This window comes from Akebia trifoliata, chromosome 14, assembly GCF_017979445.1.
Source record: "Akebia trifoliata isolate Shusen 1 chromosome 14, ASM1797944v1, whole genome shotgun sequence".
NCBI classification, from domain to species: domain Eukaryota; kingdom Viridiplantae; phylum Streptophyta; class Magnoliopsida; order Ranunculales; family Lardizabalaceae; genus Akebia; species Akebia trifoliata.
The window spans coordinates 2,838,956-2,909,867 of NC_141388.1; the positions used below are offsets into that span (position 1 = coordinate 2,838,956).

The 70,912-nt window shown below is 34.4% G+C and overlaps 5 protein-coding genes, 1 long non-coding RNA gene and 2 pseudogenes across 9 annotated transcripts; 4 read left to right on the forward strand and 4 right to left on the reverse strand.

Moving 5' to 3' along the window:
- The first annotated feature begins 13,855 nt into the window (after nt 1-13,855).
- Nucleotides 13,856-15,080, forward strand: LOC147385490 (F-box protein At2g27310 pseudogene; annotated as a pseudogene).
- Nucleotides 15,081-24,479: 9,399 nt separating this feature from the next.
- LOC147385491 (Leucine-rich repeat (LRR) family protein) lies at nt 24,480-29,305 on the reverse strand. Its single transcript, XM_086423622.1, has 10 exons — nt 28,978-29,305; nt 28,792-28,863; nt 28,431-28,523; nt 28,024-28,105; nt 27,857-27,913; nt 26,086-26,150; nt 25,893-25,988; nt 25,605-25,691; nt 25,416-25,496; nt 24,480-25,302 (listed from the first exon to the last, which is right to left on the reverse strand). The coding sequence occupies exons 1-10, from the start codon at nt 29,074-29,076 to the stop codon at nt 24,724-24,726; spliced, it is 1,311 nt and encodes a 436-aa protein (XP_086279748.1). The 5' UTR covers nt 29,077-29,305; the 3' UTR covers nt 24,480-24,723.
- A 1,915-nt stretch (nt 29,306-31,220) lies between these two features.
- Nucleotides 31,221-41,907, forward strand: LOC147385492 (uncharacterized; annotated as a pseudogene). The gene is made up of 14 exons (XR_015172283.1): nt 31,221-31,628; nt 33,459-33,628; nt 34,205-34,309; nt 34,825-34,891; nt 35,475-35,567; nt 35,665-35,828; nt 35,951-36,091; nt 36,195-36,272; nt 36,845-36,957; nt 37,051-37,111; nt 38,615-38,781; nt 39,740-39,841; nt 40,109-40,198; nt 40,314-41,907. The product of XR_015172283.1 is annotated as an uncharacterized LOC147385492 (transcript).
- On the reverse strand, nt 41,578-42,730 carry CASP4 (casparian strip membrane protein 2). Its single transcript, XM_086424409.1, has 3 exons — nt 42,392-42,730; nt 41,870-41,993; nt 41,578-41,781 (listed from the first exon to the last, which is right to left on the reverse strand). The coding sequence occupies exons 1-3, from the start codon at nt 42,673-42,675 to the stop codon at nt 41,578-41,580; spliced, it is 612 nt and encodes a 203-aa protein (XP_086280535.1). The 5' UTR covers nt 42,676-42,730.
- Nucleotides 42,731-43,648: 918 nt separating this feature from the next.
- LOC147385494 (uncharacterized) lies at nt 43,649-46,656 on the forward strand. Of its 3 annotated transcripts, none has more exons than XM_086424406.1 (2): nt 43,649-45,632; nt 45,669-46,656. In XM_086424406.1, exons 1-2 carry the CDS (start codon nt 43,649-43,651, stop codon nt 46,496-46,498), a joined length of 2,814 nt encoding a protein of 937 aa, XP_086280532.1. In that variant the 3' UTR covers nt 46,499-46,656. The 3 variants fall into 3 exon arrangements, with proteins under 3 accessions (XP_086280532.1, XP_086280533.1, XP_086280531.1); XM_086424407.1 differs by having other exon boundaries at nt 43,649-44,696; nt 44,733-46,656; XM_086424405.1 differs by having other exon boundaries at nt 43,649-46,656.
- Nucleotides 46,657-50,708: 4,052 nt separating this feature from the next.
- Nucleotides 50,709-54,032, reverse strand: LOC147385495 (transcription factor DIVARICATA-like). The gene is made up of 2 exons (XM_086423026.1): nt 53,555-54,032; nt 50,709-51,375 (listed from the first exon to the last, which is right to left on the reverse strand). The coding sequence occupies exons 1-2, from the start codon at nt 53,932-53,934 to the stop codon at nt 51,039-51,041; spliced, it is 717 nt and encodes a 238-aa protein (XP_086279152.1). The 5' UTR covers nt 53,935-54,032; the 3' UTR covers nt 50,709-51,038.
- Nucleotides 54,033-56,254: 2,222 nt separating this feature from the next.
- Nucleotides 56,255-59,841, forward strand: LOC147385496 (uncharacterized). Its single transcript, XR_015172356.1, has 3 exons — nt 56,255-56,381; nt 58,942-59,507; nt 59,612-59,841. It is a non-coding gene; the product is annotated as an uncharacterized LOC147385496 (long non-coding RNA).
- An 8,315-nt stretch (nt 59,842-68,156) lies between these two features.
- On the reverse strand, nt 68,157-70,255 carry NAC090 (NAC domain containing protein 90). Its single transcript, XM_086424387.1, has 3 exons — nt 70,011-70,255; nt 69,238-69,530; nt 68,157-68,667 (listed from the first exon to the last, which is right to left on the reverse strand). Exons 1-3 carry the CDS (start codon nt 70,162-70,164, stop codon nt 68,371-68,373), a joined length of 744 nt encoding a protein of 247 aa, XP_086280513.1. The 5' UTR covers nt 70,165-70,255; the 3' UTR covers nt 68,157-68,370.
- Nucleotides 70,256-70,912: the final 657 nt, after the last annotated feature.

Here is a 70,912-nt window from a genome sequence, read left to right on the forward strand (position 1 = left end):
TTTAGACATGTGATTTGTTTATCCTATCATCAACTTCAAGATTTTTCATATTTACAATTTCTTATACCTAACTATTGATACGAATCACAAGGTAACACGTGTTCGTTTGAGATGTGTTCCATTTTTTAATTATACGATAAGTATCTACCAAGTTTTTTTTTTTTTTAGCTCAATTCACATGATAGGTATCACTGGAAGCAAAAAAAAAAAATGTATAATGGGTTGGTGCATATCCCTTAAAGGAAACTGACACACCAATGAATTCAATTGAAACCTGAAAGAACATAAATCAAAATGAAAAATACTTAATTAAATTATTAAATTTAAAAGAAAAAAAAATTCAAAAAAGGAAATGTACTCAAATCCCTTTCAAAACAATCAAGGAGCAAAAAGTTTGTTATTTGATCTATAATGGAGGCTTAACCCTCATTGAAAGAAAATAATTCTAAAAAGAAAAGCTAGATAGTTAAATATTACTTATTGTTTTATTCTTTCTTTTCTCTCCACATTTACTTTCTTCGCTTCAAGTTCCAATTTAATAAGGAGTGAAATTGAAGAATATCAGAGAATTGTGATAAATTGACACGTTAAAACAGATGTGGTGATGACCCCGATTTGACATGACATGTGCATAGAATTATAAATTTTTTTCTTCGAGACACACAAGGAAAAATGACTTGTGGTCTCGTGCGTATGTCATGTGAACTACGTCATTTTATCATTAGTCTTAATACAATGAACGAGGAGAGTGATGGTCATAGATCAATAATACTCACTAAACATGTGGATTTTCTCTCATAAATAATTATGGAAGATTTATTATAAAATTATATAGATAGGTGAAATAATTAATTATATATTAATTTATAAAATAAATGGAGACATAATTAATAGTATATAAGAATCGAGTACTCTTATATTTGATTGTAGAGATGATCGAGAAAAAAAAAATATACATTCATAATTTTTCCATTAGCATTTAGCAAGAAGTGCAATGAATTCAAAATTAATGGAAATGGAGTGGTAAAACAAAAGCAGGGGTGTGGAAAAGAAAAAAAATGTAATCTGAAAGTATCAAGTTCATCCAAGTTGGAAGGATATGGACTGAAATGGATAAATACCTGCAAATTTCTGCAAAGTGTCAGAAAGTAAAATAATGTTTGCGGCTTTGGGGCAAATCTTATCAGTTCTATAGCCAATATGAACTTCTCTTGACTGTTGGTATAAAAAAGTTAATAGTGTTGTCACCGTGGGCCCCAACCCAAGTCTGCAGGTTTAGGTTCCCGATGCTCTCTTTCTTTTTCTTCCTCTTTTGCTGGAGACTATAGTCTAGAAAGGCCTCTCTATAATTTTACCATAAATGCGTCACAGTGTTTTTTTTTTAAGGATCTGAGGTGCCCATACCCTTATTTTATAGGTCCTATTACCTTTGGTATCAAATGACCAAATTGCCACATTTTCTATTTAGCAGCTTTACATTTCCACCTGTGAAAATGATGGAGGTTTTGGTCAAAGCTTTAGAGGGATTTTTTCAGATGCCTTTGTTGGGGTATGTGGATCTTATTTATAGCGCCATGGTGATGAACTCGCTCCTCTATATCCTTGAGTGTGGCCTTATTCTTAGGGGAAAATGAATGTTTCCATTTTGATCGTCTTTTGCTATATAATTGTTCTAATTTAGCATTCAATCTTTGTTTGTTTGTTCTGTTTTTATTTTTATTTTTATGAGATTCACAATGATTTCGTATGATTTGGATTTGAAGTTGGAGAGTCAATGGTCGATTTACCTTAAAGAGGTTTATAAGTGGCAATACCCCATTGACGGTATGTTTTTATCCTCCAAAATTGTCATACATAAATGATGCCAATCACGATCACGTAGATGGTCTCTATCAAGTTATTGGTGCCCAACATGTTGATTGAGACTTTTAACTCTTCTCATTTCGATAAAGATTATATCGAGCAAAACTTCTTGAACTTAGAATTTTCTCTATTGCATGTGGTATTTGTCAACATAATGGTTAAATGATGAGTATGAAATGATTATGAGTTATCTCTATCGACTGCTCTTGGATCCTCACGCTGGTTGGTAGCACCGATGTAGTATTTTCCAAGAATCCTCTAATGATCAATTTAGTTTTACAGAAGAATATATCACCAAGTCTCTTAGTTTGTTAGAGGGAAGAAAAAAGATCCCCTTACTCTCAATTCTTCTTTTTTTATAAAATTTTTCCCAAGATAAGAACTTTCTCTTCGATTCTTTTCAATTCGATATCTGATCATGGGAAATCTCTCAATCTAAGGAGTCCCAATTAAATTAAAATTATTCTTTTTAATGTTTTTGGAATTTTGGAATTTCTTCTTATTCTTCGTGTAGATTTAAACTCACGTTTATTCATCGATTTTGCTCTACCCTGTTGTCAGGGTAGACATCGGTCTTTGCCTTGATATACAATTGGACAGGTATGGGATACTGACCCAATCTAGATATCACATGCCCTTGCCAAATTCTCTTATAACCTCTCCTGATTCATGCTTGGATCAGGACACATGTAGGGTCATGATCATCTATCATTTTCATGTATCTTGGTCATCTAACATTTTATCCTCTACAATGAGTATGACTTTGAGATCATAATGTGAATGTACATATATATATCAACAAACATTTTGGCAAAACATTTTTCAAAACATGGGTTAGAGGTTTTGGAATGGGCTGATTTTTGGTGAGGATGATCTCTACAGTGAGGAGATCATCATCACCAAAAATCAGCCCATTCCACAACTTCTAACCCCATCAAAAAAGGTTTACAAAAAATGGACGGTCCACTATTTTTCAACTTGTAAATTGGGGCTAGAAATTTTGGAATGGGCTGATTTTTGGTGAGGATGATCTCCTCACCGTAGAGATCATCCTCACAAAAAATCAGCCCATTCCAAAACCTCTAACCCATGTTTTGAAAAATGTTTTGCCAAAATGTTTGTCAAAATGTTTGTTGCTAAACGGGACCCTCTATATATAGGAAGCGGTTCAGCAGCCCTAAAGTTTGCCAAACATTTTTCAAAATATAAGTAAGAAGTCTTAGAATGAGCTGATTTTTGGTTAGGATGATCTCCTTTTTGTGAGAATGATCTCTATGATGAGGAGATCATCTGCACCAAAAATCAGCCTATTCCAAAACTTCTAACCCCATCAAAAGTGATTTACAAAAATTAGACTGTTCACGATTCTTTAATTTATAAACTAGGGTTAGAAATTTCAAAATGAACTGATTTTTGGAGATAATGATCTCTTCACCATAGAGATCATCCTCACAAAAAATCAGCTCATTCCAAAACTTCTAACCCATATTTTGAAAAATGTTTGACACAATATTTGACAAACTTTAGGACCGCTGAACCACTCCCATATATATATATATATACTAATGTTAGACAAATTATTCTATCTAGATTTCTAGAAATAAATGTAAATCTCATATAAATCTAAATGCAATAGGATGTCAATTTGTGATTGGTCCAACGGCCTGATGATTTCAGATTGAAGCAAATTGACAACTCTTTTACATTGTGAAAAACTAGTTTTCGTTAAATCCGTAAGTAATGAAATTTATTAAAAAAAGAAAAGTCCCATATAAATAAAAAAATCAATTTATAAAGAACTTTCAAAGACATTAGCCTTTTAAAATAACAAAATATATAATATCTTAAATAACAAATATTTTAAGCGTGGTAAAAGATAAATTGACTTTTGGTCAAAGTCTTTCATTTTTTACAATAACCTTCCGCATGCGTGCACCCGTTTCTAAATAAATCTATATTTTTCTACTCGTTGAGACTATAAAGATCACTCATCACGCTCCTTCGACGCTTCTATCGCTTTTTGTCGTCTCTCTAAATCAAGCATTACTCCTTTGAATTCAGTCTAATGTGATAGACTAGTAGAAAATAACCTAAATTTTTTTATCTTTAATATATAGTCAAAAGCCTTTATTTTTTTCCTAAATTAATTATTTTCTACTGTTCATTTTTATCTTAAAAATCAGTTATCTTTAATCTTAGGATTCTATCTGCTTCAACCCAAGGGCGGGCCAAAATTTTTGGTCAATGAGGACTGAGTGCTAACGTTGATCGATCAATAATCTTGATTTTCTTCTATGCGGATATTAGATTCCTCATTGCAAACAATGGTTGGCCAATAATTTCTTTAAAAGTTGTTCTTCTTTTTTTTTAATTACCTTTTTATACTTAAGGTACAGTTGGCAAAAGGAATAAGTATACCCTCCCAATGACCATCCAACTTTTTAGATTGCCCGTGCTTACCTGAAAATTGATACTTAATGGGTTGTACCCTTTTTAGCAATTCGGAATATGAAAAAATTTATATATGTGAAAATTCAAGTTCTATTCGATTTTAAGTTGCAAGAATCCGATCTACAATTTAGTAAAAAATTTGAAAAATAAAAAAATATGTGACATATGCTTTTTAGCATGTATTATTCATCTCATTTCAATAATTTGAAAACCAAAAATTCAATAATGTGATAGTTATGGTGATGATATAGTACTGATGGTAATAATGACTGACGAGGGCATTAAGGTTATTGTTTCATGGATTTATAAAAAAAAGACCAAAATCAAGAGACAAATTATCCCTTTGGACAATTAATGTGGTATCTCAAATAAATGTAAAGGGTCATGTAATTATTTTTTTGAAAATGAAACAAACATTCGTCACCTAAAAATGTGGATTCCTCAAAATTTTTGAAGCATGACCACTTTAAAGTCGAACTTGTGTTAACTCATTACAACTTATAAGTTTACAATTTATACTATACAACAAATTACAATAGTTTTTTTTTTTTTTTTTTGAATAATGCTGAAGTGTCCTCAGGTTGAAACCTCATATCACACTTCTTTATGTGATCCACTTGAGGTCAATCCAGCACAAATCTTTTTTTTTTTTTTTTCTCCACGATCGAGTTTTATAAAAATTTGTAAAAGATGTAAAATTCGAAAAAGAAAAGAAAAGCATGTTTTATTCTTTTTCAACTTAAAATACGTGAATTATTCAATAATCCGGAGAATAATACATTCATTGAAAAAAAAAACATAAAAATTGTGAAGTTTTTCACGAATTAAATGGTAGATTGCTAACAAGGGGGGGTGAACTATAATGTGCCTCGAAGTTTTAAGGAATTAAATTCTGCCACGTGGAGCTAGACAAATATCACCATCAAAATTATTCAATATTCTTCTTTGCACATGTGGAGCTGGAAAGACTTAATTTTTCAAGTTAAAATTACTAAATTAACCCTTAAAAATTCTTCTTTGCACATGGGGATTGATCGTCCTTGGGTATAGAACTTCAGGTTTTCTGTTCAGTGGTAAGACATTCGTTTAATTTGAAGTTTAGAATCTGATTCTTATCCTATTTTAAGGTTTTTTTTTTTTTTTTAGGTTTGGACCATAAAAACGATTTTTTTTTTTTTTTAATCTTCCAAACTGCCTCTTTTTTTTTCTTTTTTTTTTTCTCCCTCACAGAACCGTAGATCCTTTGCTTCAGGATACACAAAGGATCTATGGTTCTTTCAAGGGCACATACAAAAATGGGAGTTAGATTATCATGGTTGATCTATAATTGGTTAAAATCAGAAGTGGAGTATGACCTATTTCTTGTGTTTTCGGAATCTATTAGTTGTATTTTTGCACGAAAATAACTTCTTTTTTTGGTACTTAGATGTATGATATTTTGTACATAATTATAGAAGAATGGTATGCTAAATGAGATTCCACTTCAAAATTCTATATGATAAAACAAGTTTCGATAAACATTGTGGCTCAATGAAATTTTGGATATTGAAGATCTGTGTTCACAATTTGAAAAAAAAAAAAAAAAATCATTTAGCTTCTTAATTTAGAACAATAGCTTAAGGGTCGAGATAATCCTTGTTTAGCTCGTTTTTTTTGGCAAGTTTTCAGAATTTTGTTATAAAATTCCACGTCGAATTTCTCCTCTTTTAGATCCTTTTGCACTGTCACAGAACTACAACCATGTAATATGTAACAATGGTAGCAACAATTGCAGCAATCGAGTAATCATAATTGTATACTGAAATGACTTTCTTTTGAATTAATTAATGTTATAAAACTTATTTTGATTGGTTTAAAATGAGTTATGAATTGAATTGTGAATACCGACCCTTGGACAAGAGGCTACGCCAAGTTTTCGTACTATAATTAATAATGGAAGATTCGTACCAACGATGAGATGAGTTAGATTTAGTGTAAGTAAAGTAACTCTGACTTTCACCAAAACCAAATTAGTTGGCATTTAATTACCATGGCATTGAGAATTCTTCTTCTTTTTAATTCATAGATCCGGAGGAAAAAAAGAGTATATAAACACGAAACTTTGATTTAAAACCATAGAGTGAATGTTACTTACTGCAATAATTTGAAGATTCCGAGTGGTAATGTGACATGAAACTAGGGTCGTTAACGGGTGGGCCCAAGTAGAGATTGATTAATTGCTAGCCCAATCCTAAATAGGCAGGGCTGTACCTAGCAGGCTTGGATTTTGCAAGCCTTTACCCTACTCAAACGGGCCTGGCATGGGCTCAGTCAGGGTTTTGTGCCCAATAAAATAACGACAGCAACATCTGTTGACTCTTTTTTCTTTCTTTTATTTGTTAATGTTGTATATCAGTTATATAAATAGTACTTAATATATATTATTTCTGACTGACCCTAGCTAGGCTGGCTGGGTGTCAATACGTACCCAATTACCTGTTGTACTCAAAACCAATTAGTCAGTTTTGGGTCTACCAACATGGATCTGATTATTTTTGGGTCCAGTTCTGAGAAGTTATCTCAAGGACGCGATGAGAATCGGGTCTCATTCGGGTACCCGATAGGTATCTGATGAGTACCCAACTAGTAAATTTATAACATGCTAAGAAAATTAATAGTCCAATTAAATGTTTACAAAGATATATCTTGAAGTAAATGCAGTTGAACTAAACTTTTAATACAAAGAAAATGTAAAATCTTTAATTTTTTTTTTATTACTTTTTTCTCCCTGAACTTCTGTTCATATTTCATATTTTTATACAATTTCAATGACAAATAAATGCTTCATGCTATATTTTTCTACTATTTTATTCTCAAAAGTTTGATTTGCTTTAAGAATTAATTGCTTAATTTTGAATAGATGAAACAAGTAAAGTTGTCATGTACATTTATAAATAATTGTTTATTTTACTAGATATTCGTATTTTTTTCTCATTCAAGAAAACATTATCTATCTTAATGGGTCTCCGACAGGTACCTGATGGATATCGGGTATTTGTAGGGTCGGGATATCATACGGGGATCCAAAATCACTAAGAACTGAAACCGAGACTTTACTTAGGTTCTGATTTTGGGTATATGTGGAACGGACCCATTGAAACCCATGGCTCAGGCTACAAGAACTTAAGCCTCAGCCTGGCCCAAATTTACCGGGCATGGAAATTGCTAACCTATCTTTATTTGTGGGCCTCAGATTGAGGTGCTACCCCTTATTATTCTGGCTGGGCTGGCTTTACCTTTAGCATGCCCAAATGACAACCCTACATATACTTAGGATCAAAACCCAGCCTTCGGCTTATAATAAATCCAAAACTGATCTTATCTTATTAAAAATGAGTTGCATTCACACGATCTTTAATACTTTGATGCAGGTTGGCAATCCTCTATTATTATTTCTATGTTCTCTAATTTCAAATCTCTAGGACTCTTTTAATCTTTTGTAATCTTTATGTCCATGGACATGAAAACAGTAAGGCCCATTTATTGGCCCAAAGCGCTAGGTCCTGTGAACAACAATAAAAAAGCCTTTTCCAAACGAATTCCATTTCTCCATTCCAGTCTGTCCAAAGCCAAATCTTTTGTTATTAGGAGTGACTTCATATCTCTTATCTGGAATGATTGGGCAAAGCGTCTGTACGTGGATTTCAAGTCAGCTGTCAAATCTTATAGCTTCTATCAATATTCTTGAGTCTCACTTTCAAGAGGATAGCCCACTTTAAAATTTTGATAGAATGCTCCTCGCAACATGACACGTGGTGTTTTACATTTATTTCACAACCCTAATTTTTCATCAATATTAAGGATACTTGAGATGCTAAGTGTCATCCAAGGACGAAGGTTCTACCAAAATTTTGAAAGTACCCTCAAAAGGTATCTAAAAAATTATTGAAAAAATAAGAGTGTAAAATAAATATGAAAAGCCACATGTCAAGTTGCGAAGAGGGTTATCGAACTCTAACTCCACATGGTGCCTAGGGATTCTCTTAAGCAAGATCCAACCAACATCAGTTAGATTTACCCGTCCAAATTTTTTAGTATAAACCTTTCAAGGTGAGTGTGAAGATGAGGATAGTTTATTAGCCAAAATATATGTAACTTAAAATTAATCTAATTTGAAGAGATTAAATTTTAGAGCTTTTATTCAAAGAAGAAGAAAAAAAAATTGAAATCTAATCCCATGTGGGTTGGCTAAGTGATATAACTAATACTGAGAGTTTCCTCCGTCTGATCATGTGTTTGAAACTTGGTGGCCCCTGACTTACCCTGTTGCACATTTACAAACTTATGTGTGGTCAAGGTGTGAAACGTAAGGATTAGTCTCATCCCAATCCCAAAAGGATACAGGGAAACCCTTCAACATCAAGAAAAAAAAAAATGGCGAAATCGATGTTGACGGAAAGAATGTAGTTTCTTCATCTAATTCTATTTAAATCTTTGCTTTGCTTTTCATATTTACCCTCAAAAGCTTTTAAAAATAACAATGGATGTGAAATGTGATCCTTTACAAGACAAAAAGTACAAAATAAAAAAATAGAATGTGTATCACATGCATTGTTTGTATTGGCATTTATATCCCTCCCCATGAAGATAATTACCCCCTATACCACCCACTTTAAAAAAAATAAACAAATGAGAATTTTAAATAGAATTGTGCTCGAGTGACCTCAAGATTAGATCTCACATTGCACATCTTGACATGAAAGCATATAGGAACGATAAATATTATCACTCGTATCTCTAGCAAAAACATCTATGATTCCAATGCACTTTCACGTTAGGGCTTGGATGTCCAATCTCGAGGTCACTTCAGCATTCATCTTTTAAATATTGCACACGCCTGTTATTGAATTTGGGCACATCTTCGCACCTAGTACTCGGTATAAAGGATGGGAATGAATTGGGATATGTATAATAAATATTATAGATTTTTTGAACCTTACCTACCCATGCGTATCATGTGGAACAATAAAATCCATTTAATTCTAAAATCGTGAGCCCTTTAAATTACAGATTTCATTAATTTGTTGTAAATTTTTTTTTAAGAGTCCATCAAATTTAGTGTTTTCTTTATAAGAAAACACATGGGTGGACTCGAATCGCTTTATCCCTCACATAAAGAGAAGTTGAAATTTAATCCTTCTACAAATCTCGAAGATAAATTTTAACTTTATTTTGTTTTATTTTTTTTTTCTTTCAAGAATGTCCTTCTAACTTTATGGTTTTTCCAATTCTACCACTTTTTCAAGAATGTCTCTTATCTTTCATTTTTTGCTTTTCCAACAATACTCCCTCAGACTTAATTATCTTACCTCTTCTACCCACTTAGCGCCAAAGAGGATGCTCGTGCCTAACTCTTTATAGATAGTATATGCATATGAGGCATCCAATCATATTTTTGGCTTCATGTGACCTCTCAATGTATATGAATAAATGATCCTTCGGTCTTCATGACCCAATCTTTAATCTTTTGATCCATATATCCATAAAGTTGAGATCTAGCACGGTGCCCTATTCCTATGGCAACATATGATGACTACGTGGCAGATTTTGGTTGGAGATGAAACGCATAGGCCAGCATGCCATTTACAAAACGGTTTGGTTAGAACAAGAACCCACATAACCTAATTTTTATTCTACCTATAACATGATCATCATACATATAATGGAGTAGTATGGCACATAATAATTTCAAGTAGAACAGCATTTATGACAAGTATTAGCCAATTGGGTCAGGTCTGCCATTCATATTTAATTCGAATGTTTGGACTATACTTTAACTATATATTTATCTTGATTTGTACTATTAGTGGTCCTACTCTGGTGCTGGACCACGATTTTGCTTCAAACACACTTTGGCATATTTATTTAGGATTTTGTTAACGTGTACCCTAATATACTTCGAGAATAAGTATTTGAGGGTATTTTGATAAATAAAAAAAATTTATAACGATATTTTTGGTACCACATAAAATTTTCCTATATGTATATATTGCATTTTAAGCGTATGCCCTTAGCAAGACCCATTTATTTATACAAAGTTTGAAATCATAATTTCCACAACTAATTATTTGGTATGGTAGAGATAATTTTACTTTCGTATTTAAGGATTCCATTGATCTAACGAGATTGCGACCACTAAAGCGAGTCATATTGGTCTGGGAGACATGGATCGAAGAATTGTGAATCACGCATCACACTGACTTACCTAACATTTGAAATCTGTGTGATATTCTGAAAATCTCATTTATTACAACAATAATTGGCCGAATATGGTATTTAGAATTAATGAGGATGACAATTCAGGTAAGGTGCAATGGATGGGTGATCCTAAGGAAATACACGTGGCAAAAGATTAGAGAAATCACTTCAAGTGAGACAAATTAGAAGGATGGAGAGTATGCATTTAGTTGAGATACGTTGGCAAAGCATACCTAACAATGTCAAAAACAGCATTGTTAAATGGATGCAGCTTTTGGCGCACCCCTATGATGTGTTGGTTCACAGCCTAACAAACGTTTGACATGTGGTGTAATGACATTAGCAATAGAGAAAGCTTCTCTCTCTTGTTCATTGTCCATAAATTTATTTTTTAAGATTTCAAATCTTAAAAATGATTTTTATACCGACATTGATTATCACATTGACAATTCAACAACACAGTCTTTTAGATTTCATAAAAATATTTATATTTATATTTAAAAAAAAATTAGATAAATATTATTTTTCGAACTTGATCTAAGGTGTTGAAAATGGATGGCCACCGAGTACTCAAATTTAAAAATAAAACTCAACGGTGAAAAATAACTATTTTTTAAAGTTCCTATAATTTTGTCTTCTACAACTCCATTGCATCGACTCATGTTTTTGAATGTCATAAGGTGATAAAATTAGAAAGTTTGCTTTTTTTTTTTTCATGGGTGGCGTTCGAAGATCCTAAAAAGAACTAAACATTTTTTAATCTATGGGTTAGAAGTTTTAGAATGACCTGATTTTTTTTGTGAGGGCGATCTCTATGATGAAAAGATCATCCTCACAAAAAATCAGTCCATTGTGAAACTTCTAACCCCATCAAAAGTGATTTACAAAAATAAGACGGTCCAAGATTCTTCGCATTGTAAACTAAGGTTAGAAGTTTTGGAATGGATTGATTTTGGTGAGGACGATCTCTTCATCATAGAGACCATCCATAGAAAAAATTAGCTAATTCCAAAACTTCTAACTCCTATTTTGAAAAAAATTTGACTTTCTTTATGGCCTTTGAACACTTCCCTTTTTTCACTATGAGTAGGAAAGAGAAATGGGTGTCAAGAGTTGGCAAAAAACAATGTCCATTTAACATTACTCTTATTAAAATTGGGATACAATTATATCCCAATGTGGACAGAAAGAATCACGCTTTATACCCTTTTAAAGCTAAACACCTTTGTCCAAATTTTATTTTATTTTTTTATGATAATGTTGAAGTAACATTAAAATGTACATCATGCGGGCCATTTTTGATGTGGATGTATATCAGAACCACATGTATTTTCATCAAGATCTTAACTCATATCTCGATGAAAGCATCTATAGTTTTGACACATATCCAGTGTGTGTTTAATAACACTTTTGAATTCTAAATGAAGGTAGTCCACCTTTAAAATTTTTTATTTATATTTATTTCATTTCAAATCTCAGATTTCAGATCTTAGAATCGAAATTCAGAAATTTTGAATCAATAATAGAGGACGTTGGATGAAATTTTTGAAACTTAATTTTTAATTTCCAAACTTCAAACTTTAGAAGTGTTGTCAAACATAACCTAAATCTAGTACTTGATTTGGATTACTTATATATATGTTTGAATCATTGATTTTATTTGCAAAAAATTTAGACTCTATCCATTCCAATATTTATTTTTGAAAAATATTTTTGAAGATACAGAGACTCTAATATGAATTGAGAACTTCATAATGAACATAGGCCTGATGAATCTATTTTGCAATGTATAATTTAAAACATATTTTTAAAGAAAAATAAAAATTATAAAAAGAACTCCTTTATCCATGAGAAGTGATGCTGAGCTGGTAAACAAGTGTACTCAGCTGAGCTTACCATCTCATTAGTTGCATGCAAGATTTACAAAAATCTGATATTAAAGGAAAAGTGGTTTGGAGGATAGCTAGAAAAGCCATCTCCATATGTAATAAATCTGGGAAAAAGACTTGCCTTACATATTAATTAAATTTATTATAAAAGACAATATCTATTATTTTTAATTAATTAAAGTAGGTTGATTCCTAAATATGACCGCACATGAAAATTATAAAGTTAAAAAGATAAACTTTAATGGTACGATATATATCTATAGATAAAGACAGGAAATGATTGGCAGCATCTAAAGACCAATCAAAAAGCTACGGTTCAAAACGTAAACTGTCAAACCCATGGTACCATTTTAAATCTGGGAACTATCAAACCCATAGTATAATTCATCTCTGGAGGAGAATTAAGACCTGATAACCTCTTACCCCTTTGGGAGGGACTCGGTAGTTAGACCGACTGGGTCAGCTTCTCGAGTTGAATTAAGAATTTAACTGAGTTGAAGATAAAAAGGTATTTTTGTCATTTTCAATTAGTCTATGAGGGAAGGCTCAAGTCTAGGAGCAATGTAATTTTCGAAAAATTGAGGGAAGGGGCAAAAATTAGAGGGAGTGGGGGCAACTTTAAGTAAAAATACAGTGTATCTAAAATTGAGTTGGGTCAATTGCCCCCACCCCCACTGATTCCCTACTAGCTCCGCCCCTGGATTTAAGTGCGTGAAAGAATACATTCTTGTTGACTTTTTTGTTTTTTTTATATTTTTTTTTAAGGCTAAACGTAAGACTAAGATGGAAGATAAGAAGAAAAATTTGTAGATTTTTTAAGTATTACAAATTTCATAGGGATTCGTATTTCTTGAATTCACTAATTCCATAAGAACATTTCAAGAAATTAGGAATAAGAATTTGTTCTCCATTTCAGGAAAAAGGTTTGGTGTCCAATCCCTTGTTTTTTATTTTAAAAAAAAAATTCTTATTTCATATTTTAATTATGTGTGAGGTTCTCTTGGCTCAAGAAATATGATTCAAGATATGACACAAGAAGACAAAATTCTAACAAATTATTTTTTTTCAATGACACTCATCTAGAGAATAATTTTCAAGTGTTTACATGGCCAGGATTTTATATCATATCTTGAGTCATATTTTTAATTATTTTAATGAATTATATTAACTTGTGCAAGTTAACTCAACTCAGTGGATTGTAAGACGAGTCAAGTTTTACAACCATGGGAAAAATCTTTTTCAAAGGTTCTGTAGATGTCACTAATTGCAACAAAAAAAAAAAAAAAAAAATCTGGTTCTGTCTGTAATTTGTGAAACAAAAGAGGGTTATTACAGAAAATAGACTATAGTCATCGACAAAAAACAAAATTTCTTGGTAGACAGTTTCATCTTTGAATTTCTATATAAACCCCTCATTTCCTCCCCTCGCCTCTGTGCAAAAACTTGAAGATGGCTTGTTCCACTACATCAAGAACAACAATGGCCGTTGATAAAGACGGAGAAACCACAATCTCAGCCGTCCATTCTGACGTCCTTCTGACACACATCCTCACCCGTTTAGACGGCCCAACACTCGCCTCTGTTAGCTGTGCATCCTCCGAATTCCAAATCCTCTCCACACAACAAAACCTCTGGACCGACATCTGTCATGCTACGTGGCCTTCCACCAGACATCCACGTGTACGCTACCTCATCTCCTCCGTCCCCAAAGGCCCCCGCTCCTTCTTCTCCGATTCCTTCCCTCTACTCGTCCCTCGTTGGGACCCTGCACCATCACAAAACCCCAAAAATCTTCAATCATCTCCACCACCTGAGTTAATCTCAGCCGTAGATATTCACTACAAGAACAACCTCATCTTCTCCAAGGTTCAGGAGACCGAAACCCTGACAGGTTGGTTCCGGTGTTCTCCCTTCCGAATCGACATTCTGGATCCCAAGGATGTGATTCCGACACAAATTAACTATACAGAGTACACGTGTCAGGATCTCGCAGAAGGCTTTACTCTGAGCTGGATCATTATCGACCCGATCAGACGGCGACCAGTGAACATCTCGAGCAGAAGAGCTGTTTCGGTGGAGCAGCACTGGTTGTCGGGGGAGATACATCTGAACTTCGCGACGATCTTGCCCGTTGATCAGAAATCAACGGAGTTTGTTCAGTGTGGGATAATTGTCGCGTGTGGGAGATGCGAAGAGGGGAAGATCTACGTGAGGGAGGTGAGTTTGCAGGTGGAGGACATGGATGGAATGAATTTGATTGGGAAGGATTGTTTGGGAATTTTACATAGAGCGATTGAAAGCGGAGAGAGGAAGAAAGAAAGAAGAGAGGAAGGAAAAGAGATTTTCGAGGAATATCTTAAGAAGAAGGAAGAGAAGAAACAGAGGAAGTTGAGAAGAGAGAGAAAGTTAGATACGATGTGTAAAGCTTTTGGGGTCTGCCTTCTTGCAGCGTTTTCGATGTTTGTTTTGTTCAGTTAATTATCTCTTCTTCTTCTTCTTCTACATCGACTTCATCCTAAAGATAGAGAATGTACGAAAAGTAGGATTTTTATTTAATGTATAAAAAGTATAGCAAAATTGTATACACCCCCCTTTGTACGAACAAATCGATCATTTTTAATAATAAATCTTTCCGAAAAATCAATGAGAATTACCATTTGTGCATTAAGAAATGATCACAAGGTGTAACTCAGCATACATCACAAAGTATGATTTAATATAGTTTTGTAACGGACTACCCTACCAAAGTTCAAAAATGTTTTGTTAGTAAGAGTTTATTGATGGAGCACTTCGTTGTAATCAATTTAGTAAAAATTTGTCTAATGTATGTGTCATTTTTATTTAAAATTAGATTATAATGAATTTGGATTCATAATTGTATCCATTAATATTTTATCATCACATATGAAAATATCAATTATATCTTATTTTACATTATAATCATATATCAATGAAATATCATGGTCTATCTATTCGTCATGATACATATTTAATTGAAATATTTTCATATATTATTATTTTATATTTTAAATCTTGAACAAGAATTGTCAAATGATAATCCTTATGAAACTTTGGATCATGTGTCGTGGATGTTGGAGATAGGGGTTTGTTGCACAACCTCCACAATCGATGGATGTAAATATTGGACTCGATTGAAATTCATTTATGCATTTAAAACATTTGGCCCACCCTTTCACGGATCCAACTATCAACTACCAACATCCAACAACGCGATTCGTGATTTAAACTTGTTTGAATTTTAGCATTTGTAAACAATTATAAAGTAATAGGTTTTAGCATGATTCCTCAAGATCAGAGTGATGTTGAGGGAGGGCGGAATGACCTTGTTTTTCATTGTCAACTCAACTAAGTCAACAGCATCTATGGCAGTGGTCATACAATTAAACAATTGCGCGTATCATCCGAAGTTAGGACTTATTCCACCAATTAAAAGCAGTCTTACTTTGATGAAATGTTCAAAGTTTCGCTTATACAATTTCTTATTACCTCTTTGAACCGCAGGCGTCACTGACTATTGGTTGATTGGGTAAATCTCCAACTTATAAATATGAATTTGACCCGTCTGATGAACGCATTCACACAACCACAACAACGGCAACCCAAAAAAAAAAAAAAAAAAAAAAGTCAAAAACTAAATGACTAAAAAAAAAAGACTAACGGACTTAAAAGTCAGATACTCAAAACACACTCCAAGTGGAATGTGCACAGAACAATAGATTTTTCCTCGAGATTTAGAACCATAGATTTTTCCTGTGTATCTAGAGGAAATTTATGGTACTGTACACATTGCACGTCAGCTGAGTTAGTATGCTTTGAGTTTTTATTTTTATTTTAACAGTCTTGCACGGCTCAAACTTGAAAGATCAGATGTCTACAAATATTTAATAATTAAGCTGAGATTTGAAGATTAAAAATACTTCTAGGAGGATACCAATCACCCTCCCTAATATATATCAACTTTCTTAGGTCTCATTAAGAGCAACAACATTGAGTTCTTGGTGACGATGCTTAGAAAATGGGTGACTGTGGAGGTTGATTTTGTGATAAATCAATCTCAATCACGATTTCATTATTTAAATTCATAAAAAGAACATGAAAAAAAATAAAGGAGACAAAGATTTTTTACGTAATTTGACAAACATGCCTACATCCATAGGCTCGACGAGTCGTTTCACTATAAATCTCAAGGTTATATGATCTCATCACCTCCCCTCTATTTTTTCCTTCCTCTTCTCTCTTTTTACAGTGGCCTCAAGGCTTTTAAATAGAAAAATCATAAAAAAAAGTTATAACTCTAATTAAATTATAATTGATCATATTACTCTTTATCTAAATTAATAATTACATAAAAGGGGAAGAATCCTCTTAAATTAGAATTCTTCTTTAATAAGATAAATCCATCTTCAAATGATGCTACGTGTTCGTCTTAGGATGCGCACTCATGATGCAAATAGACGATTTGTATGGGAGGCGATTTTATCCCTCCACATAACTCATTCTTGAAGGTGGAAATTGATGTAGCAAGATTCGCCTTCGAGAAATACTTTTGATTTGAGTGAGCATCATCTTTGATTTTCGAACTAATATGATTTTTGATCCTCCGAACTTATTTTTTACAAATTTGATCTTCTTTGTAAGTTAGATCTTCAAAAGTTAACATTCTTAAACCTACTCAACCTCATGTGAGTAGGGTTCAGTTCTCCTTGTGGACTGAGGCTTAGTTTACATAGAACTGACCATCTTGCCTTATAAAAATTCGCTTTATTCTCCTCAGAATGAAGTTCGATTCATGTAGAATCGTCCATCTTACTTTATAAAAATTTGCTTCACTCCCTTCAAAGTGAAGTTCGATTTACTTTATCCAGGATTGATGTGAATGTGAGACATCTAAATATATCTTTTTTCTTAATGCTTATGGAGTCTGACATGTTACTTGTACCTTTCCAAGATATGAAAAAATGGCTTATACATCAATCTTGATGTATAAATTATGCATCAAATTTTAACCTTATGTATACCTTTTTATGCTTTGGATGTTTCTTATTGCAGTAATTGATCCACATCATAAGACAAAATTGGTCCATTTAAGTCAATTGTGAAAGACCCCCGGATGTACTCCACCTTATGTGGTGTGGTTTGTACCATAACAAAACTCCAAGATTTATGTTGTGTTGGCTTGATTTTAGAGAATAGTTTTTGGCGCTATCAGTGCCTTTCTTTCACACATTAAGCATCGGTCCCTTGTTCCCATCTCATGTATGGCACCAATTGTGAAAGTCGATTTTGTGATAAATTGATCTTGATGACAATATTATCATTTAAATTCATAAAATAATAAAAAGAACGTGAAAAAATAAAGAAAACAAGATTTTTTTTTATGTGATTCGACAAACATGCCTACATTAACGGGCTCAGAGAGTTGTTTCACTATAAATCTCATGATTACATGATCTCTTTATCTCTCCTTCATTTTTTTTCCTCCCTCTTCTTTTCTTTTACAATGACCTCAAGATCTTTAAATTGATGGTACGAATGGATGATTCGGATGGGAGGTAATTTTATCCCTCTACAGTGACTACTTGCATACACCTAAATGTCCCATTGCACTCACTTAATCGTTGTGCTCACCTAAAAAGTTAAAATTCTCAATAGTCATGATAATTTGACTACCCCACATGTCATACTTAATTGACTCTCCTGACATGACAAGTTCAAAATCGTAGATTTGCATGTCTCGGGATACATGATTCCCTCGAGATACACTTTTTATGGGGAAGTGCAATTGTATATCCCAAGACGTACAAATCTGGGGTTATCAAACTAGTCACCTTAGGGAAGTCAATTGAGTATGCCACGTGGGGTAGTCAGATTATCACAATTCTTCTCAATAATGCACACTTGATTCATTTAATTTAAAATGGTTTTCACTGGACCCACCTAATAACCTACCAAATCATTTATTCTTCTTCTTCTCATTCTTTTCCCCCCTCTTTCTATCTCTCTCCTTATTGTTTTCCATCATTCCTCTCTCTCTCTCTCTCTCTCTCTCTCTCACACACACACACACTTCTTCTCTTTTGCATCTATAAAGATTTCAATGAAGGGTTTAAACTTAGATTTTACTTGCGTTTTTTTACCCTAGCACCCTCAATCGAGTCAAAGCTATTCATATGAGAAATGTTATGTGTAAAACTTTCAATTCGGTTATCAAATCATTTTTGTTATGATTGTAATTACCTATCAATCCTATATATATGATAAAATTTTGTTTAGTAGGTACCTAATGAAGTTGTTTTGTAATGTTAGGTAGGTATGTACCGAATTGATTTTGTAATGTTTGATATAAAATTTTGTTCAATAGGTATCTAATGAATCTTTTTTGTAATATTCTATAGGTACCTCCCGAATTTACTAAAACAAGTTCGATCTAAATCTATTGAATAAAATCTATCACAAATCTTTGAATTCTTCGACCCAAAATCATCGTTTTGAACGTTTTATAATAGTGATTTTTCTATCTTTCTTGATGATTACATGTAAAAATATAAAAGAAATATGATAACTTGAAAAAAAAAAAAATTAAAACTAATCTATATGGATTCAACTTCTCACAAAACTCAAAATGAGTTGAATAGTAAGAAAGAGAAAGAGAGAGGGAAAGATAGAGAGAAGAAGAAGAAGAAGAAGTGGATTTTTTGATTGGTACATAGACAAGGAGAAGAAGAAGAAGAAGAAGAAGAAGAAGAAGTGGATTTTTGGTAAAATGTATTTTTATTTTTATTTTTTTACTATTTTACTTAAAGTAGGTACAATCGGTCATTTAGAAATCTTGGGGAACATTTGGTGAAATTTTTTTTTTTTTTCTTTTTCTTTTTTGTTTTTGATATCTTGACCCTTCACTTGTAATCTTAAAAATAATTTTGGGATATTTTAGTTATTAAAAAATTATATTATGAACATTTTCATCCAAAATTAAACTCGTTTTCTACATGATTAGCTTCTGGTTTTATATAAAAAACCTAGAATCCAAAAGCCGATTAGCACAGCTTCGACTATTGACTCAATTTTGGATTTTATTTATAAACGGAATTGGAAAATCAAAAGCGAACCAAACCTGATTTTCCTCCTGAAAACAATTTTCGGGGTTAGAAGCTAAAATTCATAATTAGAAGCTGTTCAAACTCAAACTATCTAAGGATTCCTCAGTGATCTGGTCAAGGATGCTCAAGAATTTTCCCTCCATCCCATCCAACACGCACACCTACACACAAAACACGTGGCCATTCGCTCACAAATCTGACTAAATTTTAGTGCTGGACCAATCATTCGTGAGAAAGAAAGTGGGCCCGAAATATTGTGCTAAAGGAGAACTAAGATTCATTTCCCATCACCATTCAATGGTCAACTTGTTCAAGCTGACCATTGACCATTTCAATTCTGTTAAAAGTTTGGTTGGTAGAAATAGAACCTTAAACGTTGACTCCAAACAAGCTGTTTCTTCGATATCTCCAACTCTTTTATTTATTTTTATATATTAAATGGGCTTTTTCACTCTTTCTCCGTAGGTTCCTCTTAGTCTGTAGATCTCCATTTTAAATTTAACGTAGATCTCTTTGTCTCCACGATTTTGGGATTCTTTCTTAGTAAAATGCTGAGGTGACATTGAAATGTACATGGATTCTCACATTGTTAATGTGGATTTATGTACAAAATTATATATACTTTTCATAGACATACGTGTGAAGAGCATTTGTGATTAGGTGTGCACTTCCACATCAGTAATGTGAGAATTCATGTACATTTCAATGTTAGTCCGGCACGATTCTATTAAAAGATCTTTGAATATATTATTGAACATTTATTATTGCCGGTCATACTAAGCTGATATTTATTTAGAACTGTTATTGGCACCCTAATTTTTACTTATTGCAACTCAATATTTTAAATAATTTATCAACTTCCAATTTAAGATTTGACCTAGATCTCTTTGTCTGCACGATTTTAGGATTCTTTCTTTCTTATTAAAATATCTTCGAATCCCTCATGGGGCATTTATTATTGCTGATCAAATCTAGTTGATATTTGTTTTAGAGAAATGCTATTCATACCTTAACTTTTAATTATTACACTTCAATCTCTTTAGTTATTTATCACACCCCAATCAAAGATTAAAACACACCATATAAACATTACAAAAATTTGACTCAAATTATGATCTCAACATTACAAAGCAATAAATCACAGCCCCCCACCCTTCAGAAAAAGAAAGAAGAAAAAACCGAGACAATTGTTAGTGGCACCCCATCTCAACTATTTACTTTTTTTTTTAAAATTGGAGTGTAATAAATAAAAATTGGGGAGCCAATAGCAGCTCTCTTATTTTGGTCCGAAACATGTGATAGACCAAGGCATTTAAGACATGAAAATGCATCAAATATACGACCTGAATCTACATCTAATTTCAACCACAGTGAATCATATGAATCTGACTTTGAAACAGCTTATCCGCTTCAAAATTTTGAAGGGATCCGCCTTTTCACAAGACACATGACATTTCTATTTATTTTATGTCCTACATTTTCATCAATATATAAAATACCTCTTTAGAAATGCTACGTGTAATCCAATGGAGATGATTCCTTCAAAATTTTGAAGCGGGATGGTGGGTTGAAAGTTTTTTCCTAATCAGATCCAGATACAAATAGGGATCCATACATTTAACTTCTTCATGTTTTTTTGGTAGGTAAGGTGGTGGTTGATCAGCTAGACCCACTACTAACTTAAAAGAAAAAAAAAAAAAAGAGGCTAGACCCACTACTTGTTGTACAGGGTAGCTCACTATACGAAAACAATGTGATACACGTGGGGGATAAGCCTCGTTGTCCAATCAAATTGCTCTCTGATATGGTATTGGTAGGTGCTGTTGGTAGAAGTTATTGAATGCCTCGAGTAAGTGGGTGATGGTGAGATGGTATGGTAAGAGTCCAACTACCCTCACTTACTAAGGATTTCACCCTTAGTTTTGCTAGGTCCTTTGGCTCACCTTGTGGTCTCCAAAAACATGATCAGAGGCTTCAGGATTGTAGAGGACAAAGTTTAATGAACTTAAAAAAAAAAAAATCTAAAAATATTAAATTTTCACCATTAAATTTTAAATTTTGAGAGTTATCGTACTCTCGTCCATTTTCACATTTTTTTTATATCAGAGTTTCTTGATGAAATTTAAAAGGCTGTGGTGTTACTTTAGTGACGTGGTAATCCATTTAAGCAAAACGACCGTTAGTAAGATTTCAAATCTTACTAAGTTAGTTAAGGAAAGTGTTTCACGTATGATAACGGTTCCCAAATGTACAACCATTGGAAACGACAGTGAAACACGCCTACATTAGTATCATTTAATAAAAGGAAAACACAAAATCCAATGATTGAAATTTATCTTCAAGATAAGATGATCAATTGTATGGATTTCATGCTATCCAGATTGGTCATTTGTGGTCCATTAGATCTCAACACTATCATGATGACCAATATTCATGGGTCCAAAAAAGAAAAAAGTGATGCAATGCATTTGCTGGTGTGACATCAAACTTTCTGTATCAAAGTAGAACAGCAAAGAGAAGTTCTACATTTAACTTGTAACCAACCTGGAGGTAGGTAGGGTGGTCCAATTCTCACTCAAAAGGACACTGAAATGCATTTTGGCCTCTAGCTTTATTTTGTTCGTTTGAGAATCTCTCCATCAAACGTATGATTGGGGTTAGAAGAAAACACAAGTTTCATAAATATCAGCACTGGGTTTCTAGAAATCACTGAAGATTTTGTAGTGGATCCATTATTGTGGAATTGCATCTTTGATGGAGCTTCCCTATGTGTACCTCTCCAACAGGATATGGTTGTGGTCCATTCCACCAAGGAGAGAGGGAAAATGAATGGAGGATAAAATCAGAATCCAATTTAGTCTGTTAATGTGTTACAGAGAAATTTGTGTAAATAAACGGCCAATTTGGATCCAAACCTCTTGACTGATTGAGACCCATTCAATCATGTCCGTCATCCATCGAACCCCATCTCCCGTATCTATCATTCGATCGCCTTTATCAACTATAAGACGAATTAGTTTGAATTAGTTTATATTAGTGAGCAAGTTAGCACTAAGTACGAAGGGCATCCAAGTTGCACTAAAACCAAATTTCTAAATTTGTCTGATTTAATGGGTTAGTTTTTTGGAGTTCTCTGCATCTCTTTTTTGGAAGAAAGCTTCTCTCCAAAGCTAGAGAACAAAACTACTTGTCATTAGAATTCTTCTTAACATCTTGCGAGTTACTTAAATTTACTGTAGTACCAAGCAAACTTTTTTTTTTGCAACAAAACCATTTAATCCACACTAACTTTTAAGCATAATTACAAAACTATAAATTGCTTGTTGGTGTGCAATTAAAAATAAATAAATAGTATAATTGAAAAATCTATATTTAAATGATAACAGTATTAAATATTTTGAATCTAAATATACAATTAATACTTGCATTAATAAAAAATTAACATAATAGTATAATACCATTAAAATTAACATAAATAAAGGTTTATACATGAACTATATGGTTATTCTACTTACCCATCTACATTTTTTAATAAATTTTGGATTACTTGCACATAAAACTCATAATATTCCTAAAATAAAATAAAAATGATTGATAAATACAATACATAGCAAGATGTGCATCCCTCGTGCATTCTCCTCGGCAACAAATACATGAAACCTCATGCCAATGATGAAGCCCAATTTCTATTTTTCCAGGCTAAATTGATTTCTTATATATTGTTCTACATAAACAGCCAAACTTGAACTTCATAGTTCGGAGCCTACCAGACGAAAAAACTCAACAGCTCAGGACATGATGAGGTGTTCACCACCAATACCATGGCCTAATGCCACAACAATGTGGAATCAAGAATAAAAAATAAAAAATCATAAGAGATATGTAGGGGATTATTGGAATAGGGGGAATGACATTTCTCATTGTTCGTCTATCTGAAAAATTCACAATATCAAATATAAATAAATTTGAAATTCACAATATCAAATATAAATAAATTTGATGGGATTGCATGCCGAAAGATGCACTTGAAAGTATATGCATTGGCATCATGCAAGCTAGGGCTGACAATGATTTGAAATATATCTAATGTCAACCGATTTGAAAAAACATGAAAAATCAAATTCGAATTAGCATCTTAGATCCAAAATAATTTTGGATCGGATCTACCCCAATCCGCTCTAGAAAAAAAACTGATTATTATTATTCTTAATTTCATATAAATATATAGAGATAACATGTGTTCTTTTTTATTTCCCACTATATTTCTAATTGAAAAATAGGTTTTTTAAAATTTTATATGATTTTATATTAGATTTTTTTTATTTTTTTTATTTTTTAACATTAATCATTTGAAAATAAGGCCTGTGTTTGGATTGGATTAAGGATAAATGAAATGAATTGGATTTGGTTCACATATTCATTGATCCGTTCGGATCGGATTAGGTATATATCTAAAAAAATTCGTTGCCAGCTCTAATGCAAGTTCAAGGACTGAGTGATGAGTAGATGGCTCAACTTTTTCAAATAACTCTAACAGGGCCAGCTTGCTAAAAATCAGTAAATCGACTCACTCACCTTATGAAAATCAATTTGATCTAACCTCGTATCACCAAAAATCAGTGAGTCGACTCATTAGTTATGAAAAGTTAATTTCATCAAACCCATCATTTATTAGTAGGCCTTCTAAACCAAGACCTTCAACATAACAGGGTCGGATTCACAGCCATGTTTGTTGATGCATTCTAGAACAACAAAAGTGAAGTTGTTCACCTGAATCAAAGTTTTACTTTAGTGGTGATATTGCGCTACTAAATTTGTCATCGGGCACAGAAAGTGCAGGCAACCAATTTTGGTGTGCTGGATAGGCAGTAAGTTTTTTACTACAGAAAAAAAAAAAAAAAAAAAAAAAAAAAAAGGGTAACAAAGATGTCTGATCTGATACTGTGATACAACAATGACTAGTTTAGTTTATCTTAGTATCGTGGTGAAGACCTATTCTTGTCTCAATCAAAAACAAGAAATTTGATTGAAATTAACAAAACTAGCATCAGGGTTTAGCGAAAAAGTAACAATGATATTCAAAAATTGGTGATCTAATTTTTCTTACCAGAAATGACTTATCACAGCCCACGGAACCATAAATGTGAATTCCTCTGTGCATATTAAGTATCCCATGTTGATGGCCCGCCCATTCCAACTTCAGTTGAGGGAGACAAAAACTGGTGAGCAGAACTACCCATTACTAGGCTCTTGGGTGTTGTTTTCTTTCTCTTGGCAGGAAACGTAACTACACCACCATGTGATTTAATGTCTAGAGAAGTCTCCAGGTTTACTTTCTTTCTGTTGCCATCTTTGGGATTCCCAGCACTGTCAGAAAAGATAAGTTCCATAAATGGTGTTTCTCCATCATCAATTGGGTCGAGATTGCTGTCGTCTACATTCTTTGGTTTTTTTCTCTTTAATTCCTTTTCCACTACAATGTCATCTTTGTCGCTACCCGAGATTTCTTTATTGGAGACCTTTTTTGTTTCTTTCTTGGTGCCACTTTTTCTAGAGATCTTCTCATTTGTCTTAAGGTTTTCCCTCTTTACTTCCTTCTGCTCCTTTAGATGAGTAGTGTAATTAACAGAAGAATCATTAATTTCGTGCCGATTGACATCTCTATTGGAGTTCTCATTATTCTTGCTTCTTTCTATAGGCCTAGTGTTGAAGATCAGCAAGCTTGGTACTAACTTTTTTATCTGCAGTAATAGTATTTCTTAGTAATTAAAAATCAAAACAAAGAAGAAATTAGAGGGGCCTATTTAGACTTGAATAGAGGAGATAAAAACAAGAAATGTAATAATAGTGTCACCTTGTTAGCTAATTTATCCTTTTCAGCAACAGGATTCCCTTGTAAATTGAGGTTTCTCAGGCTGGGTAAAGAGGAAAGTACCTATTGTTTTTCAATCCAAGACATTCTCAAATGAGCAATATTCCAAAGATCCCCAAACAAAAAACAACCGAATAGAAGTAACAATGAGTACAACATCAAATGGCCTACCTTAAAATCCGACCAACGTGAGATCAAGTTGTTTCCTAGGTCTAGGTTTCGGAGCTTTACATTATGTGACAACTCAGAAGGGAGAGTCTGGACAGAGGAGAGAGAGAGAGAACAATGTTAGTTTTTACGAGAGGGAGAGGGAGAAATTGAAAATGAGTAGTGTACCAGTGACTAAGGGTAAAATTAAGATATGGATGCCTTAAAATGGAATTGAATCATTTGGCAAGTAATTTGTGCTTAAGAAAGGCCTAGATTCAATAAAACTTTGGTAATGAGTACAATGCTTACCGTGATACTGTTGTGAGCAAGTCGGACCTCCTTCAAATCCACAAGGGACATGATTGAAGAGCCAATGGTTTCAAGTTCACAATTGGAGAGAGACAGCTGGAATCAAGAAAAAAAAATCCCAACTTTAATAATTTTTAGGAAGATGGTTCTGTGCAGGTAGGTGGAAAAATGGATCCATAGACTTGCTGCTTACTTTTGTGATCGACTTCAACTTGACCAAAGAGCCACCCATGTTACAAATTGGATTTCTAGAAAGAACTGCAGAGAAATCCCAAATGGCAGAGAACATCCAAAATAAAATGAGCACACGTTATTTTCTTCCTAATGATCACATATTGACTTTCTTATTTCACAAGAAAGCAACCATATCAGTAGACCATAAGTTATCAAGCATATAAACTGTGTCAAGAATAATTTTTGCAAATGCGTGCATGAGGTTGTATTGTGCATCCAACACATGCAAAGCTCAAACAAAACCAGCTGAAAGAGATGGATATACAGTTGTTCAACCCATGTGAAGTAAACAAAGGAAACACAACCATCAATTTAAAGTTAAATAATTAAAAAACTAATACTATATACTGAAGGAGGAAGAGGGATGCTTAGTTGAAGGAGCCGCCCACATCCTGAAAACAACCCCTTTTACCAAGCAAATCCACAGCCTCATAATCTCCCCAGAGTACATGATCAAAAGTAACCTACAACGTATACATCCAAAATCTCTTTAGCGAATTTGGCAACCACAGATTAAGGTTGTCATAACGGATCCACCTAATAACCCTATGATAACTAACAAGACATATATTGAGAAGAAGATAGAGGGAGAAGGGACTATTTTTAAGGGAATCTTGCTACCATTTGGCTAGCTGAACTAGTTGGAAAGAAGTCGGGGAAGGAAGTGCCTCTAACCATCTTTCTTCGTTGAATAGTGTAGATAGTGCGACCAAAGATCACTAGCAAAAGGCTGACCTGGCTGCCACGATCTGTGTGCGCACGCGGGTGTGTGTGGAGGAACTAATTTGGCATGCAAAAGCGACCCTATTGCATGTGGAGTCCTCTCTTGCACAATGGGCGTCTCCGAGCTATGAGATTTTTGTGGCCATGTGGAGGAACTAGTTTGGCATGCAAAAGCGACCCTATGGTGTGTGGAGGCCTCTCTTGCGTAATGGGGGTCTCCGAGCTATGGGATTTATGTGGCCTGACATGTTTCAAGGAAGAAAGTTGACGGATAGGATAACTTGAGGAAAGGTGGGTATGCTGCATGAAGCACAAGAGAGATGTCAAACAACTAAGTCAAAAGCCAACACTTGACATGTCTGACTGATATTGACAAGTTCAATCATGCTCTAGAGAAATCAGAATGACTTATCGATCATGCACGCACGACGCCAAACCATTGGTTGACCCAGTGATGAGACATGAGGAGCTCTGATAGCTCATTGACCAATCAAATCCATCTCTTGGCACACCAACCCTGGTGAAAAAGAGACTTTAGATACTAGACCCCTTGGACTAAGGGCATAATTAATTTGACAAGAGAACTACTTGAATCCCTCCCGCTCTTCATTTTGAATGCCTCCTTTGTCCTACTTCCACTCCTCATCTTGTGTCCCCCAACTTCTGGCACCACAGTAACAAAACAGGCGGGCAACTGGTCTGGGGTGAAATCAGAGCCACAAAGACTACAAAAGTAATGAAGGGATATGAAGATGCTGGGCAAAAAATGTACTACTACAGGAAAAAATAAAAATAGTTTCTTTGTTTTTTTCAAACCTTCCAATAGATCGATTATGAGGATGAGGCATGGGTGCCCATAGATTGGGCCTAGCCATGTTAATTGTTAAGAAACTTTAAAAAAAAAAAAAAAAACAAGGACACACAGATTGAAAAGATGTATACTATAATGTCACAAACTGATGAAATACTTGAAACCCCATGCAACCTCAAAAATTCAATTCCCATACCAAGAGTGTTCAATTCCTTCAGTTGATCAAGCTTGCAAATGGAAGATATATCATTGTCTGCAAAAAAAGAAAAAGGGGAAGGATGAAACAATGATACTTGGTAGAATAAAATTCAAATCAATATTGAAACTATGATGGAGTGGACTAAATTAAGTCATGAAACATACCATTCAAAATTAATGCTCGTAAGCTTATAAGAGTCCTGACTTCATCCATTGATCTAAGCTTATTCCTTCCAGCATTTAACACCTGATTGACATAAAAAAACAAAAGATGGTCTTTCCTTCATCAAATCAGAAAACAAACAAATAGACTCCCATCAGAATGCCCCTTCTCATGCATGGAATTACCGTGTTTTTAGGTATCAAAACCAGAAAAAAAAAAAAAAAAAGAAGGTGTAGGACTAGTTATCCAATGAGATGTGCTTTCATCTGAGATCCTCGGTCACACTATTAGGACCCATTTGGAAGTTGCGACATTTGAATAAGGCAAATTGACGCCCGATAAAACACTGGTAGAGGACAAATAATAATAATAATAAATAAATAAATAAAGGAAAAGTGTTGTTACTTACCGTAAGCTTAGAAAGGGTTTCGATTCCTCTCAAGCTCTGTAATTTGTTTTGTGAAACCGATAACCACTTCAAATTGATACATGGTCTTAACCCCTGAAGTAAATGATAAGTAGCAAAGAAAAGTTCAACTCAAATGAATGTATGTATCATATATGTGTTTATAATTCTTCCATTTTAAATTTAGGGCAAATAATTTTCCCGCAAAAATGTGATTAACCGCATTTTTTATTGCACATTTTAGCGGGAAAAATCATTTTCGCCTAGAACACGATTTCTACGTCAAGAGGGAAAAATATTTTCTTGTGGTGCGCAAGTAAACTAAGGGAACAAAACGAAGAAAAATAAAATATAATATATATACCTCGAGCGATGAAAGATTGTTGAAGCTGAGATCGAGTCTCTCTAGGTTCTTGAAATCGCTCAAACACGAAACCTGCGCAGGAAACCATAATTTTTAAAGCCGTGTTTGTGATGCTCAATGAACCCTATATGGATAATCGAATCGATTCGCAGATAAATATTAAAAACTCGAATAAAGTAGACTTACATCGGAAAGAGCCTTGTGATTGAGTAGAAGGACATTTATGGATGAAGGATCGCTAGTCTGGTTATCCTGTAAGATCTGTTGGGAGCTCAACGGAGTCATCGTTTTGGATTTTCTTAAACCCTAGATTTTTTGCCACTTCACTTTTACTTCTCCCGCTTTTGTCGTGCGTGGTGAGCGAGAGTTGAAAGATGCAGGAGGTTGTTATAAGGGTGTATCGTCTTTTAGGGCGCTCCATTTGCAAACCCCTAAACGTCTCATTGTACCCACTTAATAGTCAAACAGTCACACATTCCTCATGGCAATCCTCCACAACAGCCCTCCAGATTTCTCGAAAAAACCTCTGATCTAACAACAGCTACTACTACTAATAATTATAATAATAATAATATTAGTCTCAACGGATAAGTGAGCAGTTGTAAAAAAATATTAGTGACGGATAAAAAAAACTATATATCAATCACTATTACCCTTGCATAAAATGTTTCCACTCTTAATTGCCCCCAACTAATTTTTTCCACTCTTCGCTGCTCTCATATGGGCAAAATCCTGGCTCTACCCTATTCTCAAATTTAAAATTAAAATTTAACTATGAATTTTCTTTTCAAAGTAAGCTTGAAGAATTGGATCATGATTTTGAATGCCACAAGTTGAGCCCAAAGACTTTTACTAAGGGTGAAATCCTTACTAATTTAATAAAGTTAATTAGTCAAACTCATATTATTAAAATATAAAAAAGAAGACATTTTATAATTCTACCCTTTTATACATATTCTTTGCACCTACGATAATCTATTGATGAAAAAAAAATCACTTCCTCTTCCTTTTTCTTATTCTCTTCATATTCATCTTCTTTTGAGTTTTGAGAAAAAATGAAAAAATTATTATTAAAATCTCAAAATTAACAATTTTAGATCGAAGAACTCGAAATTTTTTAATAGACTTATTCTATAGTTCATACAAAATTTGTTCTTGTCGATTTGATAAGTATATACGAAACAAAACTTACTTGAAAAAATCTTTGTGTTCAATATATTTATTTATAGGATTAGTGGGTACTTACCAAACATTGCAAAAATGAATCAACGAACATAAAATTACTTCAACTCAATTGTTATTTTTAGGTGCTAGGGTAAAATAAAACAAGTAAGATAATAGCTTAATACCCTGATCTCTTGTAGTAAAATTGATTGAAGGAATCGTTAAGGGATAATTTTTTGGACAATTACAAATTCAATTTCAATTCCATTAATTTGATAATCGAACTCAAAACTGATAAAAATTAATGATTCTTATTCATTTAGGAATTGAATTGAAATCGATCCATTAACACCCCTACTTATAACATCTATTATTTTTTGAATTAATAAATAAAGAACTTATATCCACCTTTTGTAGAGTAAGATTATTGTCATTGATATAGTCAGGATTGGAGCATCATTAACATAGTCAGCATAGAATTTTTCAACCTTTAAAATGATTAAAATAGCACATGAATTTTGGAGATTGAATTTGTAGTAACTAATGTATTTTAAATGTCAAAATAAGTACATTGTCATTAACAAGCGGCTCCTCGTATGTGGCATATGTTAAAACCATAGATTCTTTCATTGGGATACACAATTGCACATATTTAAGGGTAAAAACAGTTGTATATCTTGATGGTAAAAAAAATCTAACACATGTCAGAAAGGGCATCAGAAAATCACGACTATTTAATAAAATCAAATTTTTTTACAGTAAACATTACATTACATTCCTTAAGGGGTTAAATCTTACATCACTAATCTTGCAGGGTCTTACTAAGATACCCAAAATTTAATTATGCCCCCACGCTTCTCGCTCACCAGCACCATAAATCCTGTATTCCAGGGAGTATTTCCCAAAACGAGTCTCCTGTTTCCTACACGTCAAATTGGAACCCTTCGATGTCATGTTGATGAAAAGTATTAAATATAAGCGTTCCACGTGGCTTAAAAAAGATATAGACTTTGGTAACCAACTACCTAGAGTACACGATCTATATTCTTTATCAACGTGCTGGGGTGACACAGGATTTATTGTGATTCTCACAATTCTGACGTGGACATGCATACATAACGGCAGATGGTTTTTTTTCGTATCGCGAGGAAACACATCTATAGTTATATGCACATCCCACGTCAGACTCGTGCCATCGTGAAGACGACAAGACGTGAGCCATGTACACTCCTTCGTCGCAATGGCCGTTAGTAGAGAAATCAAAGAAACATACTGAAACTACTCTGATAGTGCCGCGCTTTCTTATCCCCCCCCCCCTCTCTCTCTCTCTCCCCCTCTTATTCCCTCCTTTTTTTTTTTCTGAAACACATCTCGAGCTCCACTTCTCTCTCCAATGGGGTCAAGAAAAGGGCGCGAAGGTGAGATGCTTGAATCGGTCTTCTCGGTTATAGCTCCGGTTTTCATACTTGTAGCCTGTATCGAGCTCTGCGACGCTGCAACCGCCAATGATGTTTACAGGTTGATTCAGTACGATCTGGCTGGTGTTCCATTCGGATCTCGTCTTGCTAGCATCAATCATCACGCTGCTTTTTCGCCTTTCGTTCCTAGAACGGATCTTTCCCGTTTTGTAGTTATAATCCCTGTTCGAGAAGTTAATATCACTCTTCTTAGAGGTATGTTTTCGTTTAGTCTGAGATTTTAATTTCGCTCGCAATTTTTGCCTCTATATTTTGAGTTTTGCCGAATTGTAACACTTGTAAGGGACATTTGTGATTTAATCTCAGAATAGATTATAAATTCGTTTTTATTTTTTATTTTTTTTCAAATGCTAATTTTGTTCAATCTTGACGTTGAGATCTCAAGTTCTATCTTTAATTTGAATTCTCATTGAATTGTTAGTGAGGAGGGTCTCTCTCTCTACTTTTTCTTGACTCTACAAACTGACAGCATGGTCCAAAATTTTCGTTATTGGGATTTATCGACCAGAACTAGTGGATCATAATTATGAAAAATCTAATTTTAAAGATACATTATCTTTAAAATAATGAATTGGGATTGATAATTCATTATCTTTTCCATGATGGCATTCATGAATTGGATTTCTCGATCCATCTATGTATTTGTAATGTCTTGGCTTAGGAGAATTGGAAGAAGTTGATTCATCCAAGGTAGGTAATTGTTTCCTTCAAGCTTGGCTAATACTTAATGAGCAATATTTTGAAGATTAGTAGCATTGTGAAAAGGATTAGTTTGGGATGATGAAGCTATGGTAATGATAAACCTTAGAAGAAAGAAGAGAGGATAGGGAGGAACTTACAAAAGAAAAGTTGAGGACTCGATATGAGTGAGGGTTTAAAGACTTCAACAATAGAGAAATGTATCAGGAACATGGACGAGAAAAGAAGTGAATGACCAATAAGATTGCCCAATCATTATTGTAGCCAATTGTGGTGATTGTATAACATGTACGTTTCCGAGTGAACAGCCTATGGTACAACAATGGAGACAAATTAACAGTAGAAGGCATTGAGGAAGAACCAAAAGTGGGAAAAAAAAGTTGGATATTGTACTTTCGATGTTACATGCATGGGACCAGTGTAACATAAGCTTGTGATGATCATTTAATTTCATGCATTTGAGTACGTTGTTCAATTTTCTACTTATTTGGGTTTAACTGGACACCTTCATGTGAGGTGAATGGTACTACCACACTCAAACTTTACCACCTCACAAAGGCGGCACTTTTAGTAATCTGAGCAATTACACACCAAGAGATGGGTATAGCATTATATCAAATTACCACAATTAAATAAAAATCAAAGGATTGTGTCAAATAATTGTAGTTACCATAGTTAATCTGCAACCTACTCTTTCTCAAATCTCAATTCGATTCCTTCTGTAGATTGTATAATGGGATCTTGTATCCATTGTTAGCTGTCCTCTTTATGGATTTATCCCAATTCATATTTTCCCCCTGTTTGCTTGTTTGTATCTTTAGTGGTTACCCTTGGGTCATAGTGATCAGGTCTCTGTGCTTCAACATCATATCAGCCCTGTTACTCTCTGGTTTGATGATGCCTCAGTCCTCATTTGGTCCTCTTAATGCCTCCCATCTAGTGTTACTTTATGGTACTTGTGATAACTTGGTGTCATTGAGATTTAAAGGACAGAATTTGTAAATTACTAGAATCATCATTTTTATACCAATGATTGGGGTCAACAAGATTTTCCTTTGCTAAATTGCTGAAGAAATTGATTTTTTGTTTGTTTGTATGTTATGGTTCTACTGTCTTGATATATTGTCTTGTTTACTTTTAAAATGATGTATTTTGGTAAAATAATTTGGAGGTTCATATTGAGTTTTGAATTCATCTATCCATTATGAAGTTGTTGCCTGTTACGTCCCCAGTACATATTTGCCATTCCTATTCTATGGGAATGTTATAGTTCTTTTTTCTATGTTATCTGACATGATTCCTAACTTCTTGATAATGAATCTGCAGAATATATTAAATAAAGGCAGCCATTAGGGGGGTTATTACTTTTGCTCCCACGAAAGTTTAGTCCTGGGAGCAGAAAAGATGCCGAGGAAGGTGGTCAAACTTATGGAAAAGAGCTGATGCATACCATATTGGCTGAGCTGGAGCAATTACTTATTCATGCCAACATATCTGTGAGTGAAACACAAAAGGAAAAAAAGAGAGCCAAAGTTGCCTTCTATGTCGACACAAAAATTAGAATAGGTGATAAGCGGTCGCCTTGTGGCTAGCACAGGCGCTAGGGTTCCTGGCTAGGAAAGGCGATCACCCAGGCAAGGCTTTAGCTACACTAGGGGTTCCCAAACCAACTTGGCTGGAAAAGATGAAATTTCTATGCGTGTTAAAAATGTAGCAAATGAATTCATACACACACAAGAAAAGAAAAGAAAGAGGTTAGTCTCTTTCAACCGTCTGGGAATCCAGCCAAATGGTCCACCTCCAAGTCATTCAATTTTTTTTCTCAACGTTGTTTGCCAAATGTTCCAATTCGCAACGCAAGTCCCTTTGATCCATTATTTTGCTAATAGTTGAGAAAGGTCAACAAAGAGGATTCTTTCTGCACAACATATCTTTTTCATATGCCTGGTGCATCCGATACCTTGTTCTTGATGTTTTGCTTAAATGATTTTTGAAAATGGAATTAAGATAATAAAATAGTTGCTTAAATAAGTAATAGTAGTTACATTAACGATGGTGTATGTTTTTCACAGTATCCTGTGTATTTTGCTTTTGAGGATGACACAATTGATGCCATACTAGTGGATATCTAGAGGAATGATGCTGTTGGCCAGCCTGCTACTGCAACCACTGGCAGGGTTAGTTGATATGTTACAAATCTGACATGTGAGAATTCCTTGAAACAACTGTACATGTTCTAACCAGTTGACCATATTTTGTTCTTCTATTGTACCAATTTACAACTCTCTTCACTTTACTAAAGTGAGACTCTATCCTTAGGCTAAGAATTAGAGTTGGGTATTCCAGAGCTCAACTTTGGACTGGAGTTCGACACTAGCAAGCTGGAGTACCTGTTTATATGTTCCTTCTAAAATAAAAATAAAAATTGAAACTTCAATGATTTATCTTGTTTTGTCCTATCATGCAAATTTGTATGTTGCATGTTGGTAGAGGATTCTGTCGACCTGTCATGTCAGGCTTATGGTTGGAAATTTCAATTTTGTTTAACATATAAAAAAAAAAAAAAAATCAATTTTGTTTTATCTGCTTGTTCATTCTTATCTCAAAATGTCAATAAGAAATTAATGTTTGTAGGGCTATGGAATACATTATTAGGATTGTCTAATTGCATCTTTCTTGTGAAATATTATAGGAACAAACTTGTTGTCTCCACACCAGAACCTAAGAGACTTGCATCTAGTACCATCACAAACATTCAGGTTTGGTTCCTCTTTCTGATATTGCTCATAAATAGTAAACTAGACGAACTAGGTCTGGATTAAAACAAAGCTAATTAGGATAAATAATATGTATAATATTCTTGTTCCACCCAAAAGAAGACTAATTAAGCTTTTGTATCTTTAATGTTTTTTTTGATTAGTCATTCATCTTTAGGACATAAGTTGCTATTGTAGATTTACTTGTTGAAAAAAGTGCCATTGTAGATTTGTAATACTATCTATGTTTCTTTGAAAGTGCATTTTTTCCTAAATGCAATTTTCCTTGAAAGTTTGAGTTCCTAAGTGTTTTGTGACTTCCTGGGCTTGTTCAAAGGCTGAATTGTTGATCAAGGATATGCTGTTTTGAACCTTCAACTGTTCCCATTGAAGCTTCCATTTTGAATGCTTTGTTAATATTCTGATGTTCTTTTCACTGCTAAGTTATTTGGTCTATGTAATGTACATGACGCGAATACTTCATGCTTGGGTTTCTATAAACACACATGTTTGCGGTTATTGTGTAAGTTATTGCTTTTACCCTGTATATTAATCTTTGTTGTGAAGATTGTTTTTTTGGTGACAGCGATGGTTGCCAGGATTCAGAGCTGATGGGGATGCTAATCAGCTCCCAACCATTGCTATAGTTGCTTCGTATGACACATTTGGTGCTGCATGAGTATGGGAATAATATTATCTTTCCAGTTAAATCATTCCTTTGGTCTATATGAAGGTTTGATTTTTTATTTTATTTTATTTTTTAAATATTTTTGTAGGCATTATTAGTGGGAAGTGATAGTAATGGAAGTGGAGTTGTGCACTTCTAGAAATAGCAAGGCTATTCTCTCGTCTTTATTCAAATCCGAAGACGAGAGGAAGATACAATTTCCTGCTTGGGCTGACCTCTGGTGGACCTTACAATTATAATGGAACTCTTAAGGTGCTTATCTCTGCATGGTAGCAATAATTATTTATTTGTTTATTTTTGTTCACCTGCTCACCTAATTCGAATTGCATTCTTCTATACGCATTTCACATATTTCATTTCTTTTCTTTTTGTAGTGGCTCTGGAGTTTAGATCAATGTTTACGTGAGAGTATTGACTATGCTGTATGCCTGAATAGTATTGGTTCCTGGGACAATGAATTATGGATTCATGTGTCTAAGCCACCAGAAAATGCCTACATAAAGCAAGTGTTTGAAGTAAGTTGAGTGTTGTATAAAAAATATAGAGTTTATAGAGATTGGTGTAACATTAGAAAGAGCTGAACTTAGTTGCAACTTGACATATTTGTTCTTTTGGCAGAGTTTTTCAAATGTAGCAGATGAATTGGGTGTTAAAGTTGGTCCAAAGCACAAAAAGATAAATATTTCAAATCCGCGAGTGAGTAGATTTGCCCAAGTTGTGTTCCACATTCTTAAAACAGAAAAGGCAAATTAGTTACTGTTGTTAAGCTATTTAAATTCATTATCTGCTACTTGGTTTGTAATCAGCATAACATGTCCAAACCATTGCGCTTTTTTATTTTTTATCCAAATTTTGAATTGATTTGTTAGACATAGTGGATTGTATCTGATAAATTACTTCTCTCTTCTTTTGTCAATTGAAGTTTCTTTTTATCCTCTCTTTTGGAAGTTATGTAGGGTGTAAAAGTAAAAAACCATGGAAAATAAATATCAAAAGTCACTTCTATTCTTTGGTGGTCCTCTAACACTACAATTTATATATCGAACTCTCTTCAATGACATCACTTTGTAATATTATTAGGCACAATAAACATGAAGCTGCTTATTTATGTATTGCGTGGAATTAGATAAGGTTATTACATCCTCATAATTGTGAATCCTATGATGTTGTAAACACTATCATGGCATAAGCATGTAATTCTTTCATTTCGGCCCCATAGTACGAATCACTGTCTCGAAAAGGTCTGTAAATTGTTAGATCGTATGTAGGTAGCTTGGGAGCATGAACAGTTTTCAAGGCTAAGAGTTACAGCTGTCACGCTCTCTGAACTTTCTGTTGCACCTGAATTATTAGAAAGCACTGGTGGTCTGTTCGACAGCAGGTGATTTTTTGAAATTAAATTCCTTTTACCTTTTTGCTAAACCTTCTGTTCTATTTTACATGGCTATTCATCAAGGCTTGGGTTTTGCTACAGGCAATTTTTGAATGAAACTGCAGTTCTCAGAAGTGTCAAGTTAGTTGCTGAGAGTCTTGCGGTAAGACTTGTCTGACATATTCTGGATTAAAACACGGTGTGGATCCTTCTAGTTGATCGATAAAAAGAATGACTTTAGTTTGACATTGTGGTTTCATTTAATTCACTGTGACACTCTCTAAACAAGCTAAAGATATTCATTACAAACCAAATCTAATAAAGATATGCATAAGAAAGTTCATATGCATGCTGATAAGGTTGTGATGAAGCCATATACGACTAAGATAATTACCTTGGTTCTGTGTACACAGACTTGCTTGGGCATTGAAAATCAATGTCTGATGCTCATGTGTTGGATCTCTTAAGAATCGATGTCTCTAAATGCTAAGGTGTGAGGTGAGGTCTTTTGATGATGAAGCCTTGAGGCTTTAGGAACAATCCTCACTAGTATGCATTTTTAAAAAGATAAAATGAATTCCAATATAAGGAGAAAATCCAAAAAAGTGACAATTCACAATTTTTCACATTCCAAAATTTAACATTCAAAGCCAAATTTCAATAAAAAGTCTAAATCCAATTCTAAACTAATCAAATTCAACTTAAAACGTAAGTGTAAAACAGATGGCCAGGACCATTTCTCAGGAAGCAGAGGTCCTGAGTTCGAATCACTTCACCCCTTGTTGGCCACCACCCTGGTGCTTTAAAAGGCCAGGTACACTAGGTACTTGCTGGAAGTTGTGACTGGCGTGTCAATGGGATTAGTCGGACCAAGTCTGGATACCAATGTATTAGAAAAAAATAAATCAAATTAAAACTAAACCACATCCATAGTTTCATACTTCCAACTTTTCAAGTTCTGATCTCTCAAACGTAAAACATCCAAGTGTAACCATTCTAACTAAAAAACACATAATACTCTAAGGCTACAAGATTTGAATGAGTAGGTTTGGCATAGAGTGAAATAGAAATATTGAAAGAAACAAAAAATCGTGGTAATAGGATCGCCAAAGATTGCTGGAGTTGCAAATCGACTGCACCTTGGATCATAAAATTGTAATGATTTTTCTTTGAGATTCATAAAGTTTTGTCTTTGAGATTAAAATATGAAATAAATTTTAGAAATTTAAAATTCTCATTATTTGTATGAACACTGACGAATAGTGACAACAATGTTTTTTTTGTAGAAACATTGTTCTAAACTTTTAATTGAACAAAAAGGATTTTATTTCTTGAAAATAAACTACATATCTAAAGAACTGTTATAGCAATTGATGTGTACCACACTTCTCGTGAAAGGGAGCTCTCAGGACTTGGTGGCTATAGTTTGACAGTTTTTATGTTTTCTAGAAACTATATTTTTATGTTTTTATATACTTATATTCAGGAGCCAAGGTTTTGTAATTGATTTTGTACTAATTCCACTTAAATGGATGACCCTCGAAACTAATTGCTGCATGGCATATTTGTTATTAGCGAATGTTGTTCCCATTTACACTGACTCTGAGAGAGTTTAGATTTAGAATGTTTTAGCTGCTATAATAATAGTCCTCTTTGTTTAATGCAGAGGCATATTTATGGTCAACAAGGAAAGAACATTGAGATCTTTGAGGATGGTAGTAGTTTGGCCGTCAATCCTTTTACATATACTCATGGTTGGACCTTTTGTCACAAACACCTTGGGTGGCACTGTTTCTCTCAAAGAATGATCCATTTATTTCAGCATTGAAAAAGGTTTACTACCATCACATATCAGTTGCATTTTTATACTTCCCTATTAGGTGGTTTTGGCTGTGTTACCATCATTTCCAAATTACAATGGCAACGGAATGGTGTTAACCTTGGGCACACTGAAGATAACATTAAAATTCTATTAATAAATGTGATTCAAAATGAAATTTGAACTTAAATAATGGAAAAAATTGTCTTCTTTATGTGATCCTTGCCTTGCCCGGTTATATGATACTTCCAGCAATAAGGCAGAGAACACGTGTCTGACACAACCATTATGCCAGATGACCAAATATGATCTACATGCTTTTTTACAATAGAACTGTGTTATGGTTATAAAAAAATTAATGGTAACGATCGCCTACTGTTCAGCTGTTACAAACTATCCCCATTTTAACAGTTTTTTTTGCTTATCGTGGATATCCCCACCCTTCGGGTGAGACTAATCCCACGGTCACATGCACCGCCCCTCGGAAAGTCCTACGTGCAACTGGTTGAGTCAAGGGTCAACCGGACCTTGGAGGGTGGCCCTAAGGAATTCATAGCTTCATGGGATTTTGAACACTTGACCTACCCTTCCTGAGGAGCTTACCAAGGCTCGGCTTGCTACTAGGCCAACCCCTTAGGATTATTCCCATTTTAACATGCTCTCTGATAAGCAAAAAAGAAGAAACTACAAGTCTAGGGAAGAGAGTTACCTGTTTGTTTTAAGTATAATTAGCATTGCATAATGAATAACTCAAACAAAGACCTTGTGAGCTTTTATCTTTTATGGGACTGTAAGTGGACGGTTCTCCTGTATACATGGTAGAAGTGTTGCTTGTCTGACTCTTCTTCAGCTTCACCATTCTTGTGTTCTTCTATAAGTTGCTGGGACTCTGATTTCTTTTGTTCTTTGCAATTGACGAGCTTCTAGACTTAGCGAACCTTTTTTTTTTTTTTTTTTCTTTTTTTCTTGCAGGAATTAGCTGATAATACTGTTGAGGTGAATGTGTAGCAAGATGTGCTTGATGGAATGTTCACTTTCTATGATTCTACAAGAGCCAGGCTTCACATATATCAGGTACTAGTGAAGTATTGAATTAGAAATTCTTTTTTCCTTTCAAACCTTTTATTTTCCATAGCCATTTTTATTATGGACCACATTTTTCCATTTTCAGTTTTCTCCCCAGATCCAAAAGTCTTGTAGAGATGTGCACTTAACCTTTCGATATTTAAGCATCATTTGTGGTGCTGTCTGTCATACATTATTGAAGGCAAAAAGAGTACAGAACTGTCTGAATGTTCCTTCTATACAAAAGGCTTAAACAATTCAGCTTTGTGATTGCAGGTTGCAAGTGTGACGTTCGACCTGCTCTTGCTTCTTGTTTTGGGATCTTATTTGATTCTGCTCTTCAGTTTTCTTTTCATAACTACTAGGGTATACTCTCAAATCAATCTCTCTTGGACATCAATGTTATATTACCTTATTTATCTCCACTATACACCAATTGAAAGATGTGAACTCGGAAGATGCACTGGTTGGTGTTACACAGGGTCTTGACAATCTCATCGGCCTATTTCGACGACCTCCCTCCCGTAAGGTGAAAACAGCTTAAAGGCAGCAGATTATTTTTGGACTGTAACTCATGCATGATTGCTGCTGCAGATTGACCCATGAGAGGTTGGTTGAAGTCTTCATAGTTGTTTCTTTATGGCACACAGTCACCCCACTTTAGGTTAGGTTGACACCGGCAGCATTGAAGGTAAATGAGGCTGATTGTTCATTGTGCATGCACGCTGACATTTAACGAAAAAAAAAGTTTTGTTTAAAATTCAATGTTTTAACCATGAAATCATTCATGTCAGTTTTGGCATGAACTATAAAATTATCTGAATCAGCACAATGGCCAGCCATTGATCTAGATGGCTTTGGATTGGTCCTTTTACTTGGTCAACGATGACCCAAATGTTTTAACTTTGTAACATCATATTAATTATGGGTCGGGTTCTGTTGACAAAGGAGGACTTACGACTTGAGAAATAACACATTAAATGGTTGGGATTTAATGTGCTCCTCTATGACACTTATCCCATGGATATTTTTTAACCGTTGGATTTTACGTGTTATTTCTTGAGTTAAAAGAGACCAATGTATTTATTATTTAGAGAGTCACCCTTTAAATATAGTAATTTTATTTGAAGATAAACTTTTTTTTTAATAGTAATTTTATTTTTTGTTCAGTTTTTTAAAATTTCCTTTTCTCCGAGTCATGGAAACCCAACCCAACCTTTCCTTTTAGGTAGGACTGCAATCAGTCTTAGTTAAACTTGACGAACTACTAATAATAAATTTTATATTTTCTTAGTTTCTTTTAATAATACTCATGAGTTTTCTTATCTCAATCATTCAAAGATGCCAAAATAATTGAAGGAAGAATACTCGAATGATAACAAGAACATAAGGTGACACTGCAGTTAAAATTGCAATCCGACCAATCCACTCTAACTAGGGTCAGACTTGGGTTGAGTCGTAAATATCTTGTGTTGTTAGCTGGCTCAACATCTCAAGCCTGACCATGGGCTGGATTGGACTTGGATTAAGAACCCAACCCATCCAGTCAAATTTTTTTTTTTTTTTTTTGAGCGTTTAGGGAAGACAAGTCAAGACTCAAAAGACACTATCTATTTCCATTACATTTGTTAATACATCAAATTACACATTTACGTGCAACATCCCCCAGCCCACGCAATGAAAAAGCACAAGAAAGAAGAAACCATGTTAAGTCCACATATCAAATGGGATAATACGGTCCCTTCTCAATGCTTCCGGAGAGCCAGACCAGAAATCACAACCAGCAACATGAAGATGACTGCTGCTACGACAGCCCCACTGACACGTTGGCAGAAGTCGTTGAATTGCTGACAGATGGCAATCCAATTTGCACTTGCATTCCCATTGTGAGCCAAGTACACAATTGCCGCTGCTGAAGCTGTAGCAGTAGTAGTTAGAGCAACCATCACCTGCGTTGTTAGGATTGGATTTTCATGCAAGAATGTTTTAACCAAGGTAAAATATTGCTAAAATACTCTTAAACATTGATGTGCTTACTGTGTCGAATGCAAGAAGAAGTAATCTTGTTCCTACGACATGTGGGCGAACAATGCTGAGGATGGAGAAGGGCAGGGAGAGGACAAGGTAACTACTAGCTATCGCGTTTGCAACCACGAAAAAACTGCAAATTTCAAGTTATAAATCATCCACTATACAAAGAACATGTGAATTCATTGCTACTTTTACCAAGGGTATTTTAGTAATTATACAATAAATGACCATGAAAAAACTGCAATTATCAAGTTATAAATCATCCACTATACAAAAAACATGTGAATTCATTGATACTTTTACCAAGGGTATTTTAGTAATTATACAATAAATGACCATGAAAAAACTGCAATTATCAAGTTATAATCACTTTTTTTTTTTTTTTTCAATTTCAAAGTAAATAACCATTCTAAGAGTATAATGTTTAAAAAAATAAGTATAAGTACAAGTACAAAAATTTCTTACCATATAGCTTTGTGTATACTAAATATTTTAAAAATGCGTTATTCAGTCAAACAATATACATACGTAAAAGCAGGGAGATCGTCGTAGCTAGCTTGGAACTGGAAGAACTGAGTGAAGAAGGGGAGTGTTTGATCAGTAGTTCCCATTGTAGTAGTGGCAGCTAGAGTGGCTCCAATGGCAAAGAGCCTTAGAATGAAGTCGAAAATCGTGACACCCCTCTTCCATCCAACCTTCGCATGCTTGGTAGCTGTAGTTGTAGGGAAAATAGGGGCTGCTGCAATGGCTTTTCCCTTGGTGTTGGAGTTCGTCTCTGTGATGTTGGTCGCAGCTTTGTCGCCGCTCTTCATTTTTTATTAATAGATTTTGTATTGAAGTTGGTTAGGTAAATTGAAGGTTTGTGTGATCAGATTCTTTGATGGGTGAGGCTTATATAGACAATTAAACAAAAATTAGAAGTATTATTTAAGTGTTAAGTGGGATGGGGAAGTTTGGTTGCTCTACAGTTTAGGTAATAGAGGGGAGTTGTTGCTAACTTAATCCACTCTAATTAAAATCTGTTCTTTTGAATTGAGAGAAAATGACAATTGTGTCCTCAAACTTATGTAAGCATGTACTCCAGACCCTTGGATGTGATAGCTCTCACTTGAAAATCTGGTTGATCAAACGGTCCAAGTCATTCCATCAATATGTTATCTAGAATAGAGGTGCAAGAGATTAAACATACACTATCATCTGATCTGACAATGTCTTTCTTTTGTTGTGGGTCAGGACTCATGAAGGGTATTTTTATATTTACTCAAATATTTATCCCAAAATGATTTCTTTTGAAAAGAAAGAAAGAAAAAGAAAAGAAGGGATAAAATGCACTGTCTCAATTCTGTGGGCGTCCAATATGCGTAATAAAGATGGTGATCCTACTCTCTAATACTTGCTTGCCAATTCATCAGAGCCATTGATTTAGTAGACCATCCCTTAAATATCCATATCCAAGCCATTTCCTCTATTAAAAAAGAAGTAAAAAATAAAATTAAAATTTTAAAAGCAGTTCACTCTAAAGTTCATGATATATTGTTCTATGGTGCCACGTTCCAACCAATCGAAGAAATATTTACACGAGGTAAAAGATCCGGACTCGTATTCACAAAACTACAAATTACTCTTGACACGAAGCATAACGTCCAGATCAAAGCTCCACCAAACTCACCAATAAATATAGCTCAAGAGAGACATCAGTTTAGCACTGAGATAAGCATTGAAGTTGTAGAGAAAACTCAGCTAGTTTAGCTGCAGATTTAGAGCTTTTGCTAGCTTCACCTAACCATGAGAGTTGTAGAGAGGTCATGGAAGGCATGCATTATAAACATTTTTGTGGTTTTCATTTGTGTTTCCTCTGACGGTCACGGTGTCTATCCAGTGAAAGACAATGCCTACGGGGTGTATCACCACCTTTCTTCATATGGTGCTTCTCCTGTACCTTTGCCGATCTACGCTCCACCTGTGCATCCAACTCCCATGAAGCCACCACCATCACCAACGATACAAACACCACCTACACCTGTATACACACCACCTGTCCAAACACCTCCATCACCAGTGTACAAGCCTAACCCTCCCGTGAGCCCTCCATCACCAGTGCAACAACCACCTTCACCAACTTACACACCACCACCTGTGCAGAAGCCCAAGCCCCCTCCAACACCACTACAACAACCACCTTCATCTATTTACACACCACCTCATAGTTCACCACCTTCACCAGTATACAAGCCCAAGCCTCCTGTGAGCCCTCCATTCCCAGTGCAAAAACCACCTTCACCAATTTACACTCCACCACCTGTACAAACACCTCCATCACCAATATACAAATCCAAGCCCCCTGTGAGTCCACCAACTTACAAGCCACCACCCATACAGAAGCCCAAGCCCCCTCCATCACCAATGCAACAACCACCTTCACCATTTTACTCACCACCTTCACCAATATATATGCCTAAGCCTCCTGTGAGTCCACCAACACCAAGTTACAAGCCACCACCCGTGCAGAAGCCTAAGCCCCCTCCAACACCAGTGCAACAACCACCTTCACCGATTTACACACCACCTCAAAGTCCACCACCTTCACCAATATACAAGCCTAAGCCTCCTATGAACCCACCAACACCAATTTACAAGCCACCACCCGTGCAGAAGCCCAAGACCCCTCCATCACCAGTGCAACAACCACCATCATCGATTTACACACCACCTCAAAGTCCACCACCTTCACCAATTTACAAGCCTAAGCCTCCTGTGAGCCCACCAACACCAACTTACAAGCCACCACCCGTGCAGAAGCCTAAGCCCCCTCCAACACCAATACAACAACCACCTTCACCTATTTACACACCACCTCAAAGTCCACCACCTTCACCAGTGTACAAGCCTAAGCCTCCTTTGAGCCCACCAACACCGGTTTACAAGCCACCACCCGTGCAAAAGCCGAAGCCCCCTCCATCACCAGTGCAACAACCACCTTCACCGATTTACACACCACCTCAAAGTCCACCACCCTCACCAGTGTACAAGCCTAAGCCTCCTGTGAGTCCACCAACACCAACTTACAAGCCACCACCCGTGCAAAAGCCCAAGCCCCCTCCAACACCAGTGCAACAACCACCTTCACCAATTTACACACCACCTCAAAGTCCACCACCTTCACCAGTATACAAGCCTAAGCCTCCTGTGAGTCCACCAACACCAACTTACAAGCCACCACCCGTGCAAAAGCCCAAGCCCCCTCCAACACCAGTGCAACAACCACCTTCACCAGTATACAAGCCTAAGCCTCCTGTGAGCCCACCAACACCAACTTACAAACCACCACCCGTGCAGAAGCCCAAACCCCCTCCATCACCAGTGCAACAACCACCATCACCGATTTACACACCACTTCAAAGTCCACCACCTTCACCAATTTACAAGCCCAAGCCTCCTGTGAGTCCACCAACACCAATTTACAAGCCACCACCTGTGCAGAAGCCCAAACCCCCTCCAACTCCAATACAACAACCACCTTCACCAGTATATAAGCCCAAGCCTCCTTTGAGCCCACCAACACCGACTTACAAGCCACCACCTATGCAAAAGCCCAAGCCCCCTCCATCACCAGTGCAACGACCACCTTCACCGATTTATACACCACCTCAAAGTCCACCACCTTCACCAGTTTACAAGCCTAAGCCTCCTGTGAGCCCACCAACACCAACTTACAAGCCACCACCCGTGCAGAAGCCCAAGCCCACTCCATCACCAGTGCAACAACCACCTTCACCGATTTACACACCACCTCGAAGTCCACCACCTTCACCACTGTACAAGCCTAAGCCTCCTTTGAGCCCACCAACACCAACTTACAAGCCACCACCCATGCAAAAGCCCAACCCCCCTCCATCACCAATGCAGCAACCACCTTCACCAATTTACACACCACCTCAAAGTCCACCTCCTTCACCAATGTACAAGCCTAAGCCTCCTGTGAGCCCACCAACACCAACATACAAGCCACCACCTGTGCAGAAGCCGAAGCCCCCTCCATCACCGATACAACAACCACCATCACCGATTTACACACCACCTCAAAGTCCACCACCTTCACCAGTGTACAAGCCTAAGCCTCCTATGAGCCCACCAACACCAACTTACAAGTCACCACCCATGCAAAAGCCCAAACCCCCTCCATCACCGGTGCAACAACCACCTACACCGATTTACACACCACTTCAAAGTCCACCACCAGTGCAACAACCACCTTCACCAATTTACACACCACCTCAAAGTCCACCACCTTCACTATATAGGCCTAATCCTCCTATAAGCCCACCATCACCAGTTCAATCTACACCAACTTACACACCCCCACAGCACCCATCACCGGTGTACAAGCCCAAACCTCCTCTGAGCCCACCGTTACCAGTTTATGGCTCTCCTCCTTTACCCGTTTATAGTCCACCCCCAGCTTCTCCTCCCCCAACTTACGGCCCTCCTTCCAAAACACTGCAATCATCCTCAGCAGCACTCGTCAAATCAGTGCCTGATGCACTTGCAACTCCTTCAGATGCCAAATCTTCCCCTCAAGTGCAAGAGCCTTTAGATATTCCACCGCTGTTGCATCAAATCACTCTACCAGTCTGACAAATTAGTCACGTGAATAGGACAAGGCGAAAAAAAGCTACAAATCTCTCTCAACTGAAGCCAGGTTTGTCCATGAAATATCTGTGTTTCCTATGTTTTTCAGTGAAATTGTAGTATGTACCATTAACCAATAACAATAAAGGCTATTTCTGTCAGAATCTTACTAGTAGTGTTGCTTGATTCTGCCTTACAAACTAAAGTATAATATTTTTCGCTATTTGGACATGCCCTTACATTTTAATGAATATTAGAGATAACCCTGTGATTTGAAATTGATGACATGTCTACCCTGTGTTTTGAAGCTGATGACATGCCTACCTTCACCCTGTGTCTTTTTCACAGACTAATGAAAGAAAAAAAAAAAAAAGCAAAAATGCCATCGTCTTCAACTTCTAACTAAAATCATTTGATTTTTCTTTCTCAAAATCATTCATCTTCAATCTCCCTGGGTAAAATTTTTAACCCTCATCTTTAAGGGGCTGATAACTCTTTGTTAATGGTGAGAAAAAAAGGACATTTTGAGTAACTACCGAGGCCAAATCCTTAAATAAGTCTCCAATGATGTTGTTTTGGAGATCAACTGAACTTAAAGGATATTTTCAAATTAGATGTTCTTTATATCCTCATTATCACTCACACTCTTACTCTATGTTGTGGGTACTTGGTAGGCGTTTGGATAGGACTCCTCGGCTACTTCTGACTCTTGCGGGGAGTTAGAAGTCGTTTGGATGCGTTTGTATGAACTACTCCCTCGAAGAGTTACTCCGCGCAAGAGTAAGAAATTACTCTTTATGAAGAAGTCAAGAAAATCTATTTTTCAAAACTCTTCTTGCGGGGAGTCAAAATCTAACGGTTCGTTTTACCAAAATACCCCTAACTTTATTAATTTCTATGAAAATATTTATAATTCATTTGCCCTTAAATCAAACAAAAGAAACATTTTAATATAAATTATTTTTTTTTAATTTTGAGTATAATGGATTTAAACACATTATATTAATATTTAATATTTAAAATATTATATTATATTAGATAATATTATTCTATAATTATATTAATATTATAGTTAAACACATTATATTAATATTTAATATTAAAAATATTATATTATATTATTATATTATATTATATTAATATTTATAGTTAAAATGTCAAAAATAATATAGTTTGAAGGCATATTATGACACTAAAAGACAGTCTGTCAATTTTTTTTTAAAATTTTAGTATAATGGATTAAAACACATATATTAATATTTAATATTTAAAATATTATATTAATATTTATTATATTATATTATATTAATATTTATAGTTAAAATGTCAAAAATAATATAGTTTGAAGGCATATTATGACACTAAAAGACAGTCTGTCAATTTTTTTTTAAAATTTTGAGTATAATGGATTTAAACACATTATATTAATATTTAATATTTAAAATATTATATTATATTATTATATTCTATTATATTAATATTTATAGTTAAAATGTAAAAACAATATAGTTTGAAGGCATATTATGACACTAAAAGACAGTCTGTCAATTTTTTTTTAAAATATTATGTCATATTATGTAAAAAACAGTCAGTATGGTTCCCAAACAGACTTCCAGCACAAAAGTACTTCTGCCAGTACTTCATAGAGTTGATTGCCAAACGCCATTTCTGCACAGAATTACTTTTCCAGCTCCTCCATAGAGTACTTCAGCTTCTGTTCTTTGGAAGAGTAGTTCTACTCCTGGTATCCAAACAGGCCCGTTTTCTGACTTAAGAAAAATAAGAGAACAAAAGAAGGAAAGTGAGAGAAGTACTTAACTTTTAATCAATTTAACTGAACCGATACCTTCGTATATACAGGGACTTTTTGAATTTCTTCAATGTTAATGGAATCCACGACACAGCAGAAGATGCATGCACGTAAGTAATTACTTGAGTAATAATCTTTGCCTAGTGTTTTTTTGTTTGTTTGTCAAATAGACTTTCTCTGAATAAAAGGAGTTTTTATAAACAAATTATTAAAAAGCTAAATAGGGTGGTATAATAACTCCATAACTTTCTATCATGATGGTTTTCAAAAGAGTGTGATAAATGCACACGGTCTTGCCACGTCAGCCACGTGTCCAATTACGTGCTAAGACCGCATGCATTCGTCATTATTCTTTCCAAAAACAAAATAAAAATATCTAACTATATCATAAGATATTTTCCTAATAGTTCGAAGAGTAATGATTTCGTGACTCCCTTACATGGCATACTCAAAATACTCTTTTGATGTGGCATGTGTTAGAATCATAATCTTTTTTTTTTCTCGTGATATACAACTGCACACATTTATGCAGATGTGCATGTGTATCTCAAGGCATAAAATCTATGATTCTAACACATGCCATGTCAGGAGAGTATTTTAAGCATGCCATGTGTGGGAGTTAGATTATCACAAATCTATTTCGAAATCTAAGATTACTATTTTAATCATGAACCAACTTATCAATAGGAAACAATAAAAGAAAAACAATTGTAGCAGAGTTCACCCATTGGGCCTAGATCACGGCTCGATTAGAACAGTATTGTGCTAGGCAAGTAGACATGGGCAAGAAAATGGGTCCAGCATGAGATTGATCATGATGGACCAGCTGGGCTTGGGCTATGGTTGCAACATTTAAGCGTTGCCCATGTGTGAGCATAATTCTGTACCTAGGGACATACATCTGATCTTCGTAGGGATGTGCGCACCCCTCCTTAAAGAATACAACAAAGAAGATATTTTTATGCAGAGTCTCAACTTCTTAAGTAGAACCGTTTCGTTGAGTTATATGACTGACAACTTAATAACATCAAATGACGATAAGTATATGAGTCGGGCTGGAGTGACATTGAAATTGACATTGTTTCACGCATTGGTGTGCACAGAATCATAGATGCTTCTCTCGTATCTCGATGAAAAACATCTATGATTCTGAACACACATCCACATCAGCAATGTGTGAAATTATGTCAATTTCAATGTTACCTCAGCATTTTCCTAAATATATCAAGTCAAGACATGTACTTCTGGTTACTCACGGTAACTAACTTCAAACCCATTTTTTAAAGAAAGAATTTCAAACACACCAATTAACATGGTCATGTCTTGTTAAAATAAAAGAAATGCTTTTAATTAATGTGCCATTATCATTCAAGAAATAGTCAAAAAAAATTATAGTCAATCATTTTATTAGAAAAAAAATTATATAAGACCCTTTCCTCTCCATTACATGAAACCTTGGATCCTTTCAACTCAACCAATAAAACCTCATTATGTATTAATAAATATAAAGCTTTGCACACCATTAGAACTCACTTTTTTTATTTTCTGATCATATAAGTCTAACAATACTTACTTCATAACTAGTGGTTGAGTGGGGAAAAAAACTCTTTACATGTCATTGCCCATATCTGCACCTATTCACTTATTTCCTTCTTTACATGAGAAATCTTAAAAGTCTATTTCAACACCCAGAAGAATCTCCATGACCTAGAAAGGATCTTGGTGCTCCATTGCCTCTTGAAAAGGTCCATCCCATGTGTTGTGAAAATCGACAAGGAATATTGATCACAACTCACAAGATGCAAAGTAAAGAAGACAGATATAAACACAAACACAAATACAAAATTACGAGATTCATCATTTTCTGGACTATGTTCTTATATTCTTCACTATAACAAGCAACTATCTCCGCCTCCTCTCTCTCAAATTTGCCTTCTCTTCAACTAGAAAATCCTAGTATATTTATACTTTGACCTGATTACATGAATAACCTCAGAAATTTAAATAATTACTCGATGCACAACAATCTGCGTGCTAAGATCTCAGTCACAAATTGAATACAAAACCCCTCTGCACAACACCATCACACAACCAACTTAGATTGTTTGGTTAAGGCATGGCATTGTCGTCTTCGATTGCGGTTACATCATGGATGCTTGACCTATGCTTCATTGAATTTAGATGAAGATGGTACTTCTTAGCATGGATACCAACCTGGTTAGGCGCTCTCGAAACCACTACAATCATTTTACCATATTTCTGCAGTACAATTAGAAAAAGCCTATTAGGTATACAGAGATCCCAACACGTAATACATAGGCCCACCTCCCAACTTGAAATCCACCTTATTGATATTTCTAATAATTAACTATAAAGAAAGAATTCCAAGCAAACCAATCCGAGGAATGGTCATAAACATTGTAATCATTCATTTGATTTGCCAAAAAAAACAAAAAAACAAATCAATTTACAGATAAGACATTTTCCTCTCCATGACATTCAACCTTGGATCCTTCAACTCAACCACTCAACCCTTGATAACTATTAATATAAAGCTTTACACCCCTTCTTTCAATTCTTTTTTTTTCCTTCTCAGATAAGTCCAACAACCCCCTCTTCCTTACTACAAATATATGGGGGAAAAAGAGAAAAAGAGAAAAAAAGAAAAGAAAAAAAAAAGGTAAACTTTACATGTCATTGCTCATATCTACACCTATTGACCAATTTCTTTCTTCTTTACATGGGAAATCCAAATCTTCGTTCATACCCTGATGAATCTCCATGATCTGGAAAGGATATCGGTGTCTCCATTGTCTGCATTGCGTGCTGAACAGGGCTGACCCATGGTGCAACCAAACTTTGGTCGTTTGGTTGAGGCATTGCATTGTTGTCTTCGACTGTGGTTATATCATGGATGCTTGATCTCTTCTTCTCTTTCTTCATTGAATTTAGACGAAGATAGTACTTCTGAGCGTGGCTAGCAACTTGGGTGGGTGTTCTCGACACCACTGCATTACGTGATATACTCCTCCAATCACCTTTCCCATATTTCTGCAGTCCAATTAGAAAAAGCCTATTACAACAAAAAAAAAGTTCAAATCAGAGGCCAAACTTACTCAAACATCAAATTAATTAGCTATATCTACACATGGTCTTTTATCAGAAAAGTTGACCCAACCCAATAATTTATAATTAATTAGGGGTTGAAAATCATGGTAGAGGTCATCAATTGCAAGGTATACAGAGTTCATAACACATTATATGTGGGCCCATCTTGACGCTATCTTCGTAGATAGAAGATCAACAGTGGCACATTAAATTGTGCAGTAACCAACAATTCTATGTCTAGGCAAGAATTTGTTAGCTCCTTAACACAAAGAGTCGTGATTTTCTGATGCCCCCTATGACACATGCCCCTGGATGTGGCATGATCTAGAACCATAGATTTTTTCCTGTGGGATACAAATTGTACATCCCCATAAATATATGCAGCTGTGTATCCCAAGGAAAAGAATCTATGGTTCTAGCATATGCCACGTCAGGGAGTGTATGGGGCCATGCGTCAGAAAATCATTATTCTAACACGAAAGCTTGATGTCATCTTTTGTGGGATACAAATTGTACATCCCCATAAATATATGCAGTTGTGTATCCCAAGGAAAAGAATCTATGGTTCTAGCACATGACACATCAGGGAGTGTATGGGGGCATGCGTCAGAAAATCATTATTCCAACACGAAAGCTTGATGTCACCCTTTGTGAACTTTTGTGGAACATATTTTTGGCACGCTAATCCTATAGTCCAATCTTTTGATAACAAACCCAAATAATCAGGCTTGATTTGTTACTTTTACTAATTATAGAATGAATGTTTTTCAGGATTGATTCCAAGCAATTGGTTTGATCATTTGTTTTTTAACCAATCAAATCCAACGTCTATCTATCACTAAGCAATATTTTCCATATGAGAAATATTAGCAAGCAAATATTTAACACCTAAACAAACAAGAATAAAAGCAATATTTTAACAACAACATCAAAAGGGCTTGAATAACAAATAGGGGGAAAAAAAAAAGCATGAAAAATAATATTTTAACTTGAACAGTAATAAAAAAAACAATGGGGCGTCATGAGTTCCCTCAAGAGCTCTAGAGTATTATTGTGGATGACAAAAATGGGAAAGTTTATGTGAGAGGTTAGGCCTTTGTTCTTTGCTTTTTTTTGGTTTGGCAGCTTGTAAGCCATGGCTTTGGTTCTACCTTCCAAAATAAATTGGTACGGCAAAGTAACTGACCGAGCCCGTATTGGGTTTGGGTTAATTTTTAGATCCATCCAAATGTGGCCCAACTATTTGAGTAGAGATTAGAAAATGAGTTCAATTCAATGATGTCTAACAATGATCATTGATGGCACATTTAAAAAAGAAAGAAATAAAGCAAGCAAAAGGGATCATTGATCTTTGTCTTCTTGTACACGTGTCACCTTATCAATGTTGTTATTTTGCGTAATCAAAATGGGGAGTTGTTCTATGATAAAGACATCCTTAACACTACATGTCACAATCTTTACGGTCAAATTTGTCTTATGATGTTTGCCCTACCACCATTGGAGTTACTATTTCGATATGCTAATTATAAAAATCACAAAAAATAAAAAAATAAAAATAAAAATCAAATCAAATCAAATCGAATGACTCAAAATTATCCAACATAAAAAATCTATGGGACAGCAAAATTTTCCTTCTTCCTTTGGATCTAACGACAGGGACGCGGTGCCAGCACCGTACAACTATTATTCCTAGGGACAGAAAAAAGATTTCAGATTTGTTTTTGAGAGCTACTATTGCCACACCAACTTTACTAATTTCACACCAATTTCTATGTGAATTGCGCAGAATTGGTGTTCATTAGTAATAATTGGTGTGGCAATAGTAACTGTCAATTTTATTTTATTTTTTAAATTAGGTAAAGTTTAGTTTAGTTTTTTGTTTTAAAAAACAGAAACATTTCCCGAAAAAGAAAAGAAAAGAAAAAAATACTTGATAGTTTCAAAACGGAACCTAATTGAACCTTTCCAACAAGTTCTTGATAAAATTTCAAGGGGGAAAAACGATTTCGATTTCCAATTTTAACTGAATTTCAATGTTTTAATAAAAAAAAGTTTTAATTTTGGAAACATTTAAACATTGATTATCAATTAAAACTTAAAAAAAAGGGGATCAGAAGATTGATGAATCAATAAAAGTTTCTGACCTGTGTTCTTCTTCTGTCCAAGGAATCCCTTTCTTCCTCTCCGTCTCGCTCTGTTTCGCCTTCGAACCAAACGATATCTGACTCGTAGGACAATCGGAAGCCCAACTCGGCCTAAACGAGTCATCCTCGTAACTCGGCAACTGCACAAGTCCCGAATCGATCTGTGACACATCGTGAACTAAAGCCTCGTAGTGATCACGGATTTCCGATGGTGTCTTCCCAGGAACTTGACATGCGATTTTTTGCCATCGATCGGGGGTTTCCTCGGGAAAAATTACAAGAGCTCTCTCGAAAAGCTTGTCTTGGAGACGAGACCAAAGAGAAGAAGAAGAAGAAGATGAAGAAAGATTGTCGATCATCCAGGAATCGTCTTGAAACATCGTTTGTTCGTCTACTTTCGATTAATATTTAATTAATCTCTTTAATTTGGATAGGGTTTCGCGATATTTGGTGAGAAGTTTTAGTTTACGCGTATAGGGTATTTATATTTGGGAAAGAAGAAAATTTTGGTTTTTGTAGCTTCTAGTCTGACTAGTCGTACAACTCAACACGTTTTTTCCTATTTTGGATTCATTTTTTTCTTTCTTTCTTATTTTTGAATGAATGTGAGTGCAGTACACGTGTACATCGAAGACGGCGCGGATTTACTCATTTTATAAGCTAATTTTGATAATCAAATTGTGCATCTTAGGTGTATCGTCTTCAATAAACCTCACACAGTAAACGGTTCATGTATCTTACTTTTCCACCTAATTAACTTTGACCAGATATAGTGAACGAACTGACAGGGCCCGCACTCAATGGCGTGATTTGGTAATCAATAACCAATTATATAGTGACACGTAGGAAGTTCAAATGTAATCATTGGCTTATTCTCCATAAAAATACCGGTAGAGACGTTTGATTGGATGACTAGTCAATTAATGAAGGATTAGAAAGTAGGTGCGTTTACACGTATAGTAAAATGATGTGTCAATCAAGGACATTGGAGCTAAAATCCATTTTGATGAACTTGAGAATCTTTTGGCATGATGCTGTTGTCATCATTTATCGTTGGAGGAAAAATCCAAGTTAGTCGATTTGCTACTGATAAGCAAAATGTACAATAAGATGGAGGCTAAGAGATAGAAGATAACATTTATTTATAATTATTTTGGGGTATGCACGAGTACATTAAGGGTCACTTGGTGCATAAAATACTATGTATTATTTTTATTTATAATTAATATCTTATTTTTTGAAAAATTGATTTAAGGCAATTACTATTATTTGATTTCTTAAGGGCACATGTTAAAGTGCAATAAACATATTTTGAAATTTAGAATTTGAAGGTATTTTGATAAAAAAATTATTTTTTCAAAGTCATTTTCAATATAAAATTCAAATTTTATAGTGTATTTATTGCACTTTAACACTTTTTTGGTACAAGGAAGATTCCTTCAAATTTTGAAGTAGACAGTTCGTTTCAAAGTTAGTCTCACTAGCTACATATTAATATACAAATCTTTTTGTTATTTTTTTTTATGGGTTTTATAGGAGACACATTTAAGTGCACTAAATTAAGATTGTAACTTGGGCAAGTTGAAGAGTTAACCTAAGTTGTAGAACTCTCAATCCGAACTCAACTCAATTTAATTATCGGATTAGAGTTCATTAACCCAAGCTCAATCCAAGATTGAATTTCTATAATAGGATTGAGTTCGGGTTAGTCTAAGTTAAGTAATTTTGAATGAATTTAACTCATTGAGCAAATCTAATTTTATTTTCAAGTTAAGTAATTTTTGACTGATTGAACTCATTTTTGTCTTTTCAAAATTTATGTAAAAACGATTATTCATTTTCAAAAATATGTAAAATAGTATACTTAAATATATATATATATATATAAAAATAGATTTCAATATGTAAAGAAGAATCAATAAAAATAATTTTGTTATTAATTTTATAAATATATTTAAGAAAAAAAAATTATTTATATATATAATTTGGATTCATGTTGAATTGGGTTGATCGGAGTCTTGACCTGAAGTCAATTTGGATTGAGATTTATTAGTCCGGCCGGATTTGAGGTTGGGGTGGGGGTGGAGGGAGAGAAAGTCAATCTAATAATAAGATGGTGATTTAAAATCTAATTTCTCCATCAACCTGACGTAATGTTTATAACATACGACATTGTACGTAGTCAAATTACTCCCTTCTCTAGTCATAAAGTTAGAATCTTACCCGTAAAAGCTACAGATCTCTCCACTAAGATGGTTGCTGATGATGTGTACTTAATTAACTCCAGCTTTATCAGCCGCCTGTTGGATCCTTGAGCTGGTGCCACGTTATCATCAAACGTTCCCCTCGAGATTCCGTGTGTAAATTATCCAACTTTAACTTTACAGCCCACGTGTCTTTAATATAATTGATGGGTCCCATCGAAGTAAGTCGGCACAAATCAGTCCAACCGACTCTTTTGGATAAGGTTTTTGCCACATCCCCAACTCACTTTCCTCAATGGATCTGACCGAATCTAAATTTGCTGCTGTCGAATGACGCTGTTATTCTATAAAACTTAGCAGAAAACAGCCACGTGGAAAGTAAAAAAATAAAAAAAAAAAGATATTTCAACTGAAGGTAGTTACACGATAACCCCCACTCAATCCAATTCCACGTAATCTTATCTTTCCCACTCACCCACCTAACCCTACCCTCTCTCTCTCTCTCTCTCTATGGGAAGAAGATGAAGATGAGTTTGGCTGCTAAAGATGAAAGGCGTGGAGAGTTTCGTTGATTAAGCAAAAGAAAACGAAATCTTAGTTTCCATTGAAAACCAATGTGATAGGTAATTTTATAATATTTGGATTCGATCAATAAATTTTTTTTTTTTTTCCTTCTCATCAAGGGCTAGAAATTTTGGTTCATGGTATGCTCATTATACAACCATTGTAACTAAATCATCAATTAGGATGATTTTTTGGTGTAGTATAAGGCAAAAAGTCATGAGTTGGTGGATTAAAGAATGGATCGTCTGTAGCCCCCTTTTCCTGTAGTTCTGTAGCTCTTATCGTACAGTCCACTCAACATCAAATTGAAAAATAAAATAATAACAACTCAGCCCTCTTATACTCATGGTTTAGAACTTTAGATTAGATTTGAAAAAAAAAAACCTTTTTTTTGTGTGTTTGAAAACGGATGATCACTAAACTCTTAAATTTAAACGATTATGTAATTGTCTTGTTGATGTGGCACACCCTCAGCCTTTCAAATTAACTTCAGTAAACATGGGCTACAAGGATTGCTGCATTAGAGAATGTGCCTAGTAGCAAAATTTTGGGGGTGACTGACACATAGCCCTGCTTGGTACACTACAATCATTTGGAATGCAAATGGTGTGCAATGAAATATTTACTATTGCTTGGTAACCATTACGAAATCTCTCGTGGATTTTTATTTTTTATTTTTCTATTTTTTGTGGTTGGTTGATATTTGCATTAAACAATTTTGTTGTGATATCTTGTTAAAATAAGGCATGGAGACAATTTTAACTATTCAATCTCATAAAAGAAATTATTCAAATTACAACTATCCTCAGTACTTGATACATTAACATACATATGAATTTTCAAAATATCCGTCTCTAAAGGTATAGTAACCTCAATGTTAGAATAACAAAAATATTCATTAAAAGAAACTAGTCAAATTACAAAAATATCTTTAGTACTTATTACAATAACATGCATATGAAAATACCTCTATGATTAGGGATATTTTTGAAATAAAATTGGTGAGGGCACTTTTGTAATTTTCATATGCAAGTAAATATTATGATGATGAGATGTATTGTTTGTGAATTCGTATGCATTTTATTGCAGTAAGTGGGATTACTTTTATATTTTAAAATTTACTTTTGTAATTTCAGTATGCAATTTAATGTATCTTAAGAAGAGTATTTTCGAAAATTTTTGTGTATATTGTTGCACCAAGTAGGCAAGTATTGATGGTATTTTTATAATTTGATTAGTTTCCTTGATAAGGAGAATTTTAGTAATTTTGCTATACATAGGTTGGAGTCAAATAATTTTGCAAATGATCTTTGGTACCTTTTTTTTTACTGCAAATCATTTGTTGAAATTTCTTAAGAATTTAGGTGATTCATGTAAATTTTTTTGCAAGGCAAATCATTTGCATTTTGTAACCAAGCACCAATAAAATTGATTTTAAAAAATTATTTGCATTGCAAATGATTTGTAGCATACCAAGTGACAAATTGATAGAGGAAAGAAAATAATATTTGGATTAAGGAACTAATATGAAGTGGGATGAAATGGCCTACTTACAATGGTGAAGTTCTTGGGGAAATCTAAGTGAACAAGATTAGGTGACGAGTTAAAGATAGGGGGAACTTCAAATAAACATAGAATCACTAAAAATGAAGCAAAGAATGCAGTAAATGAAAGAAAACAAAAGATCTACGATAGTTTATACAAGACATTGGGTATAAGAAAAAGCCATGATAATTGGGCCTTATCCCAAATACTAGGATCAATAACTTGAATTCCATTTCACAATTCAACTCCATGCAGAGCTATTGTAACATTCAAGTAGGATCTTTACGTAAATAAACAATATAAAGAAATAAAATGGGGAAGAAGATGGCTAATTAGAGGTAGCCAGACCTCCTAGACCAATTCGAGATGGTCAATCTCCTAAAGCCAAAGGATTTGATTAATATTTTTCATTCCCTTCTAAATCGACAATCTCAGAATCTAACCAACTTAGCAAGTTGACACCTTCAAGTGACAAAGATAAATTAAGCTGGGTGTGAGTAATCAAGAACCAATTAAAGATGTTAATAGAATAAGCGTAGTATAGATGAAGATGTTGGGATTGGTGTTGTATAACGAAGGCCAATATCAACATTTGTGAGGAACTCTTGCTTGCATTATATGAAGGCCATAACACGGAAGGGCTAGGCTAAGAGACATGGATGGAGGTTGTAAGACCAAAGACAAATGCCTTGGCTGAAGATTTGGTTCAAGATGGAGTTGAATGGAGAATATTGTGGGAATTTATAATTTCACAAAAGGGAAAGTTGCAAATGTGACAAATATCATAAGAGTTGTGCAGCACATAGCAGGTTCTTCAAAACATGTAGAATGAAGGAAACTGGCTTTCTATGTCTCCCACCCCAGAAGATTCAATTATCTATTTTCCCCTGCTTTCTCTAGTTCTAAATCTTCATATTAAGCTATCAAGTTTCTCTTCAAGTATTCTTTAATTCAGTGTATAAAACCCAAGATTCTCTCATTTTCTTTTCAAGCCCTCTTTGTTATGCATTAGTTGATGGAAATGTTATATTCTTCCAATTTTTCGCCTTTAACATGATTTCTGTTTATATGTAGCGAGCTGGAATCCAGTGAACTCAACTATACCTAGTCAATAATGATTCTGTTGGACGTGCAGCAATATAGAATTTGAGTGCCCGTAGCATTTCCTTCTGAGATTGGCAGTGATGGTTTGAATGTTGTGGTCGTTGTTGTGTTTGATCCCAAGCTCTTGAAGCAGGACCCTGATTGACCAAGCCGTTCATAATGTTGTTCGGTCTAGCTCTACATTGCAACTCTTCAAAACCATCATTTAATTAACTTATTAAATTACAAACAATTCCTTCAGGCACATGTGCATTTGTAATTGAGGGAACAATTCCTCATCTTATTCTGGTTCTTTTCTTAGACTTGTAAAAATAAGAGATGGTTTGGCATCTCTGTGAGTTTTCAATCACCACTTGTCGTGGTTTTAAGTTCGAATTTTTTCCCATTAGATGTAAACTGCCTAACGGAAAATCTAGACCAATTCAGGATTAATTGAAGGATTTAATCAAGTGTTTCTGCTTAATTAATAGGCCTATCCATCTTCTTGTTACTTCAGGGGCTTCGTACACGGTGAATGTTACCAGATGAAATTCATGGTAGGATTCAATTCCAACAGCAAAATTTTGCCGATTATTCCAAGTGCAATTTGTGATGTTGTAAGTTGTACTTGTTTTGTCATCTTTGTTTACCTTGGGTTCAGATTAATATCCAAAAGAGCGAGGAGGAATGAAGGGTGAGGGTGCAACAAAGGAACGAAGACAATCCTGTTTGGTCATATATGCAACAAAGGCCAATTATAGCTCTAGTTAGAAGGATTTTGAGGTAATGGGAGCACTTATGGACATAGTTGTAGTAAAGAGAGACATGATTTTACATGGAATTGAGTACGGGTATTTTGGTTGTAGAACAAATTATTTGGTATTGTGGCAATAACTTCAAATAATCTTTCAAAGTTCAATTTCTTTCCCCAAAACAAACCAATTGTTAGAGAGGAGTTTCAAGACCAAGGCCCAAGCTTGAATTGACTGGACTTTCGTAGAGCCTGGAGTCGGGTTGGATCAGGTCTGGGTCCAAAAAATTTGGTCGAGTGAGTTGGGCTGTGGGCTCCAGGCTTTTACCACACCACGACCAACGATTATTGTGGGACTGGTTCCACTGACTCATGAAGGATGAGTCATGAGAAAACACATGATCCGACCAGGGGTGGGGCTAGGATTTTGCTCATGCGGGGGCAACCAAGAGTGGAATTTTTTTTTTGTAAGAGCAATAGTGGCAAATTTTTTTTTATCTGCGGTTAAAATCTGTCCCAATAACTCACTAATCAATAGACTTGAAAATTCTTGTGGGGGGGCAAGTGCCCCCACTGAAAATCCGCCCCTGATACGAACTGTATCTACACAAAATTCAACTGTTGACATTTATATGCATTCCGATAACACACGTGTCAAAGTTACTTATTCCGAAGATAAATCTAAGCCATTGAATTTTGTGTCTGTGTGGTTGAGATCATGTTTTTTATTTTAATGAGTCATTCTTCACGTGTCATCGGAACTTGTCCCATGTGGGTTGGGTTCTAGTGACTCATGAAGAATCAATAATGAGAACACAATGATCCCTTGTATGTAAACATGAAATCCAAGATTTACATGCATTCCAATTACACACATCTCATAATTACTTATCTTGAGGATAAACCTCAACCATTGAATTTTGTATCCAAACGGTTGGAGTTATATGTTTTTTTTTTCTCAAGTCATTCTTCTTGGGTCTTCGAAACCTAATCTATTATGGATCGGACTACAATAATCTGGATAGTGTAAACATGAAATCCAACTGTTGCGATTTATATATATTGCAATGAAACATATCTTCATGTGTGACGCAAACTTGACCAATTATTAATTTCTCCCTTTTTATCCCTCTTTTTCTTAACGGAATTTTTAAGATGTGCTCTTAGGGCACATGTTAAAATGCATTAAATACACTTGAAAAAAAAATTACTACCTAAAATGCCCTAAAAAAAATCCTTAAAATGCTTATTTTCAACGCATACGTTGACAAAAACTTTTTTTTGTTTTTTTTTAAAAAATTTTACGTGTTTCCTTGGAATGAAAGAAAGTTTGGCAGATACGCACAAAGACTACCTTTTGGTTTGTTTTCTAAGTCAAGAAAGAAAATTGAAATACAGTATCCTAAATAAAAGTCAGTGTTTTGACACATGAAAAATGTGGTTGGGGGCAAAATTCCAACTTTCAAGTTTCAAGGCTCAACGCGGACACTTCTTGCGATACAGAGAATGCAATTTCAATTTGGATTAAATTATACTTTGCCCCCCTTTAGCTTGGAATAATTTTATGTTTATTTTTTATATTTTTTAATTTTTTACTAGAAGGATATCTGGACTAGCATGCACGCACCAACTATTTCCTCATCTCCGAATAAGTCTTGCGAAACAGGATTTTAATCATGCGATCCGTGGCCACTGAGATTAGTAGTCGGTGGAAATCGAACTTGAGACCACAGGGAGAGCACACCCCTTGACCCGAAGTGCTACCACTCGGCCGCCCATCTGGTGGTTGTATAATTCTATGTTGACTCCTTAATCTTTTAATAATTTCACTAACCTCCCAAAGAAGAGATGATCTTAATGTTCCAATGTTATTTGATCATTAAACCCTCTCATTTTATATTTTTTATTGTAAAAGAAAATTTAAAACTTTATCTAGTTGATTCCTCTGTTCTTAACTCTTTATGAAATTTTGGTGATTCTTACTTTCTAAACTCTTAAAAACTGGTAAAATAGTCTTCTTTTATATTTATAAAACGTAAAATGTATTTCTAATCTGATTATTGTTAGAAAATAAACGGAAGGGATCTAAATTAATCCTTTTGATAACTTTAATGGAGGTAAGTGCAATTGTCAGAACATTAAGGGTTAGTATGTAATTACACCAAATCATAAGAGGTCAAAATGTGATTTACCCTTAATTTTAAATTTGTGAAACCAACAACTTGCAGACCATAAGTTTCCTCTTGCACTCAAATTTAAAAGATACATTATATTTTAAATTTCTAACTATTTATCCTTACAAGCTCCAAGAGGAGCATTTGTCATCTCTTTCAATCCACTTCATTGTTTTTTTTTGTACAAATACCTAAAGCAGTGGATCAAATAGCTACTAGAGGCCAAGCAACTATGAAGAAATATAAAGTATGAGAATTGTTGAAACTAGTATACTGGAAGATCAATCGACGAAAATACCCATTAGCAAGTACGAATTATAAGTTTCTTCCTATTGACCGAATCTATAATTTTCATTGATTTCCCTGATCAAACTCAAGGTTACCAATGAACCATGCATGAATACACCAGTTACGCCTAACATGTGAAATGCATCCAAGAATAGGGAGTTCTCTTTCTTTGCCACCCTCATTCAAAATTAGAATCCAAGATTACTTGTGGTCCTTCCACCACCTTTGCTTCAAAGCCCACTACCTCGTAAGGGTGTGGAAATCAAGTACAAGTCTCTCCAAATTTTTAAGTGATGGAGTGCCACTGGTATTACTTGTTTGACATGTAATTATTGATTTTTTTTTTTTTTCATGTCCCGTTCACCTACTTGAATGGTTAAATTTTCTTTCCCTTTTTATTTTTTTAAGAGTCACCTACTTGAATGGTTAAATTTTCTTTCCCTTTTTATTTTTTTAAGAGTCGTGATAATCTGACTATTCTACGTGGCAAACTCAATTGACTACCTTGACGTGACAAGTTTGGAAACTGTAGATTTGTGCTCCTTGGGATATAAAGCTGCACATCCCCATAAAAAATATATCTCAAGAGAACTGTGTATCCCGAGGAGTGCAGATTTACGATTTTCAAACTTGTCACGTCAAATAGTCGATTGAGTTTGCCATGTGGGATAGTTTGATTATCACGACTCTTTTTTTAAATTATATTAAATTGAGTAATTTTCTAATCCTGTTGGGGACAAAGTCTAAATTTGTCAAATCATCATCAAATATGACAATAATTCCCTTCATACAAGTGGGTATAAAGTCTGCCGTGTTTGGAATGGGTTGGTTTTTGCAAGGAGAGATTTACTGGGAGACCTATCTGTTGCAATTTTATTACAAAATCTCCCTTTCCTTTATCAAGTTTGTTAGTTGAACAAACCTTACTTTATGAATCATACTACTGTGACTAACTTAGTTAGTCTCAAAATCTTATTAAGGGTCAGTGGCACAGATGGATTATCAGATTAGCAATCCAACAATACAGCCTACTAGGTTTCATAGAAAAAATTGATTCAAAACAAAATATTCTTAAAAAACAAAACTTTTTGAGCTTGATCATAGATGTTGAAAATTGATGGCTACCGAATTCCCAAATTTAAACTTAAAATTCAATGGTGAAAATTATCTCTTTATTTTGTATTTTTTTTTTGTTGTAAAGTACTTATAATTTTTTCTTTTAAAACCTTGTATTATTACGATTTTGATGTCACAAATTGATGAGGTTAAATCCACTCCAATGTATGTTAAGTAACAAATTAATCTGATAAATTTGAATTTTATGACATGCATCCTCACTCTAGGGTTTGTTGGGTAACCGACTTGATAAAATGAGGTTTGGTGGGTAACAAACTTCATATAGTAAGGTTTCTTTTGAATTGTCAGAACTTCGAAGGAGTTTTTGTAATAAAAATGCAACAATTGGGTTTGCTCGGTAAATCTCTCTTTTAAAAAAAACTTGAGCATTAAGTTGTGCTGGACTAACATTGAAATGTACATCATGGGGGGTATGGGGGGCAGTTCTGACGTGAATGTGTGTTAGAACCATAGATGCTTTTCATCAAGATACAAGTGAGATCTTTATGAAAGTATCTATGATTTTGACACACATCCACATTAGAAATGTCCCCCACGATATACATTTTAATGTTACTTCAGCATTATCTTTAAAGTATTCTTCAAGTTGCACTTAGGTTATAAAATGAGTTGGACCTGGTGGAATCTAGTGTTATCCATAATTAGATTCGAATTTTAGTCCGAAACCAACCTAGCAGGATCCAAATTGTTTGATTCAAGTAAAGTTTTAATGGATAATTCTCTCTCTCTCTCTCTCTCCTCTCTCTCTCTCTCTCTCTATATATATATATATATTATATATATATATATATATATATATATATATATATATGGCATTTTCTCCCGCTATTTTTCTCATCAAAGGCCTTTCATTTAATAAGAATCTATGTTATAGAAAAGGAGTATAAAAAGGATATTGTGAGAAATCTAAACATATAAGTTTTCATATCAATACATTATTGAAAAACATTTTCTTTATTAAGTTAGTAAGGAAAATTTCCTAATTACATCACCTTGTGGCATCCAAAAACATAATTTGATGCAATAGGATTTTAGGGAACATTTTTCTTAAAATCTTAAAAAAAAAAAAATTATTTTTCACCATTGGTTTTCAATTTCAATATTGGGAGTTGGTTAGCTGTCCATTTCACTTGGGATCAAGTTCAAAATTAATTTCTTTAGTTTGATTGTTTATTTTGTTTTTTTTTTTAAATCTGAAATTGATTTTTCTTGAAATCTAGAAGGCTGTGGTGTTTAATTGCCGATGTTGTAATCCATGTTACCTCAATAACCCTTTGTAAGATTTAAAATCTAACTAAATTAGTCAGGCTAGTTGGGCTCTATTTCATTTGGATCCGGATGGATCTAAAGATGAGTCTGTATCTGATCCAGATTGGATCTGAGTCATGGGATGTCAAACCATACGCAACTTATTTTTCATTTTGATAGAATCCAAGGATTCAAATCAGCTAAATTTGATTTTGGGACCACTGGAATTTGGAGTCAAGTCCAACTCATTTATGTCCTCTTTGCATGTGGATTGGCATTTAAAGAAAACTCTAAAATTTCAAAACAATAGAAATTTCTTGGGTAACTTAGATATATTCGTCAAAATTTTAGTGAGAGCTGAGATACCCAATGCGTTTTTCAATTTGATGATAGACTCCCATGATTGAGGTCATCATTTGAGAGATGCTAAGGTAAAATAGTCAAAATACCCTTATTTTCAACCTCTTGACCAAAACCCTTGAGACAAAATTTGAAAACAATGGATTTATGAGAAATCAACAACTTCATGATGTGATTTTCAATCACAGATTTAAAATTTCATCTCGATTCATTCATGAAAGATACGAAGATGACTCTACGAGATGTCTTTGATTATCTTGGATGAGATGAAGGTTGACAAAAAAGAAGAACATGAAAAGGAAAAAGAATCGGACATGTAATAATAGAATGAAAGGGAGAAAAGTAAGTGGGTGGGTGGGTGGTGGGGACTCATTTTGTTCACAAACAATACCTGATCTTAGATGATTTTTAAGGGGTCAATCAAGTGTTTTTGGCAAGAGATAGAAGATGAGGGTGTTTATGTCATTTCATATGGGTCCCTCCCGGGAGATCACGGCATTCAATAGGATTGAAAATGCAGAGGGTAACCTTTATATTAAATTTATAATTTCTACTATTTGTAAATTTGTACAGCCGAAAGTTATGTTTGGCAAAATTTTCAAACCATCCGTACAGGTTATTCAAGAAAGTCTTTCCATGAAGCTTCCATGGCATTACTTTAGACCAATTTACAAGGACTGATTGTTTGCTTACAGTCCAATACCGTTTTAACATGTAAGACTGCTGAGATAAGTACTAATAAGAGAATTTTTCTCACCATCCCAATATAAAAAATTGAAATTTTCTAATAACATCATTTTGTCACATTCAAAAATATGATCAATATAAAAAGTATTTGTAGAGAATGAAATTCTATGAATTAAAAAAAAAAAAAAAATTTAAATTATTCTTTACTATTATATTTTAATTTTAAATTTAGATAATTAGATAGCCGTCCATTTTCAACACCAATGATCAAATTCTAAAAAATTTCTTTTTTTAATTCTTATTATGAAAATTTTCATAAAATCTAAAAGATTGCGGTGTTGGATTGTCAATATGAGAATTCATGTACATCCCACAATGCTTTTTAAAATTTTAAATCTAAAAATAAAAATTTATAGACAATGGATGTGTGGGCAATTGAGAGATTTTCTTTTTATTACTTACATCATCAATGTCACATGCCAAATTGGTGTTGGTTTGTGAGCAAACAATCATTCAATTTACTAGTATGATGCATGCGAAGTTTGTGGCTCCACTTCAACCCAATATTTGCATGTCTTGGACATGAATTAAGTCATAGGCCACTTATTAATTATCTCCTTCTTTAGAAATGATTAATTGAGACAAAATTAACATTGCCTTATTTTGGTGAATATTTGAAATAAGCCTCCACTTTCAAACTGTTACATATCTTTTACTGAAGTCCTCTATAATAGAATAAAAGAAAATGATCAAAATACCCTTTTTCTTTGATATCGTAGGGTTTCACCACACTTTTTGGGATGGGATGCGACTAGACCACACGATTGCAAGCCTTGACTTTACATAAGTTTCCCAACTTGCAATAGAGTAAATCAAGTGTCACCTAATTTCGAATACATAATCAAATAAAAAACAAACTCCTATTGTTAGGTTATGATTAAGCCAACCTACAAGGAGTTTATCAAAATACCCTATCTTTTACATCTTGTAAAATACCTTGATTTTTTCCCAAAATTCCATTGTCGTTAACCTTGGATTTAGTGAGAAGATCACCTCTTGTTCTCTAAATTATTTAAGTATTTAATTAATTAAATTATCTATTCAAAATTTAAAAAGTAATAATAATTTAAATTCTTACCTAGATGACTTTGCCAAATAAAACAAGGATTAATGAAAATGGATTTTTCGGCGACGTGGAATCAAGGTTTTTACCAAAAAGATTGAAGACGTTTTTTTTGTAAGAAAAAAAAAGTCAAAGTATTTTTTGGCAAGAGGTGGAAGAGTGTATTTTGGTTATTTTGTTAGTATTTAGGGATAATTATCAAAAAATACAAAAAAAAAAGTATTTATGAAAACAAATCGAATTTTTAAAAATATTTTTTTAAAAAGATACAAAACCGGTCTTTTAAAGACCGGTTTTTTTCTCTCTCCTCAAAATTCTCAATACACTCTCTCTCCTCTAATATTTAAAAATGAAAAAACCGGTCTTTAAAAGACCGATTTTTCTCTCTCCTTAAAATTTCTCAATACACTCTCTCTCCTCTAATATTAAAAAAAAAAAAAATGAAAAAACCGGTCTTTTAAAGACCGGTTTTTTTCTCTCTCCTCATTAATCTCTCACCATTTCTCTCTCTTCAATTATTTTAAAAAAACAAACGAATTTTTTTTTAAAAAGTTTTTCTCTCTCTTCATTTATTTCTCACTCTTTTCTCTCTCCTTAAAATAAAAAACGATTTATTTTTTAAAATTTTTCTCTCTCTTCATTCAGTTATTTCACCCATTTCTCTCTCCTATTATTTAAAAAAAAAACGATTTTTTTTTTAAATTTTCTCTCTATTCATTCATTTCTCTCACCCTTCCTCTCTCCTATTATTTAAAAAAAAATTTCTCTCTTTTCATTCATTTCTCTCACCCCTTTCTCTCTCCTATTATTTAAAAAAAATCGTTTTTTTTTTAATAATAGGAGAGAGAAATGGGTGAAATAAATGAATGAAGAGAGAGAAAAAATTTTTAAAAAATAAATTCGTTTTTTATTTTAAGGAGAGAGAAAAGAGTGAGAAATAAATGAAGAGAGAGAAAAAAATTTTTAAAAAAAATTCGTTTATTTTTTTAAAATAATTGAAGAGAGAGAAATGGTGAGAGATTAATGAGGAGAGAGAAAAACCGGTCTTTTCATTTTTTTTTAAAAAAATATTAGAGGAGAGAGAGTGTATTGAGAAATTTTGAGGAGAGAGAAAAACCGGTCTTTTAAAGACCGGTTTTGTATCTTTTTAAAAATATTTTAAAAATTCGATTTGTTTTCATAAATACTTTTTTTTTTGTATTTTTTTGATAATTATCCCTAGTATTTAACATAAGACAAGGGTCAAGGGTGTGTTTTGTGTTTTCTGGCGTGTTTCATGGTTGGCTAATATTTAATTGTAAAATGAGCTAAAAGTTAAGTTCCTAAAGTGCAATTAAAGGTTATTCATAAGTGAAGCCAATTATGCTGGGTAATTTCCCTCCCTACTTTTCTATTTTTAGAACTTTTGCTCTACTCCCCAATTTTATATTCCATAACAAGAATAAATCAACTTAAATACTAAAAAATATAAAAAAATTTACATTTCCTCCAAACTCAATTTCATAAACCCTAGATGAGATTCACACCCACATAATGAAAATTCCCCAAAAGAAGAAATTTTTTTTTTATCCTCCCTCTCTATGTTTCTTCCACCCCCCAACACTTTTGTTTGAAGGTAAGCTGCCATGACTCAATGGAATCTCTCTCTATCCTTAGAACGTCCAATTTAATTGTTCCCATTCCCATAGAGGGTCCAGAGCATCAGTCATCTCCCAGTCAGCAGCTTCACCTATCTGAGAGGGTTGAACATCGTCTCCCGAAGACGAACAATCGGGAGAACTTGTTTTCTCTGCAATAGGAGTACTGTTCTCATGAAATGTTATGGGTACATTATTCTCTTGACCTTGATGAGGTGGTGTCTCAGTTATGGATCCTGATGGACGGCGGTCGAACGCTCGTAAGCATCCAGATATCACGTACACACGACACACACTGAATTCACGTCGTAACTAAAAAAAAGAAAAAGAAAAAGAAAAAGAAAATAATTAGTATAAATTTCTCCAAAGAAGAACTAGGCATTATATAAATAGCATCTTCGCCGAATATTTCTTAGTGTATAAGGAACAAACAAGTTCAAGGTGCTAAAGCATGAGGGAAAGCCCAAAAGATTAAGGAAAATTCTGGCGTCCAACGAATGGAGGATAACATGGGAAGAAACTTCCTAATTGGATATATATTATAGCTCATATTGAACCTCGATGGATCCAATAAAAATATATGAAAAGAATGTGGATTGAGGTAGTGAGAGCGGATATATGAACACTTTTGCAATAAACATTGATTTAGACAAAATTAAATGAAGAATGGGCTTATTTCATCCAACCCCAATTTAAAAAAAAAAAAAGGGGTTTCGATGATGATGTAGAATAAAAGAATCTAAACTAAACATTAAAGATATTTAATGGTGCAACAGAAGGCCTAATTTAATTGTTGAATAGAAGAGAAACTGAAAGTATCCCTTCTTGATCGATAAACATTGACATGCTAACTAAAAGATAGTTTTAGTATAGACATCATACCTTTGGGATTGAACAACTTGATGTTGTAGCTTCTCCTTGAATGGCTCTATACTCATTCATTTTCCATTTGGTCTTTCTTCCACTAGGAGCTTTTCCTTTGTAGAAAACCATAGTCTTCTTCACTCCGATAACTCGGTTATCCGATGAGTAAACATAACCAGGAGAGCCAGTAGCTTTCCAGTATCCAGATTGAGTCGTTCGGTTCGGTCTTCCTCCCCGAGCTTCTTTTTCTTGTATGGGTGTGAAGAAAAACCATTGTTCAGGGTCTCCATGACATAACTCTCCTGAAATCTCTGAAACACCCACACACATATAAAAAATTAAGGTCAATTTCTGTGGTGATGATAGCCAAAAAAAGAAAAAAAGAGAGGTTATTTTATGTATCATTTCATGGTAGCTCTTGTTATTTAGATGTTCTCTTAGGAGCGTTTGATTCCCTTAATTAGTACTTAACATGCACGAATAAAATCAATTTTAATATCTGACATTTTGTACTAATTATTGCAATCCCACATTCTTCCAGACCCTAAATTCATCAATAAATCCTTAGTGTAGCAACCCAAATTAAGATGGTTTATTTATATATAGAAAATGCGACATTAACAATCTCAACTTTCTATAAGAAAATACTGGGAAAAAAAAACTAATTAATCCGACAGTACTAGACTAGATGTTGAATTATCAGAAACTTGAATTCAAAATTATAAACTAGTATTTCTTTTTCTGTAAAAAAAATTAATAATAAGAAATGAAGGGAAGCAAGAGATTCTAACGTGGAAGATCCCATGGTTCGTAATCGTAAATATCGACAACGGGTATAACTCGATCCATGTCCTCTCTCTTCCCATCAAGCTTGTTAGGCAGATAGAATGAAACTAGTTCTTCTTCTGTTGGATAGAAACGAAATCCTGGTGGAAGATCATCCATATCTTCTTCAATTCTCTCTGGCTCTCTATTTGGCTTTCTTATAATAGTATATATATTTCTTAGCTAGTGTATCTTCGTTCTGTTTCCGGGTTATTTATTTATAGAGATTGTGAAGTGGAGGAGAAGTTTACATAAAGGGGACCTAAGACGAGTAAAAGAAGAAATTTAAGTGTACAAGATGGGCCCCCGCGTCCCCCACAGACGAGTGGAGGATACAGTGACATGAGAGGACGTGGGGTTTGCGTCGAAAGTTCCACGCGTTTGCGAAGAAACTTACAGATACCAATTATATATATATGGATAAATTAACCGTACATATTTAGAAAAATACTCTCTTTACTAACTTAGTAATATTTCATATCTTACAAAGGGTAATTGGGATTATATGGATTACCACATTTGCAATCCAACACAACAGTCTTCTAAATTTCATGGAAAAACTTAGATTCAAAATAATAAATTAAAAAAAAAAAACTTTTCTAAGCTTCATCTGATGTGCTGGAATGGATGGTAGGTGAACTCCCAGATTTAAAATTAAAATTCAAAGATAGAAAATTACTTTTTTTTATTTTATTTAATTTTTTTCCAAAGTTCTTAAAACTTTGTCCTTATATCTCTGTGGCATCGGATCATGTTTTTCGATGCCCTAATTTTAACTCACGACTCTTAGTAAGATTTGAAATCTTACCAAGTTAGTGAGGCTAGTCTGACTACATAATACATATTCTCGCATTTCATTTTTTTTTTA

What these genes read in the sequence shown, in the direction of transcription:
- LOC147385495 (XM_086423026.1), bottom strand. Translation starts at nt 53,934, where the DNA reads ATGTTTCAAGACGATTCCTGGATGATCGACAATCTTTCTTCATCTTCT. An exon ending in TGGACAGAAGAAGAACACAG is followed by an intron (nt 51,376 to 53,554) that starts GTCAGAAACTTT and finishes TTGTTGTAATAG; the next exon opens with GCTTTTTCTAATTGGACTGC.
- CASP4 (XM_086424409.1), bottom strand. Translation starts at nt 42,675, where the DNA reads ATGAAGAGCGGCGACAAAGCTGCGACCAACATCACAGAGACGAACTCC. An exon ending in GACGATCTCCCTGCTTTTAC is followed by an intron (nt 41,994 to 42,391) that starts GTATGTATATTG and finishes TGAAATTTGCAG; the next exon opens with TTTTTTCGTGGTTGCAAACG. An exon ending in TTCTTCTTGCATTCGACACA is followed by an intron (nt 41,782 to 41,869) that starts GTAAGCACATCA and finishes CTAACAACGCAG; the next exon opens with GTGATGGTTGCTCTAACTAC.
- LOC147385494 (XM_086424405.1), top strand. Translation starts at nt 43,649, where the DNA reads ATGAGAGTTGTAGAGAGGTCATGGAAGGCATGCATTATAAACATTTTT.
- NAC090 (XM_086424387.1), bottom strand. Translation starts at nt 70,164, where the DNA reads ATGGATGATCTTCCACCAGGATTTCGTTTCTATCCAACAGAAGAAGAA. An exon ending in CGAACCATGGGATCTTCCAC is followed by an intron (nt 69,531 to 70,010) that starts GTTAGAATCTCT and finishes TGGGTGTTTCAG; the next exon opens with AGATTTCAGGAGAGTTATGT. An exon ending in CAAGTTGTTCAATCCCAAAG is followed by an intron (nt 68,668 to 69,237) that starts GTATGATGTCTA and finishes TCTTTTTTTTAG; the next exon opens with TTACGACGTGAATTCAGTGT.
- LOC147385491 (XM_086423622.1), bottom strand. Translation starts at nt 29,076, where the DNA reads ATGACTCCGTTGAGCTCCCAACAGATCTTACAGGATAACCAGACTAGC. An exon ending in ATCACAAGGCTCTTTCCGAT is followed by an intron (nt 28,864 to 28,977) that starts GTAAGTCTACTT and finishes TTTCCTGCGCAG; the next exon opens with GTTTCGTGTTTGAGCGATTT. An exon ending in AGTTGAAGTCGATCACAAAA is followed by an intron (nt 25,989 to 26,085) that starts GTAAGCAGCAAG and finishes TCTTGATTCCAG; the next exon opens with CTGTCTCTCTCCAATTGTGA.